We start from the raw sequence: 72,089 nt of genomic DNA, 5'->3' as shown, positions 1-72,089 counted from the left end.
TTTTTACCAGAGTCCCCAAGTTTTTATGGCTGGTTTATGGTACATAAATACAATTCCCCGATTTGTTTTGGGACATCTTCTTTTCTGTTTTCTTTCTTTATGGATTTTCTTGATTCTTTTATTGTGATAGGCGACTTTTATGGTTTTATCTGATCACCTTCGCAGCGTTTATTGCCTGGTTTAATCGTTTTATTGAATGACATCCTTTTCAGAAATAATTGTTGGTGCTAACGAAGCGAGGTTTGACAAGATTCTGTTTAAGATAGTGAACTGGCAACGTTAGTATATCACTTCTGGATTAGTACTTCACAAGTCCTCAAAGATAAGTTGGACTCAGATAACTACGTGTTAGTATATCACTTCTGGATTACTGCTTTGAAAATCCTCGAAAGTGAGACAAACCTAGATAAGCTCACTTCAAGTGTTGAGTATCATGAGGTGCTTGTGAAACTGAAAGTGCAAAATCGCCCTTTTAGTTTCTGAATATTAAATCAATTAAGAATAAAGGATCCTAGTAAAACCATAGTATAGAATGATATTCTCTCAATTTCTATTGAGTTTGAGGCTCATTGGCAATGATTTACTTTGATGATGTGTTTGTTCAGATCGTAATAATTGTTTAGCGTACAATTCTCTATTATTCATTTTTTCAAACTATGTGTAGTGAGATAAATGTTGATCAGCACCCTTATGAGATCAGCACCTGTTCAACATTGGTTTACTAGTGAGTCATGAAATTTATCAAGTTAAATTGATACTCACTCTCAATTCCAGAAATTCATCATCTTATAATGGAAAGATTATAAATCCATTGGATTCTTATTATCTAAGCTAATACATGTTCTATACTCTATTTGAGATAATGTAAATCATCATTATTGATGAGAATCAACAATATCAACTGATCAGATTTACCAGGATAACTTGAACCACATCCATCTACTATTGTAGGCAGTAGAATAGGAGAGGTGAAAGCAATGCCTCCCTATCATTTCCAATGATTTTGTAACGTAAATCTCACTAAAGTATATTTCAATCCCTGTCATTCCAACTGATCTCATAACGTAAATCTCACTAAAGTATATTTCAATCCCTGTCATTCCAACTGATCTCATAACGTAAATCTCACTAAAGTATATTTTTTTTCGCCACACTTGGATGTAATGAGCTGGTTTACGTGCGTCATATGGTGGCCGAAAGTGATTGTTTTCCGACCAGGCCGGTAAAACTTTACGGCCCTAGGGCTGTAAAATGACCTTGAATAACAGCTGATTCTGATTTGATATGAACGGGTTTACAAAATAGTTTATGAAACAGAATCAGTTTATGCTTCTAGAATTGAATAAAGTATTTTGCAATAAGATACTATCATTTCATTTGGATGAATGAAATACAAATAAGATATTATAAACTACTCAAATTCAATTTTCAGAGTATAATAGAATCTAACCTCAAACCTCATAGTACTGCGTTTATCACAAAACCTGGTGGATAGTTTTGGAACTACTTGGGCAATATCCATGGTGCTGAACGTTTTAACAAATAGTTTATGAAACAGAATCAGTTTATGCTTCTAGAATTGAATAAAGTATTCTGCAGTAATATACTATCATTTTATTTGGATGAATGAAATAGAGGTAAGATATCTTCTTCTTCTATATAATAAGAGAGAGTGGGGTTGTGTTTGTTCGCATCAAAACATGTCAACTTGTGGATTGCATACCGGAAAAACGGGAATGATTTAGATCTCCAAATTTTGAACATAGATTCTAAAAATATCAATCTCGTGCACTTGGAAGCCCAAATTTCTATTTTCCTTCTAGATTTTTCAGAATATTAATGTTCAAATTCATCTATGCTACCGTAGGCTAATTGAAGTTCCATAGCCCAAAGTGTGTATTTTTATCAGCAGGTTATAAGACTACCATTTACAAAAGTCTATGTAGCGCAGCGGTAAGAAGCTTGCTTACGGAGCGATGGTACCTCGGTTCAAATCCCCCGATGCTTCCCATTTTTTTGTTCTTAATTTTTTCCCTCGAAACGTATTATTATCAATTATTTTTTGAAGGAATTTGTTTTCATTACTATTGAACTTGGATTTTATCAAATAATTATTTTCAATGTAAAATTTTGCCACCAGTACAAATGAATTGGACATAGTCTTCATGCTGTAGGCCTATAAGTTATTGAATTTCATAAGAAAAACATGAATAGATCACAATAAAATGAGTAATAATTTATATTCTTCAGTTATAATGTAGGCTACTATCAGACACGAATTCCCAGTGAAACGAGTATTTTAGGTATTTTTTTGGAATTGGGAAAACAAAAGGCTGCCTGATTCAAATTGAGGAGGATCCTAATAGAACTAAAATTTATTGATGTATTGGAAAAATCAATATGATTCTGTGAGGTTTCCAAGTATTATGTATTCTTCAGTTTTCTATACTTTAATAACTAGATACTAATAACTATACTAATAGCTAGAGCTATGACCTTCCACTTTTGTTTTCGGAACTGCTTAATAAACAATTGTTCTCATATATATTGTTTATTTCTCTGTGTGGCGAAAAATAGCGTTCGCACCATGGGCAAAAATGTTTTTCCGGCTCTCAATCTTTTCTAGTCCTCGGCCTACGGCCTCGGACTTGAAAACCGATTTCGAGCCGGAAAAGTCTCATTTTCGGCCCTAGGTGCGAAATATACTATTACTCCCTGTCATTCCTACTGATCGTATAACGAAAATCTCACTATACTACAGTATATTTGCTTCAGAGTTCTATTACAACTTCTATAGCATTTACAACAAGGTGAACCCAATTGTCTGGCTGATTGTATTCCCAAACAGACTCAATACGAATGTGGTTACAGGCTGATGAGTTTGATAATTTCAATGCAGAAAAAACCGCTCCCCAATATTGATACAGGAAGTAGCCAATCATTGGAATTATCCAGGTGCCAGACATAGGAAAGCATGGTAATAGTTTTTGAACTACAAATAGTAGAGGATAGACTGTAGTTAGATTCACTTAAAACTTTCAGAATTCTTTGTAAATAACACTAATGCTACCGATTCAATCAATACTTAATACAATGCAATTTGATGCTGACTGTGTGTCTCAGTAGGAGGGTAGATCAACTTATTAAGTTGTCCTCTTCCCTCTGTTGATGGTTGGGTCTCAGGGAGGAATGGACAAGTTTAATAGAGAGAGATTGATTGATTGTTTTATTTTAGAGAGAGAGAGAGAGAGAGAGAGAGAGAGAGAGAGAGTGAGAGATATTTGATATTTATTTAATACATCTTAAACTTCCAGGTCTGACAAGACCTCATGGCAAACACCGGAGTGAGAGTGTGAGCTGCTAATAAACAAAAGAGAGAAGAGAGAGCTTTAGAAAGCGAGAGAGTAAGAGAGAAAGAGAGTGAATGAAAGAGAGAGAGTAAGAGAGAGTGTGAGAGAAAGGAGTAGGAGCTCGTGTGAGAGAGTGTTGATTAGAGACAGAGCGGCAGTGATAGGAAATTAGAGAGTGTGAGATTGAGCGAGAAAAAGCGAAACACAGTGACAGAGTGTGCGTGAGGAAGAGTGTGTGAAAAAGAGAAATGGAGTGAGAGTGTGAATGAGAGATGGGGTGGGAAAGATTCGTTGATGCGGCACAAAGTAATGTAAATTGCTGGGTGATTATCAACAGTAATTTGGGAGTGGAATAGTTGAAAAACTCTAGTTTTTTGTTAGATCCGCTGAAGTGGACTGTAACAGGGTATGTTATCTTAATTTTGTTAATAAATGGGGTGGTTTGAAAACTCAATTACAATCAAATTACCATAAACGGCTAGTAGAGAATGAACCAATGTACCTGGAATACATTGTATTCTTGGTAAATTGAAATGAACTATAAAAAACTGTCATTTATCTATAAAGCTACAGAAATGTACTCTGATTAGACTCGGCTGTACCTGCAATGATACTCTGATTAATATAAGTTGCTACTTGAGCTTCCAGCAGACCAAACATCAGTATTGTCAGATCATGTGGAATTGCAACCTTCCTATACATACTCATATGAATATAAATGATTGAATATAATATGACAACACAGTAGATGGCACCAGAGATGACAGGAATAACATCACGAGGTTTAGTTCACGCAAGTTCATAATATTATGTTTAGTTCTACATCATGCAAGTTCGACACATAGTGTTGTAATAATATTATTATGTAATAATATAGTTTTCTTTACTCTATGAGCCACGTTGGTATGGCCTATGATTAGATCATTTAAAAATATTAACATTGGAATATTGAGAATTGTATTTGAACATAATTTTTCAATTCATAATCTTCTCATATTTCTTTTCGCTGGATGTGATAGATAGGAATGATTGGAATAAATGATGAAATAATTTTTGGCTAATAAGGAAATGTTTGAAAGAAAAGGGTGATGGTTAGTAAGTGAACAAGATTAACAAGGTAAAGTAAAATAAAATCAATTCTCAAGTTACTTCTGTCAAGAGTGACTGGTCAGTCAACAAAAGGTTAAACCTTCTTACTGGTCTCTCCTTGTCATCTTCTTCTTGCTTTCCTATTTTTTTGCTTCTTTTCCTTTTCTCCTCTTAGTTTTCTTCTCCTTGTCCTTCGTCTTCTTCTTGGTTTTTCCGATAGAATAGATGTAGGCTAATCGAAAAAGCCACCACATCCACTTTGTGATCTGACAACACCCAAGGAACTACAGTAGCATCTTCTCCCCTACTTTATCTATTCTTTCGTCTCTGGGGGAAATAGTGTGGGAAAAGGGGGAAAACAGTGAGGGAAAGGGATGAAAAGAAGCGAAACTTGTGGACAAGAAGTGGAGAAGATTGAAAGCCAAAAAAGTGTTTGTTCCGTTTGTAAGTGGGTTTACAAAGGGAGGGAGAAGGAGAATAATACAAGAGGAAGTGGAAAGAGGGGAAGTAGAAAAGTTCAAAAGAGTAGTGGGTCAAGAGTTGAGGAGTGAAATGTTCGATGACGAAAAGAGGGAAGAATTGAGAAGGTAAAAAGTAGGCGATAAAGTTATTGTGTCCACTTACAGATGGACTGAATTCAAAACTATTTTGATAAAGGCTATTTTAAGTTAGAGACTTACTGTATCCATTAGTTATAATATACAGAGTGTGTGAAAAGTCCGAGAACGGCTTAATATCTCATACACAAAGGTAATTTGACGGTGGGTGTTATTGGGGATCCTACTCAAATTGAAAAACTACATTACAATGACTTTAAAAATCTGGTCCGCCATATTGAATGCAACTTCATTTTTTTAAATTGCAAGGTGGTCGTGCAATACATGATTTCGATACGGAATTTCAAGGAAAAATGAATGGCGAAAACCATACATCGATATCTCAAACCGTTCAGAAGATATTCACATTATCAATCATGCAAATCAGAAATGAAAATACTACTTTACTATGATTTTAAAAATCTGGTCCGCCATCTTGGATCCGCCATTTTGAATGCAACTTTATTTTTTTAAATAGGAAGGTGATCATGCCATACATGATTACGATACGGAATTTCAAGGAAAAATGAATGGCGAAAACCATACATCGATATCTCAAACCGTTCAGAAGATATTCACATTATCAATCATGCAAATCAGAAATGAAATACTTGAGTGGTATTGATTAATGATGTGAATATCTTCTAAACGGTTTGAGATATCGATGTGCGGTTTTCGCCATTCATTTTTTCTTGTAATTCCATATCGAAATCATGTATTGCATGACCACCTTCCTATTTAAAACGAAATAAGAAAATTAGAAAGATGGAGTTGTCTTTCGAATGTCGTGAAAATTTCAACTAGACTGCAATGTCAGCCGAATAAGTATTATACAACGATGAACTATAAACATTTGAAGATATACATAGATGGGGAGTAATTTAATATGGACATTCTATTGTAGACTCGAAAATCCTCTTATACATTCCTATATCTTTTATAAAATTCATCCTTTATATCCCACAAAGGATCAGGAGAAAATATCTAGATCGTTGAATGGACCATACTACTAGAACTGTTCGATCAGAATAGGAAGTCCTCTTAACTGTCTTTCACTCACAAATAACAAGATCAATATTTGCCACATGGACGACCGTTTCTACTATCCAAATAAGCCGGAGGATCTTTGCTCCCTTTACTTAAAATCCTCTTCCCTCTCGCTCTAACTTTCTTCATTCCCTCAATCATTCTCTCTCTATCTCTCCTACTCTATTTTCCTCACTCCCTCTCATTCTGACTTTCTCTCTCTCTTCGAATCTCCCTATCACTCACGATGTACAGTAGTAGAAGGAAAGTAGCCTGTAGTCGGAGGAAGGAAAGCCTTCAGCCTTTAACCTTCCAACTGATGTTGTTTACACACAGGGAGTCTTTTCTAGCCTAGATGTCTTCGCTTACTGTCTTGTTTGCCTGAAAAAGATGAAAGAAAGCACTTTGTATAGGAACGAAGAATGACGAGTGAGAATAAGATGTGGAGGAAGGGGCTGAATTTATAAGAAATATGTGAAGTGGGATAGAAATAGACTGACATAAGATTATGTAAGATAGAAGTTGATGATTTGAAATATCGAATTGTATATCTTCATTTATTTAGATTGAAATTTATATGTTAACTTATATACTACGAGCAGAAAACTACAGACAAATATACTCATCACTGATATAATTGTTGTCTAATCAGGGAATTCCACTGAAGTATAAATAATTGCAGGATTTATTATAAAATATTCCCATCAATTAACTCATCATATATGAGATGGAATACTGTTCGGATCAAGGTGATGAACAATGTGTTTATTCTACATAAATCAGCAGAGTTTAGTTGGAAACTCGTTCTTTCTCGCATTCATGAACAAGGATTACAAACAGTATTCTGTCCATAAAAATTCCAATGAAAAATATAATGTTGTGGAGTGAAAAATAGAGTGGTAATGAAGAAGAAGGGAGAAGAGCAGTAGGAGAGAAGTGAGAAAATTTGTAGAAAGAGGAAAACTATTCTAAGAACGATCATCAGGCAGGAAACAGAAGAAATTTAATGATAAAGAATAGAGGGGGAAGAATAGAATTGAAAAGAAAGTATAGAGTGAGAGAGAAAATGAGAAAAGATATGAGAATGAAAATGTTTCTCATCCTTAAATTCTCCAGAGTAGAAACTACTACAAGAAGTCTTTCATCCTCAGAGTCTCAAATTTCCAACTTTCTTGCTAGATGTAAACAATTTTCATCAGCTTTCGAAAAAATATAAAAGATGAATTGAAAGATAGGATGAAAAGGAAAATGATGAACCCCTTATTTACTCCCCTCTCCTCACACAAATATGAATGGACTACTTGTTTCTTTACAATCCATTCGCTTTATTTGTTGTCATTGGTTGTTCGGAAACAGTCAAAGGCTGGCAGAGTGTACGTAGGACAGACTAATGGCGAAACATTGGTGATCTGTAACACATCTTGAGTTGGGAATGTCCAGATTAATTTTCTCTCAGGCAGAACTACATTGGGCAGACTGTACGCAGACTATTAGCGTAACACTGGTGTTTCGGATCTTGAGTTGAAATGACACTGACCAATTCTATTCATTTACAAATCACGAACTGTGAAGGGATATAGTGAACGAATAAATTCATAATGATCCATCAAAATAAATTATTTATATTCATTTGAACTCAATAATTATTTATAATTTTCACTAAAAAAAGTTTTACTCTCAAATCACTAAGAGGGAGTACAAATTACTAGGAAGTACAATGGATAACTTATCAAAAAACACAATATAAAAACGTAAGGTACCCTTTTATTTAAAATTTTTCAAACAACACTAGTTTCAGCCTTTGGTCATTTTCAAGTTCAAACTTTCTTCATTTTGAACTTGAAATGAGACGTCTTGAACCTTTCTCATTTAAAGTGAAGAAAGTTTAAACTTGAAAATGAGCAAAGGTCGAAACTAGTTGTTTGAAAAATTTTAAATATAAGGGACTATATGTTCTTATATTTTGCTCTTCAATAATTTAAAAAAAGTAGCCCATACAAGTTAAGTGATGATAACTTGTATGTGACTGAAGGATATCATGAGAAATAATATTGGGCCTTGATTGACGTGATCCTAACTTATATCATTTGAAATCAAGACCATCTGAAAAGTTTTTTTTTCATGATCGAAACCTTTCTTTACTCGTACTACTTAGTACTTTCTTACTATTATTCATTTCCAGCGCAACTTCATAGTTCAACCATAGTACTTAAAACCCTCTATAGTACTTTTTATGGCACTTGAGACCCTTCTCATTTATTGTTTTGTTCCAATCATAGTCTCTATCTTTTAGATACCTGTGAGTGATGGTGAGATTTCCTTAAAGACGTTACCAGCGTCTTGCAGAGTAGTCCAATGGTGAGGCTCCCACCTTAGAGCATCTGAACACACTCTGGGCTTTCATTCGGAGACCCCAACTTCTTTCTTAACTGGAGAATTCAAAAATCTGTCATGAATTACAGGCCCTATGGTAGAAGGGATATTGGCAGATATCTAAAAAGATGGTGAGATGAGTAATTATATCCTTTGAAACCATAACAGGACGTACTCCTAATCTTGGATGGAAGAAGAAGAAGGAACTACTTGAATTATGTTTATGTAAATAGTCTGCGCAGAGTATAACCTTTATACACAATCCATGTTAGTGTTGACATCTGTAATTGGAATTTGACGATCAAACAAATGACTTCAGGCGCTTTCAGGGTTATAGTATGATCGTAAAAGAAACGTTTGATATTATTTTGAGTTGTTCCTTGAGCTCTTGTTTGCTCACTGTAGATCAAAAGGAAACGTCTTGATGTTATTCTAAGACTGAATAAGATCAAATAATGGGAAAACATTGGTGAAGATGAGATTGCTGATCTGTTAAACATGTAGATGAAACTCATGTTGATATAAAATAGAATGAGGTTGAATAAATCTTTGATCTATTGTTTAATTTCTGATCGAATTTATTTTACAATCATAAAGTCTATACTTGGTTATTTTATCTCATGTAAAGAAATAAATGTCTTGATAAGTTCAATGTAAAGTTCGGTGATAAGTTTTTGGAACCCACCTAAGACTGTTGGTCCACTCATCCCTCATCACTGACGCACAAGCCTAAGGCTGATGTGAGCATCACTTTTAGAGAAAAACTTCTCAGTGACCTGTTGATGAATATTTACAAAATATTTCGATTACGAAATATTATAACCAAAAATATCAATATATAGGCTACAGATATTTGAAAAAATATTTTAGATTTCAGATTGAGATACACTGTAACTACGCCATGGTAAGAACCAATAAACATGATACAGTAAGTTATTCGGAGAACTATAAACGCATAGCTGAGCGGAAAACATTCAAATAACTTAAAAAGCAATCTCTATCAGTGAGGGAAGACTCACACTGAATACCTCGTACTCAGGAAATGGAAAGTATATTGTACCCACTACATACATTAACGATTACCTACCGTAGTGGAATTATTTCATAGCAACATAGCGAAAGTTAAGTGACCACATACATTTATACCTACTAATACAACGTCTCTATACCTATGTTGGTTGCATATAACTGTGAATATATATACTACTTATACCGAGGAATAGTATTTATCTATAACTATATGGCTGGTGATAAGTTGTAAGTAGTGTCCTTGTTGGTAGACGAGCATCTTTAGCGAATCGCCTCACAGAATACAACTGAAATATTTCCATTTTATCCTTCTCTTCTTATTTCTCATTTTATTCGTGTTCTTATTCTTCTTCTCTCATTTTCATTCTTTGTAGCGGCGGCGGCAGCTTTAGAGAGCGGCTACTTATTCCTTTATCACACAGTGCTTAATGGTTCTATAGCCTGGCGTCAACATCACCAATAAATTTCTGAATGCAAAACCTTTTACCGATTTCCCAACTCGAACACAGAGCGATTGTCGTCGTTTCTCTCTCGCTCTTTTCCACGAATGAAGTCGTAGAAATTCTTGCCGGCCTGTTTTCGTCAAATTCCGCAAACACATTAATCAACAGGTGAGAAGGGAATAGAAGATGGGAGAACGAAGCTGAATAAGAATGAAAGATGGAAGAACGGAAGACAGAAGAAAAGAAGGAAGGAGGTAAAGAGGATAATGAGTAGACGAGTGGAGGAAAAATCAGTGAGAGGGTGAGAAGAATGTGAAGAAGAATTAGAGGTAGAATTTGAGAAAGGAGAAGAAGGTGAAGAAAAAGAAAAGAAGGAGTTGTTGAATGCAGAGATGAAAAATCAGTGAAAGGAGATGAAGAATGTGGAGAGGTGGAATTTGAGTAAGAAGAAGAAGAAGAAGAAGAAGGAGGAGGAACTAGTGGAGTAGTTCCTGAGAAGTAGTTTGAAGAAGAAAAAAAAGTAGACCGTAAATCATGAAAACGGAAACTATTGATTAATTTTGAAGATGAGAGACAGCAAAAAGATGCTGGAGGATAAAAGTAAATTTGAAGAGAATTTGGGGATTGAGACCAGATGAATGAAACATAAAAATGTTGGAATCCTAAAAGAAGAAGTGGATGAAAAAAGTAAGAGCAATCAAACACCAAGGATGCAGAACACAAGAACAAGAATAGTAGGGGAAGTAAAAAAGCAGTAACAGAGGGACTGCGAAATAAGACTTTGAAGAATAAAGGGAGAAGCAATAAACAAAAATTAATGTGAAAACCCAAAAAATGTTTCTCCGATTTTCGCAGAGAAGCAGGTTATTCTTTGTTACCGATCAAAGTGACAAAATAATCGAAAATATATCACACTTGAAATAAAAACCAACAAATACCAGCTATTTCCGTTCAGATTCCTTGTCAGCCTTGAGTCGGTGCATTTCTTTTTCATGTTCTTCTTCTTATCCCTCTCCTCCTTCTTCTTCTTCTTTTTCTTCTTCTTCTTCTTCTTCTTCTTCTTCTTTATCTTGTTTATAGTTTACACTCATATCGTGTCACCAGTCTGCCATAAATAAAACTTCGCCAATATCAAAGAGCCCATCGTTGCCATTAATCCCACAGAACTCCTCTTTTTTAATCCTCAACTCTTTATTTTGTCGTGCGAACAATATTCAAATCGTTTTCTGTAAATGTGTGTGAAGATTTATGTTGCATGTTTCCCGATTCCCGAGGTCCACTTCATATTTCGTCACTATGTCAAAGCCTGATTCTAGTTTTATTTGCTATCATTGCCGATATCACCGTGTTTTAAGAGTGAATCAACGTTTTAGTATTTCCGTTATGGTTTTTAGGATGGGTAAGATTTGTAGAATTGAAGCTGTGAATCATTGGAACTTGAGATTTTCCAAATTTATGCATGAATCAATTGATTTCAAGAAATTCCTGTATCTTGGGTGATTCCATTACTATTAAATATTTTGTCTCTATGAGGTGCGATGATTGCAAAAAAATATATTCTGCATAATTTCTGATTTCTTCTCCCTGATGAATATGACCTGGGATCCAGGCTTCAGATACCATCCTTAGCTTGGATAATGGATAGGATGTTGATGTATGAGTGGACCTACAGTTCAAAGTGGCTTCTGAACCAACGGAGCTCTCTATTTATGATTTTACATGAATCCGGATCCTCATCCGAATCTACATGTACGGATTGTAAATGTATCCGGGTATAAATCCGGATAATTTATGTTCATCATGATCAACAACTGAGCTCGATTAAATATTGTAATATCGTATTTTAGAGTTGCTGGTAATGAAGTGAGGTAGCCTATAAACCTATAGAGATCATAGGGAACTGCAGAAGGGAGAAGAAGAGTAAAAAGAAAGGAGAAAGAAGAATATACGAGGGAAAAAAGGTGGGATGTGAAGTAGGGCGATGAGGTAGAATGCAATCGGAGAATGAAGAAGAAAAAGTGAGGAGATCAAAGTGAGAACTACAAAGATAGTAAAAAGTAAACTTTTTAGTAAGAACTTCAAAGACAGTAACAGTAGTAATATAAATAAAAGTATATACATGAATGTATCTATATGAATAAACAGATATAATGAGTGTGTAATTTAGAGGTTGGTGCATGCACCTCGTGATTTGGCTGTCAGTTTTTCTAGAGTATGAAATAGTGAGCTCTCAGGTAACGAACTCTTTAATTCGAGGGCTTTTAATTTAGCCGCATTTAGTTAATGAGATGGCCTGGGCCCGGGTAGTCCGGCCATACACTTAAATTACTACTAAGGATTCTAAACTATACGTATACTGTACTCAGATATGTGTACTGTAGTATCTGTTGTATATACTACAGATACATCATCATTGATATACTACACCACTGTGTAGTGATGTCCGGAACTAGGCTACTAAACAATCTATTACTATACGTTTAATGTGCTAAGCTTTGTGAACTCGAGAATCGTGGTATAGATACACATAAATATGAGAGGTTGGGCTTCAACTACCTATTTATAATTCACTGACAATGTGCCGACTCCTAGGCTACTCAGTATACTACATACAGTTTCACAGTGAACCGATTTTTTTAGATATCGACAATGTAGAAGATGTAAAGTATGTAGAAGAGAGAACGAAAGAGGGAAGTAAGAACTATGAGGGAGATGAGGAGAATTAGATGATGTGATATAAGAGTTGAAATGAAGATTATATATTTGACTGAGTCATTGTCAATATTGTAGAACCGTTCCATAATTGAATAAAAACACAAATATGTTGTCAAATTCTACACTGTTTTATTTAGTACACGACCAAGGTTTCGTGACCACACCGGTCACATTTTCTAGTTTACTGAAAAGTTAACTTTCTAAAATTACAGTAAACTTGAAGATGTGACCGGTGTGGTCACGAAACCTTGGTCGTGTACTAAATAAAACAGTGTAGAATTTGACAACATATTTGTGTTTTTATTCAATTAAAGATTATATCGTAGAAAAAAAGCCGAAAGAGAAATTAAGGGAAAGGAAAAACTTTTCTTCTCTCTGTTGAAGAGGGAATAATGAACAGAAATGCAAGAAGGAGATGAAGAATATGTAGGAAGTGATGAAAGCTGCGAAAGAAGGGGGAAAACAAAACAAGGATAGCAAAGTAGATTATGGAGAAGAGGTGAAGTATCAATAAGAAGTCAAACAAGTACAACATAGTAAAAGCAGTAGGCATGAGATGGAAGGAGAAATTATACAGAGGTTTTATTCCTCTTCTCAGAAGATGAATGGGAGGAGGAGTATTAGTATGAATTAGAACAGGTACAACATAGTAAAAGCAGTGGGAATATCATGGAAGGAGAAATTATACATAGATGAAGTATGTCTTTTCCCTCTTTTCCTTTTCTTTCTATCACTGATCTACACACCTTAGAAAGGTAAGCGAAAAAATAAGTTGTTATAGAAGAAAAAACGTATGAGGAGGAAAACTGAAGAGGATGATGAAGAAATACAGACAATATACGAGAAAGTGATGGAGAAGAAAATGAAGGAGTGTCTGAGAATGGAAAGGAGAATAGTAATGAAAGAACATAACAGTAGAACAGAAGAAGGATAGGAAGAGGACATGAATGAGAATGAAGTACAAGAAATCAAAAGAGGAAGGAAAGAAGAATTAGAAGAGGGAACGAAGAAGAAAACTAATGCAGCATCTATTAATAATAATAATATGACAAGTAATGGGTGAGCTATCAGCTATGGATGTCGGTATCTCATCAGTGAAAGGCCTTCCGCCTCCAAATTGGTAAATAATAATTAATGAGGCACTGAAAATGGAGAATGCTCTCTTTCTCTAGCTCTCTCTCTCTCCCACTGCCTTTTGTTTCAAGAAGGCCGGCATGATAAGCTATATTATAGAGGCAGTAGCTTATCCGGATCAGAATCCACGTTTGGCAGAGATTATGGTTTTTGTATTAAAACAATACCCTGCATTCAGATGTATAATATTCCCAGTGTTATTTTTGGTGAATATGATATTTTAAAAATTCCATCAATGAGATAGTTGGTTATTACTGTGCATCATCCAACCACAAATAAGTCATATACTATCTACAGTTATTCTATACTATCTGGATATACTGGGCAAACACATCATAATATCCAGTTACTCTATGATTTGAACAATGATTCATAGTCCCATCTCAATTATACTCAATTATAGGTATTTTGCTAGTCTTCTAGTCTTTGGAAATAAGAAATGATATTATCTCAATAAAAATTGTTGAAGAAATAGGACAACAACATGGTATCATAAAGTGAAGAAATATTATTGTCTCCATATCATCATTATCAGAATTATCATCCACTCTTCTGCAACACAGGAGAATATTCATAGAAAAATAGAATATTTCTTTCTGTATAAAATAGAATATTTCTTCAATCTATGATGGTCTACAATGTAATACATGATTATGAATACGGCTAGGAAGCTTATTAGTTTAACTTAATTGCATTATTTGCCAAGTTTAATAAATGAGTAATATCTAATATTGTTGTATTTAATTTTTTTTTCATTGAAACAAAAATATATTCTCTCCTACTCTATCCTTATCTTATGTTCAACACGTGAAAATGGGTTCAACACAAATGAGCATGGTAATATTTGACGAAATTTTCAACCAGAAATCTAGAGAGCAATCCTTCAAGAAGAGAAAGTTATCAAACCGCTGGGAGAAGTATTCAATCATTCATATATTGTTGAAATACGTGAGGAAAATATATGCAATAGCACCTACTCCAAGTTTGATGAGTGGCCTTGAATATCAAGTATGCTACTACTTGAGTCTCCAACCAAGACTGTCATCTCATCCAAGTAACTGTATCAAGTAACTCCCAACATCAACTCAATATACGGTTCTATATTCTTGAAAAATCCCCAGAATCTTCTCATATTTTGATGCGAACAAAAAACTACAAAGAATGCATTCAATAGAGAAATAGTATGTTCAGCGAAGACAGAACAAGGAATGTGAACGGACAAGTGGATAAAAGAGGACAAGCCGAAAGTTGTAAAGGACGAAGATAAGAAGGAGGACTAGGATGAGGGAGGGAGAGAGAAAAGAAGAGGAGGAAGAGCGAGAGACTGAGGAAGAAGTTAGAAAACAAGCTGTTATCAGAAGGGATGACAGGAGTGTTTAAGATAAGAGACGCTCAGCTAAAAGATGTCTACTTTTGCGGTATGCCTGCCTTTTTGTTTTAAAGGTTACTTCTCTTGATTCTCTTCTCTTTCCTCTTCTTCCTTCTCCACCAACTTCGTCCTTAGCCACCACATTTTTTGGTTATCTTGTAGGCCGGCTTGTTCTGGTTGAGAGGGTAGCTGATAAGAGGTTGTTGCTTTCAAAAGATTTGGTGAGTTTTTATTTCTTGATCTTTTGCTAATTTGTGTTGTGGGATTCACGTTATGAAGTCAGTGGAGTTGCCAATTTTCAGTCATCACCACTTTAGAATCTGAATTGGAGAAGAACAGAATTGATATCAATCAAGACCATCGAATGATGGTCATGATGATTATCAATAAACAATGATCACTTTTATCAGAGATCTAATCTCAACAGTTAACAATAGAGACATTTTTCAGAAAGGGTGAATGGAATTGATCGAGTTTCCAAGGCATGATCTTAGAAAAAAGCGGCATTGAATTTAATGGTTTGGTGGGTCAGTGCCACAAGGAATCAAGGCCTCTCCTTCTAGCTTCTACTCTCTATTCTTTCACACCTTTCATGTTTCTCCTGTCTTCTGGTTTCTTGACACTTTTCTCCTTCTTATTCTCAATCTTTGAAACACCTCCACATCCACCTCCTGTTCCTTCACCTCCTCTTTTTACTACCCTATCCTTGCTATTGCTTCTTATTATTCTGTAGTTTTGTCATTCTCCTCTTTCTCACTGCCATTTTTTCACTTCTCTTTCATATTGTTTCGAACAACCCCTTCTCTCATCCTTGAGTTTCAAGTTCATGTTGTCATTAATCTTCTCCAAAATTGTACTTTTGACGAACTCAATTTGTACACGTGTTTCCCCAAGATACTCTCATTATTTTCATTATAATTTTCCATTTCCCCTCATCACTCCATTCAATTTTCCTTAATCCCTCTTTCGTCACATCTCTTTCCTTCGATCTATGTTTCTTCGCATGAGTCATCTCCATTCCCTCTTTTCCTTTTTCATTCTTCTCTCCCCAATTCTCTGTTCTTTTTCATTTCTTCATCCACTTTTCCTTCACCTTTCTTCTCTCCCATCTCTTTCCTTCCTCTTTTGTCATCTTTATTCCACCTTTTCCTTTTTCCTTCTTGTCTTCCTCCTCCCACTTGTTCTTTCCTCCCTCCAATTCTCTATTATTTATAATTTCCGTCATTTCTCCATATACTAACCTAACCTAACCTAAGCCAACCGTAACCTAACCTAACCTCGTATCTTTTCACCTCTCTCTCATCTCTCTCCTTCGTTCTCTTCTTATGTAAATTCATTTCTTCGCCTCTCACTCTTTTTTCTGCCTCTTACTCTCTTTTCTGCTTCTTCCTTCTTCTTCTTCTCTCCTCCTCTCCCGATCCGTCATATTCTACACCACACCACACCATTTCTCAGCAGGATATTGACGATTCACACAAATCGCCCGACTGGAAGAATATTTACAACACAATCACAACCAATCTGTCAGCTATCAGATCAAACTGGGTTCGACTCCCATTGTGCATTCAATTCAAATCGGACAGAAGCTTATCTCTCTCTCTATCGATTCACTTCAAAACTGGCAGCATTCATTGAATGTGAAGCATCCATGTCATTCGCAAGAAACTCTGTCACAACTTGAAGTGGATCCATTCATAGTGAGATTCACTTTAATCTGTCAGCATTGATAGAATGGCAACAATTGATGGTATTTATGGGGGATGCTGACAGTGCGAAGTGAATTTAATGGGATCTGTGTGTGCTGTTTTGAACAGCGATGACTTGAGGCACAGACAATAACTAAGCCGCATGTTTTCTGTACTTAAGGCCTCCTCCACGCCCTCAATCACTCACTGTTGAGGTGGCTGACGGAAATGGGTGTGCCGGAGTAGCCGGAGCCACCTCACGTAAGGTCGGGTTTTTCAAGCAAGTGACATCACCCAGGACATCAGTGATGTCTCAGTTGTCCTTGTAATTGAAGGATTACTTGGGATGCGTGTCCACTAAGGACAGATCAGAGGTGTCTGAGTTACCTGACGATTTATTCATTCATTCATTCATCGAAGGAGGTTGAATGCAATTCAAAACTGGAGTTGGTAAGAAGGTTTTACGTGGGATACGTGTACATTGAAGAGGGTGATTTTAGAGTTATGTGGGCATATCTTCATTCGTTCGAAGAACTTCAATACATTTGAAAGCAATTTGATTTCGTAAGGATATTGGTTGTGTAGTTACTGTAACTATGTTGACTATGCTATAACTATGTGTGCTGAAAAAGTAATACTAATTTCAAATATCGGAGATAAGATTGACTAGATTTTCAATAATAGGTGTATTGGAGGCTATGAAGAATCCAATTGTGATAAGCGGATTCCCAAATATCGTTATCAGTATCAGAGTCTGTGTCTGTTTTAGTGCAAATACTCCTCCAAGAAGTTTTAATAGGACTATTCCCACTCAGACCAACCTATCAAGCATTAGAATTTATGAAAATAAAATTATGCAACCGATCTGAACCGATGAATCCATTTATTGAAAATTCCATGATATTGTACACATGGAAAACTTAGAGAGTTCAAATCTACATTCCATCCTTTTTTTCGATGATGGTCAAAATGATATAAAGGTCATTTTATATTATACCATTTCTACAAAGATTGAGAGATCTTTCGAATAAAAAACTCCAATGTAATATGTGTGTTTGTGTGTTATTATGTTTTGTGATATAATTTACATATTACATATTTCATCTCATCAAATCAAATCAAAAACTCTTTACTGGTCCTTCAATACAATCAATAACTATACAAAATAACAAATCTTTCAGCAAAAATATAAGAAACCAATCACCTGCAAGGAAAATCCTGTGCGCAGGTGAGAGTTGCTAATACAATTCAATATGAATCATTAAGAACTTACAAAAGATGAAATAAGAAATTATAAAATATAATAGTAAAAGAAGATAATGAATAAGTGGAACAAGGGTGAAAGAAAGAGAATAGAAATAATGAAGAACAAAAAAAAAGAAAGAAAGGGAGATGGCAAACATAATATTGATACAAAGATAAGAGTCACTCACAAAGTATGTCCTCGACTTTACTGGTCCATTTTACTCATCCATTCAATAGTAGTTCTTTTAAGCAATGTAACAGAGTTTCATATATTGACCATTGTCAATTTTGAATTTTGAAAGCCATCGATGACCCAGGATATTTAACTAGTACGATAAGTAGATGAATGTTGGAGCTGAATCGATTCATATTAATTTAATAGAGATAAGATGCTATTCATGTTCTAGAATGTATATCACTGAAAATCCACTTGTAAGTTCAAGAATTAAATAAGAAATATGTGGAGTTAAACTCCTTCATAAGGTCTTCCTAGAATCAGTAAATTTGAAACTTAAATGTTCCAGTATTTTTCTAAGGCAATTTGATGAATTTTAATTGTATATATAAATATGATAGATGATTCTCAAAAATTTTCTTGTGCTTGCATGATACCATGCGTGATTCGACAGAATTTTACAATTGATAAAATTCAACAGTTTTGAAAAAATAGTGAAAAATTAATTATAAAATATTTTTAAAATGCTCGGGGTCGTGGTTCTGGCAGCGGAGGATAGCTAATCAACTACAAATTCTTAGAAATTCTATATGGATAAATTCTAGGCTCTTAAATGCTAAAGCGCTTGTCGGGTGGCCAATAATTTAACGAAGAAAAATTTTATATCTTTCTGCACTGAAATATTTTTCGAAGCGTAGATTGGGGCCCCTTTAACTTATAACTCACGTGAAATTCCTTGGTGGTCGTGGTTTTCTTCTTTAGATCAAGAATCGTTGATCGGCAGGGGGTCCAGGTTTCGGTTTCAGCACGTGGGGAATTTTAATTTAATATTTCCTTCACCAAATTAATTAAGGGATGATTTAACTTTAAACTTTTAAATTTATCGATTGATGGAAATAAATTTACAAATAACAGATATATTGGCCTAAAATATCGGCTCACAAATAGAACATATAAAATCGAACAAAAATTTTACAAATAGGTCTTGGTAACTATAAAGAGATCTGAACGGTGAGGATTTCAAAAGGGAAGTGCTGTCTTTTCTCTCAGCTTCTTGGCTAGACCTTTCTTCTGAGAATCTCGATGTAATAATTGCATGAAAATTTGCCATTGGTAGAACGATTGTGACGTAGACGTGACGTCAGTGGCAGCAGTAGAATATAATTCCTTTAATTACAATAATAATTCAATTTATGTAATTCTTAAAACTGCTTAATCTTCTAGACATAGTTCCTCTCATACAATGTACATGTGCTAGCGTATATGATAAGGCGGGTTTGTTGTCTGATAGTAGATTAACATGTGTTGCTTTCAAACGATCACCTTTTTGGTGCTATTTTTATGCACTATGATTGGCTTATGCTTGCCAAAGAGATTTAATTACCATGTGGTTCAGTTGAAGTAACCATTAATAAATTAATATTCTTATACAATTTTTATTAGGTTTGAGACTGTTATAATTAATTTCTGCCGTTTTATCAATAATATACTGTTCATGCTATGACCTAGTTAGTTACAATAAGACCTGACATATAATATAATTTCTTAAATAATAAATAATTTCAACGATAATACATACATTTTATTTTTTTTTTTATTCGAAATTCTTGGTCCTTTATTGATAGTTTTATAATTTTTAGAAATGGTATTAAATCTTGCGTGAAGCCAGCATGACATTTGACAATACTTTGAATCAGTCAGCTGCGTTCGAACTGTTTTAAAAACATCTGATCGATAGTAAACAAAGTGTAACCTCAAAATCAATGAGCAATTTATAAATAATTCGTGCTTTATTTGCAGAATAATTATAATTTTATTGAATAATTTTCTAGAAAATATTCAGTACAGAACGGTACTCTTATCTAATATACAGTTACTGATAAGTAAGCTTTATCGCTCGGTCGCTAACTATTCCTTTAGCGAATTCTTTCATTTTAAAAGGTAATCACAATTTTTCTCTCTTCTCATGAGATCTATTTGAAAGATTCATCACACAAAAGCCCCCAGGATATTTTAAATAGGTAATTGGGAGACGAGTCGAAACAATGACTATTTGAAAAATCCGATATTGTGATGAATACACCATTTCATCTCCTTACTTCTACGAAAACTCCACACTTAATACTAAAAACGATATATCGTGCACTTTTGGCTACGAGAAAATAAATAATTGATTGTTCCTTTCATTGGATACAATCGAAATACAATAATTAATGAGGTCTCTTTGGATCCTTCATTAAAACAACTCCACAACTTCCATTCACGGGTGGCTTATGAGCAGACCCCTAACTATAACAAATATACAAAATTTCACATATTATCCTCTTAAGATTCGAACAGTATTGGCAACAAATATAGATTTTCATCATTTTTCATGGTTATTACAGGTTTCGACTCTTTATTCTGGCTTTTACATAAATTGGGTGAGAGTGTGATTTAACTTCGGTGACTTGACAATTGTCTACTGTTTGACTCGAGCAATTCCTTTTTTACGCTTAGTACGTTGTGTACAAACAGGGTTACACTTGAAATGGTTTTTTGATTTTTATCAAATGCTGGTTGCAAATATTATGCTTTCAAGATTATATTTATCAATTTGAATTACAATTCATGTTCTTTGATGCAACAATAATAAATTTCACATTTGAAGGTAAGAATTTCATTTTCTTTTTAGCTTTTTAGCAATACATTTATATGACATAGAACATGCGCATTTCGTGCAATTTAACATAAAATATATATTTTTGGTTGTGTTTTTTACTTATAATTTCACATTAAATAATAGGTTACATTAATTAATAACGATATTGCTTTGATTCCTATACATTGACTCTATGATTTTGCACACATTGGTTGGTGTGACGAAGAAAATTATCGAACAGGCTTTGGTTCTGAATAGATTTTTCTATCGATTCTGTATTTCAAGGTTAGATTTACACATTTTTTCAAATAAACTTTGTTTATTTTCTTTCCTCCTATTCACTACTAATTTCATGTTATTTCTAATTTATAATTATTTTCTGTGGATAATATAATTCTTGTTTCTGTTTTTCAGTTGTGTAGATGATACCAGGCGATTGTTTCGGTGATGACTCTGACACGAGGTGGATGGCTTGATCAGGTTGGTAAATTCTTAAAGTTGTTTTCAGTTCTATTTTCTTGATTTAAAGTTGATTTCAATTCCTCCTTTTGATGTGGATTTATAATATTTTCCTCATTAGCTGAGATGCGGCGATGTTTAGGTTATGTTGATTAGGCTGCAGTAGAAAGATGCTGGTCTGCAAAGTAATGATTCAATGAGTAGGCTGTGATTATGAAGAAGTTCGATAATTGATGTAATTCACAACGTAGCTTCCATTTGATTCAAAATTATTCCTTAAGCCCCCATCTAAATTTGATTTCTGATTTATTTCAAAGATTCCATTCCAATTTGCAACTATCCGTTTTATCAAACTTGGCTTAAAACAAATGTGCCTGCGAAGTAGGTAGATCTCTTCAGCCAATGTTGTCCTTCTTTGTTGACCGGGTGACATGTAGTTTGTTATTCTTAAACCTGACATGCCGGTGGTGTCTGTGGGTTTTTTCAAATGATCTTTTTCTTCTCTGCATGGTGTACAGTCTGTTTGATTTCAACCGGACTTGACTGCGGTGATTGTAGGTCCTTTCTGATGCCGTCTTCCTTTTTTCTTGCATGCTGGTAAAAGATTTGATGTCAGATTTTAGCCTAACATGACGGCGATGTAGATAAATTTTTCTTGAGACCGTTTTTCTTTTCTGCATGGCGGGGAGAAATTTGATATTCAATTTTAGTCTTACATGACGGCGGTGTAAATGAACTCTATTAATGCTTCTTCTTTTCCGTGGAGCTGCTATTTTGCTTGTGTGTTGTTTTGTTTTGTAGGTTTTTACTTTCAATTGTGATTTCGATTTGTTGTGGGTTTCTGTTTTACTTCTATTGTTTTGTGGGTTATCTTCATGAGTATCGGGTTTATCTGTTGTAGGTGCTGTCCTTGGTGGATGGGAGATGTGGGTGGTCGGCGGTCCGGGCTGCTCTTCAACGTGGTCGGCAACGTCCTTGGACTCCTGGTGTCCGGCGCGCGGTGGTATAGGCTGTCCCTCTACCTGATGGGTGTCATCCTCAGCTTGGCTGGTGATGTCGTCCGGCTCCTCTCGGCGTTCTGCAGGGTGCGGTGCGACTTCAGTCTTGATATTCTCGGTAGGTTGGTCTTCCTTATATGTGTCATGTTCACTTGCTTGTTTTATGACCTCCTCTTCAAATATGTTCGCTTTCGCATGCATGGGCCCGATCACTGGTCCAATATTGATTTTAATTGTTTGACATTCCTCCTCAATTTGCCGTGTTACCATCCTGCTTTCTTCCACTGCTCCCTTCGACCGTTGATCCAATTTCTCAAAACTCTGTTCATACCTTCCCTTTAGTTTTTCATTTGCTTGTTTGGCATCTGTAATCATATTGTTTAGTGTTTCATTTATTTGTTTCTTTTCTTTCTTTACCTCTTGAATTTCCTTCTTTAATTCTTCCTTTGATTGTTTGTTTTCTTTAATTATCTCTTCTCTTGCTTGTTTGTTTTCTTTAATTATCTCTTCTCTTGCTTGTTTGTTTTCTTTAATTACGTGCTTTATTGCTTCCAGGATGATGTTCCAATCCGGCATGACAACGGGCGTATGGTCTTCCTTTGATCGTTTGCGTTCATCATATGCATCGTTGAATGCTTTCAGTCTGATGTTTATCTCTTGCACGGAAAGGGTGGGTGTGTGGTCTTCGGTTGGCGGCATTGGTTCTATGACATGAGATGCTGGCGTCCGGACCTCTGGAACGGTGGTACGTGGGCGTTTCTCCCGCACAAACTCCTCCGTCTCCGACATCGCTGATGTGGCCTCCAGGATGCGGTGTGGTTCTTCCATAATTTATCGGATGATATAAAGATGAAAGTGTGTTGAAACGACCGCCAATATGTGGGGTTATGTGCAAGATTACAAATGAATGACCACAAGTTGAAATAGTGTAAAAAATTCGTTGAAGTGAAGGAATACACATGTAGAGTGAATCTTGTACTGAATCAATGGTGTAGAGGCTATAAATTTTGCAATGCGTGTGTGGACGCTGAGTGTACACCAGACTGATTGACTCACTACAAGATTCAATACAATTGTCGGAATCGCGGGAGGCCTAAACGCTCGCTCACCCTTGATTCTTCTAATGACAGATTGTATAGTGATGAAATTTTTATAAGCAGTGTAGCGATCGCTAAACACTGAATACGGATACCTTAAAATTATTACCTGTGAAGAATGAGCATACAAAATCATACAGGTCGAGCAAAAATCCCGATGTAGATAATTTACGGGACTGCGTCTCTAATAAGTTCTGAAGGATTAAAATACGGTATTTGGACCAAATATCGTTCAGAATATACTTCGAGAACAGAGTCTTGTCGGGTTTTAAGCTCTATTGTAGGAATTTATATGATCTCTGGCTGCATCTGCTGTACAATTGATGTGTTCGCTCCTAAGTCGAGGTTGGTAACAGATAAAAGCTGATATATGAGCAGGTAAGGACAAAGAATAAATATCTCGATCTGACCCCACTCGCTACATCCACTTAGACCTGTTCCAATATCCAGCTTAATTCAATTATTTCAATGATCGTATTCGATCGGTTCTTGATGATATAGAACGTATCAGACACAATAATTGACAGGCTTAAGAAATAATCGAACTCAGAAAACGAATTAACAAAACTGAAATATATTATAATAAAATATATGATCATACAGTGCAGATTCAGAATTTGATTCACAGGTTGATAATAATTTAGTATTGACAAAAAGAGTTAAAAATTTTCTTGTGCTTGCATGATACCATGCGTGATTCGACAGAATTTTACAATTGATAAAATTTAACAGTTTTGAAAAAATAGTGAAAAATGAATTATAAAATATTTTTAAAATGCTCGGGGTCGTGGTTCTGGCAGCGGAGGATAGCTAATCAACTACAAATTCTTAGAAATTCTATATGGATAAATTCTAGGCTCTTAAATGCTAAAGCGCTTGTCGGCATGGCCAATAATTTAACGAAGAAAAATTTTATATCTTTCTGCACTGAAATATTTTTCGAAGCGTAGATTGGGGCCCCTTTAACTTATAACTCACGTGAAATTCCTTGGTGGTCGTGGTTTTCTTCTTTAGATCAAAAATCGTTGATCGGCAGCAGGTCCAGGCTTCGGTTTCAGCACGTGGGGAATTTTAATTTAAATATCTCCTTCACCAAATGAATTAAGGGATGATTTAACTTTAAACTTTTAAATTTATCGATTGATGGAAATAAATTTACAAATAACAGATATATTGGCCTAAAATATCGGCTCACAAATAGAACATATAAAATCGAACGAAAATTTTACAAATAGGTCTTGGTAACTATAAAGAGATCTGAACGGTGAGGATTTCAAAAGGGAAGTGCTGTCTTTTCTCTCAGCTTCTTGGCTAGACCTTTCTTCTGAGAATCTCGATGTAATAATTTGCATGAAAATTTGCCATTGGTAGAACGATTGTGACGTAGACGTGACGTCAGTGGCAGGCAGTAGAATATAATTCCTTTAATTACAATAATAATTCAATTTATGTAATTCTTAAAACTGCTTAATCTCTAGACATAGTTCCTCTCATACAATGTACATGTGCTAGCGTATATGATAAGGCGGGTTTGTTGTCTGATAGTAGATTAACATGTGTTGCTTTCAACGATCACCTTTTTGGTGCTATTTTTATGCACTATGATTGGCTTATGCTTGCCAAAGAGATTTAATTACCATGTGGTTCAGTTGAAGTAACCATTAATAAATTAATATTCTTATACAATTTTTATTAGGTTTGAGACTGTTATAATTAATTTCTGCCGTTTTATCAATAATATACTGTTCATGCTATGACCTAGTTAGTTACAATAAGACCTGACATATAATATAATTTCTTAAATAATAAATAATTTCAACGATAATACATACATTTTATTTTTTTTTTATTCGAAATTCTTGGTCCTTTATTGATAGTTTTATAATTTTTAGAAATGGTATTAAATCTTGCGTGAAGCCAGCATGACATTTGACAATACTTTGAATCAGTCAGCTGCGTTCGATTTAAAACATCTGATCGATAGTAAACAAAGTGTAACCTCAAATCAATGAGCAATTTATAAATAATTCGTGCTTTATTTGCAGAATAATTATAATTTTATTGAATAATTTTCTAGAAAATATTCAGTACAGAACGGTACTCTTATCTAATATACAGTTACTGATAAGTAAGCTTTATCGCTCGGTCGCTAACTATTCCTTTAGCGAATTCTTTCATTTTAAAAGGTAATCACAATTTTTCTCTCTTCTCATGAGATCTATTTGAAAGATTCATCACAATATATAAATATGATAGATGATTCTCAACAAGTTTCTATCTCCAGTTCTTATCACAAATCACCGACTATCGGTCGGTATTGTTGAACTTCCCGCATCACTATACATCCCGTTATCAAACCTTATCATTTCATTTCATCACCGCCTCATTCTATCTTCTCTGGTGAATGGAACGCATAGAAATGGAGGAGAAAGAGATAGAAGATGGAATAAAGATAGAGTGAGATGGAATGTATGTCAACGAGCAAACAAGATAGAGAGCGAATAGAATGTGTGTGTGTCAAAAAGAACACAAGATGAAAAATTATCGGCGTGCTCTGTTGACAGAACAATAATGTGTGACGTCATCAACGTATGGGGTGATGAAGGATGATGTGTGGAAGAGAGAGAGAGAGCGTGTGAGAGAATACGGTATGTTGTATGTACTGTATGTACTGTACTTAATATGTAACTATTGAAAATGGAATGAAGGAAGATACTACAATTAAATAAAACTTAGAAAATAAGGTTCAATGTGTATTAGGATAGAAATTTCAGTATTAAGAAATACTGAGAACAAAATACTTTTGAAAAAACAAATATCAAAACTTTTGAGAGTTATTTTTCTTTAATTATCTGATTCCCATTCTATTATAATACTTCTTTTAACTTTTTTGCACATACCAACTTGAAAGAGAAAGATATGTGAGTGTGTGTGTGAATGTAGCATTAAAAACTTTTTTTCAATGACCTCCTACTTGCATACAAATTGAGAATAATTTGGCTAGTAGTATTTTTATTTTGGCAGGACCTAACTGTATAGAAGTTTATATCTTTATTCCACTGAGTTGTGTTTTTTTTTGTCAAAATAAAAAATGATTTGATTTGGATTACATTATAATTAAATCTGAAGAATATATTATAACAATAATTAATATAATTTGCTAAAGAGGTAGAGAGTTATTGAAAAAAAGTATCGATGAGAGAGGCAGAGCAATAAATATTGACATTTGTTTCTGGTGATCAGTTTTCGAGTGATCAATGATTAAAGCAATAATTATATTTTTTCTACCATTGACATAGTGGTAACATAATGAAGTAGATTAGCCTACTATATTGCAAGTTGATGGTTTTCGACAGCTTTTAACACTTTGACAGTCAAACTATGGTAATGATAGTTACCAATTTATGATTTATGATTTTGACACAATTTATCAAACGGGAATAACCTAGTAATCGGAATATGAGATCATAGAATAAGAATAAAGATGAGAAAATAGTGAGAAGGGAATGAGAAGAGGAGCTAAATCGGAAAGAATAGATATTGGTGATAGGAAATAATAAAATGAGAATAGGAAAGAGCAGTCTGAAAATGAGTAGTATAAGGAGAAGAGTGCATGATAACAAGAATGATATGAAAATTTTTGAAAAGACGAATATATGGTGTAGTGAGAGGAGCTCAGCAGTGAAGAAAAAGGACATCTTATGATGCTGTACTCATAGTCCTAACAAGACGAATCAACTTTGACTGTTGAAAAGGCTCTATGTTATCGACAGGTGTATATCACCTTCTCTAATTGATTGATCGATAGATTGATTGACTGATTGATACATTGATTAGATTTGATTAATTGTTAGTCTCTTCAGCAGGTATTGTACTTCAAATGAGGTCAGACGCCGGTGTGTGGGACACTATGTATGACACTATGCAACCAGCAGGAGGAAGAAGAAGGATAAGAAAAAAGAGAATGAAGAAGTAGAAGATTAAGGAGAATGAGAAGAAGAAGAGGAGGAAGAAGAAGAAGAAGAAGAAGAAGAGGAAGAAGAAGAAGAAGAAGGAGAAGAAAAAGAAGAGGAAGAAGAAGAAGAAGAAGAAGAAGAAGAAGAAGAAGAGGAAGAAGAAGAAGAAGAAGCTGTTGAGTTCAATACAATGCATCATACAACGGAACTTTAACATGTGAATGATTACACAGCGGAATGTTGATTTTTCAGGTCAAATGTCTCTCAAATTTGTGACAAAGGATTTTGTAATGTGAAATTAATGATGAACTGAGATGGGGATGGATGAATGAGGAGATAGGGGTCAAAGAGTAAGTATTTGAGAGTTGACTGGTGATTGTTTAAGGAGATTTGAATACCTGAAAAATGGAGAGTTCAATGAATTAATGGAAGTTCAGGAGAGTCTTCAGTTTTGAAAAAAAATTTTTGATGGTTTTATCTAAGGATAGTCCTATAAACTATAAATACAGCCTTCATACAGCCTTAAAACACATAGAAACAACATGCATAACATTGAATTATCAATTTGTAACATTGTCCATTGTTCAAGAATGAAGTCCTCTGTCTTCTATGTAATAATAATATTATGCCTATTATTAGGTATTATTATAATACATATTATGTATTTTTTTTGTGCCAGGAACCTTTTCGACTTTACTTGCCTGTTCTTTCCAAACTGGTACCACTTCAATTCCATGGCATCGATGCGGAGCTAGAGAAGGATAGAGCCACTGCCTCGCCTGATAACAAACGAATATTATTCAGGTGTTGACTTAATAACGTGAATCTCACAATAGATCACAGGTTAACAGTCAGCTCCAAATTTGGTAAAATCAAGAAGTAGAATTGAAACCAGACAAATTTCAAAATTAGAAGGGAAAGGAATACGGAAAACAGAAAATGAGTTGAAGGGAATTATGAAGGAAGGAGTGATAAAGAATACTAAGGAAAAAAATGGAAAGATAGAGAGAATAGGAGAGGATTGAACGTGGAAGAATGTCGTCTTAGAAGCAGTGCTGTCAGAAAATTGTCAAGCAGTATGACAGTTTTGATGGATAAATTCTCTCCCATACGAATGGAATTTGTGAGCACATTGTAAGCAAGCCATATATCTATATTATGTATCCTTATGTCTATGTCTACATCCCTCCATATATCTATAATCATGTGTTATGTTTGTGTTCACATATATATGTGTTAGAGGCAGACAATTTCCCAGCCTTGTAATAAATTGATGTGCTTTCTTCAAGAAAAGTAGTAGCTGAGGAAAAGTGGAAAACTGGGTGTCGCTCAGCCGATATCAACTTTTCTTTTCGCTCGGAAAATTCACATGACGAGATAAACAGGTCGCACTGAATCTCTGAGAATTGTAGTGTTTTCTAGCGTTGAGATGTAGAAACGCTATTTTTTTGAACTGTGTTTTTTGAAAGTACAGAGTTATTACAATATGAAAAAGAGCCACCTCATTCATTGCCATGTGTTGTCAACTTATAAAACCTGTGGTGATATTGAAAGTGAAAATCTTGTTATAATGTTATTTCTTAGATATTTGAAAATCGAAAATTCGATGATAAGAATACGTTGTTAAGATGTAACGTTTCTAGACCGCTAACTTTAGACCGTACTTGGGTGTCATACTTTTTCTGCTGATCTCCCATGCTTTCAGTAGAATTCTTGATAGTTGGCTTCTCAGCTATTCTTAGAGAGAGAGAAGAAGAATGAGAATAATCGGATAAAAAATGCACTGCACTGATAGTTGCAGTGATAGTATTTTTAATTTTTCTGCTCAAAATTTTCAAGTTTATTTCAATATTATTGAAACTTTCGGATTGTTTAGTGTTTTTTCCGGCTCTTATCAACCCTTCGAAATTCAAAATTCATCAGTCATATCTCGAATACATATTCTCTGAGTGTTAATCTTTGGTGAAAACAGAAATTTTAAACTTAACCTCACTTTGGACTATTCATGTGCCAAAATCAAGGAATTGAAGAAGTTTTGGGCAATTGCCTGTTTCTCTTTCCAAATATCGTGTTTGTGACTGTTCTAATAAATAAATAAAGTATGAGAGGAGGAGGAGAAAAAAGAAGAGAATAAGAATACAATCATCATCTTCCATAATAGTTTTAACAACTCTTGATCATGGTCTTGCTAATATTTCGAAAAAATACATACGCTACATAAGGGAAAGAACCTTGTGACCTGCCCTATTGAGCACTTCAAGGCAACTTTGAGTCTAGAAGAGTTGATGTCTACCCATCTTTAAATGAAGTGTAAATACTATAAACTAGCAATATATATTCCCTCTTATCTAGTATTAGTAAAATTATAGAAAAATGTGTAAAGTCGAGACTAATATCCTACTTAAATAAATATAAAATCTTAAATAGTTCGCAATTGGGTTTTTCAAAGTGCCTTAATACTTCTGATGAAATATTTAGAGTGAGTAGAGAAGTTATAAATCATTTAGATAGAGGAAAAAGGTGCTTGGGAATCTTTCTGGACTCCCAAAAGGCTTTCGACACAGTGGACCATGAACTCTTGCTAAATAAAATGGTTTTAGAGGCATAGTTTTGAGATTTTTTAGGTCGTACTTAAACTTAAGGTCAGAAGCCGTAAAAATTGATGATACAATTAGCAAAGATAGGAGAGTTGAAGCTGGGATTCCACAAGGAACAGTGCTTTGCCTAATTTATATTAATGATTTATTAAATATTGATCTAGACTGTGGCTCTCTCTACTCATTTGCGGATGACACTGTAGCTCTGTTTCATGGGAATTCATGGATGGAAACATTTGAGAAAGCAAATAGTGGTATAGCAAAGATAAAAAATCTGGTGTGGCGCACTCACACAACTTTCCTTGCCGTTATGAAAATTGATCACCTGACGCTAGTGTTCCCGCGCATCACAAGTCTACTATTCAAAGATTTGAGCCAGCTGGTGACAGGGCAATAACGCTGGAGACACACATGAGGTCTGCTATCTCTTCATAGTGAATGATTCAATAGAATCAACAATAATTTGCAATTGAATGATCACATTTTCTCGAATTTAAAGCTTATTTTCAATTTTAGGTGAAAATGTTACTGAACATTAATTGTAGAGATTTTCATGCTCAATCTACTCCACTTGATTTTTTTTGTTCCAATTGTATCTGGAGCCTGATAATTGGGAATCTAAAATCGAACTTTGCATTGATGGGGCGGAGCTCCTGGAATTTTTACAGATATGGGACTTGTGGCAGTTGATAGAGCTTATCGATGACTATTTAGGTATGAATTTGATCGAAATCGTTGGAGCCGATTCCGAGAAAATCACGAAAAACCCTGTTTTTGACAACATTTTCGCCATTTTAGCCGCCATCTTGAATTGAATTTGATCGAAATTGTTCGTGTCGGATCCTTATAGTGAAAGGACCTTAAGTTCCAAATTTCAAGACATTCCGTTAATTGGGAGATGAGATATCGTGTACACAGACGCACATACACTCATACACACACACACACATACAGACCAATACCCAAAAACCAGTTTTTTGGACTCAGGGGACCTTGAAACGTATAGAAATTGGGGTACCTTGATTTTTTTCGGAAAGCAATACTTCCCTTACCTATGGTAATAGGGCAAGGAAAGTAAAAATTGGTGTGACCACAATAAATTATGTATAAATAAAGATAAAACTGTGGTTCTACCCTTTCACCTCACAATGGCTGGTAAGCCCTCTGAGGAGTACCAACTTAAAATTATTATTCATAAACCTGACTGTAACCAGTCTTATTGCCAGTGTGTTCCTCTCTTTGTTCATGATTCTGTAAAATACCTAGGCATCATGATAGATTCTCGACTAAGGTGGGAGCCACACATTTCTTATGTTTGTAATAGATTAAGGAAAACATTTTATAAGTTTGTTCAATTGAGAAATATTCTTCCATTGTACCAGTTGAAGATGGTATTCCTTGCCCTAATCTCTTCTGTAATTGAATACGGCATTGTTGGATGGGGAGGTTGTGGATCTTCCATCTTACAACCCCTTATTTTGCAGAATAAGAATATTGTAAAAATATGTCTGAATAGACCAGTTAGATATCCCACTAACCTAATCTATAAAGAATTCAAAGTTCTAAGCCCTGAGGATTCATATAAATTGAACTTATTAGAATATGTATTTAAACGACCATTAGATTTTCCAGTGACTCCTGAACATGGATATACGACTCGTGGTCAAGCCAGAGAGAAACTGTATGAGCCGAGATGTGTAACTGCATCTACGGCTGGTCATGCAGCCTTTCAGGGTCCTCGTTTATTTAATGTTTTACCTTTCGATATTTCTAGAGAGTCCTCCTTATTGATTTTCTGTAGAAGGTTAAGACTGTATTTATCGGCTTCATAAATTGTTTCGTTTCGTTTTGTTTCATTGGAATATGTTTAACTTTATTCTGTAAACTAGGCTATATAAACTAAGCATTGTAATCAATTTGTTTCTTTTTGTGGAAGATGTGTATTTTTGTTTAGATTGCTTAATGGCATAAGATAATACTATTTATGTAAGTAGCTCTATATAGTACTTGAAGCAGCTGAATCGTTTTTCTTATATATTTTCTGTAATTCATAAGACGAACCACACCTCGACGCAGGCCTAGCCTAATGAGGAGTGCACTTGATATTTTTTATGTTATTATGCTTTGTAAAATTGTATAATGATGAAATTTTTTATAAGCAGTGTAGCGATCGCTAAACACTGAATACGGATACCTTAAATTATTACCTGTGAAGAATGAGCATACAAAATCATACAGGTCGAGCAAAAATCCCGATGTAGATAATTTACGGGACTGTGTCTCTAATAAGTTCTGAAGGATTAAAATACGGTATTTGGACCAAATATCGTTCAGAATATATTTCGAGAACAGAGTCTTGTCGGGTTTTAAGCTCTAATGTAGGAATTTATATGATCTATGGCTGCCACTGCTGTACAATTGATGTGTTCGCTCCTAAGTCGAGGTAGGTAACAGATAAAAGCTGATATATGAGCAGGTAAGGACAAAGAATAAATATCTCGATCTGACCCCACTCGCTACATCCACTTAGACCTGTTCCAATATCCAGCTTGATTCAATTATTCCAATGATCGTATTCGATCGGTTCTTGATGATATAGAACGTATCAGACACAATAATTGACAGGCTTAAGAAATAATCGAACTCAGAAAGCGAATTAACAAAACTGAAATATATTACAATAAAATATGTAATCATACAGTGCAGATTCAGAATTTGATTTACAGGTTGATAATAATTTAGCATTAACAAAAGGAGTTAAAAATGTTCTTGTGCTTGCATGATACCATGCGTGATTCAACAGAATTTTATAATTGATAAAATTTAACAGTTTTGAAAAAATAGTGAAAAATGAATTATAAAAAATATTTTAAAATTGCTCGGGGTCGTGGTTCTGGCAGCGGAGGATAGCTAATCAACTATAAGTTCTTATAAATTCAATAGGAATAAATTCTAGACTCTTAGTAACTAAAAGCGCTTGTCGGCGTGGCCAATAATTCAACGAAGAAAAAATTTATGTTTCTGCACTGAAATATTTTTCGAAGCGTAGATTGGGGCCCCTTTTAAAAACTTATAACTCACGTGAATTTCCTTGGCGGTCGTGGTTTTCTTCTTTAGATCAAAAATCGTTTGATCGGCGGCAATCCAGGCTTCGGTTTCAGCACGTGGGGAATTTTAATTTAATATTTCCTTCACCGAATTAATTAAGGGATAATTTACTTTAAACTTTTAATTTATCGATTGATGAAAACAGAAATTTACAAATAACAAATAAATTGGCCTAAAATATCGGCTCACAAATAGAACATTTAAAATCGAACAAGAAATTTTCACAAATAGGTCTTGGTAACTATAAAAGGAGATCTGCACGGTGAGGATTTCAAAAGGGAAGTGCTGTCTTTTCTCTAAGCTTCTAGGCTAGACCTTGCTTCTCAGAATCTCGATGTAATAATTTGCATAAAAATTTGCCATTGGTAGAACGCTTGTGACGTAGACATGACGTCAGTGGCAAGCAGTAGAATATAATTCTTTTAATTACAATAATAATTCAATTCATGTAATTCTTAAAACTGCTTAATCTTATAGACATAGTTCCTCTCATACAATGTACATGTGCTAGCGTAAATGATAAGGCAGGGTTGTTGTCTGATAATAGATTAACATGTGTTGCTTTCAAACGATCACCTTCTTGGTGCTATTTCTATGCACTATGATTGGCTTAGGCTGGCCAAAGAGATTTAATTACCATGTGGTTCAGTTGAATTAAATCGTTAATAAATTAATACTCTTGTACAATTTTTATTAGGTTTGAGATTGTTATAATTAGTTTCTGCCATTTTATCAATAATATAATTTCATGCTATGACCTATTTAGTTACAATAAGACCTGACATATAATTTCTTAAATAATAAATAATTTCAACGATAACACATACATTTTATTTTTTTATTTGAAATTCTTGATCCTTTATGGATAGTTTTGATTTTTAGAGATGGTATTATATCTTACGTGAAGCCAGCGTGACATTTGACAATACTTTGAATCAGTCAGCTGCGTTCGAACTGTTTTAAAAACATCTGATCGATAGTAAACAAAGTGTAACCTCAAAATCAATGAGCAATTCGTAAATAATTTGTGCTTTATTTGCAAAATAATTATAATTTTATTGAATAATTTTCCTAGAAAAATATTCAGTACAGAACGGTACTCTTATCAAATATACAGTTATTGATAAGTAAGCTTTATCGCTCGGTCGCTAACTATTCCTTTAGCAAATTCTTTCATTTTAAAAGGTAATCACAATTTTTCTCTCTTTTCATGAGATCTATTTGAAAGATTCATCACACAAAAGCCCCCAGGATATTTTAAATAGGTAATTGGGAGACGAGTCGAAACAATGACTATTTGAAAAATCCGATATTGTGATGAATACACTATTTCATCTCCTTACTTCTACGAAAACTCAACACTTAACACTAAAAACAATATATCGTGCACTTTTGGCTACGAGAAAATAAATAATTGATTGTTCCTTTCATTGGATACAATCGAAATACAATAATTAATGAGGTCTCTTTGGATCCTTCATTAAAACAACTCCACAACTTCCATTCACGGGTGGCTTATGAGCAGACCCATAACTATAACAAATATACAAAATTTCACATATTACTTCTTAAGATTTGAATAGTATTTGCAACAAATATAGACTTTCATCATTTTTTCATAGTTATTACAGGTTTCGACTCTTTATTCTGGCTTTTACATAAATTGGGTGAGAATGTGATTTTACTTCGGTGACTTGACAATCGTCTACCGTTTGACTCGAGCAATTTCTTATTTGCGCTTAGTACGTTGCGTACAAACAGGGTTACACTTGAAATGGCTTTCTTGATTTTTATCAATGTTGGTTACAAATATTAAGTCTTACATTTATCAATTTGAATTTCAATTCATGATCTTTTGATGCAACAGTAATAAATTTCACATTTGAAGGTAAGAATTTCATTTTCTTTGGAGTTTTTTAGAGATACATTCATATAACACAGAACATGCGCATTTCGTGCAAATTAACATAAATATATATTTTTGGTTGCGTTTTTTACTTATAATTCCACATTAAATAATAGGTTACAATAATTAAATAACGATATTGCTTTGATTCTATACATTGACTCTAGGATTTCGCACACATTGGTTGGTGGGACGAAGAAAATTATCGAACAGGCGTTGGTTCTGAATAGATTTTTCTAGTGATTCTGTATTTCAAGGTTAGATTTACACATTTTTTCAAATAAACTTTGTTTATTTTCTTTCCTCCTATTCACTACTAATTTCATGTTATTTCTAATTTATAATTATTTTCCGTGGATGCTATAATTCTTGTTTCTATTTTTCAGTTGTGCAGATGATATCAGGCGATTGTTTCGGTGATGACTCTGACACGAGGTGGATGGCTTGATTAGGTTGGTAAATTTTTAAAGTTGTTTCGTAGTTTTAATTTCTTCTGTTATTAAAGTTGATTTCGATTTTCTTCTTGAAGTAGATTGATAATTTTTTCTTATTAGTTGAGATGCGGCGAAGTTTAGGTTATGTTGATGATTAGGCAGCAGTAGAAAGATGCTAGTCTGCAAAGTAATGATTCACTGGGTAGGCCGTGATTATGAAAATGTTGATAATTTGTGTAATTCACAATGTAGCTTCCATTTAATTCGAAAATTATTCTTTAAGCCCCCATCTAGATTTGATTTCGGTATTTGTTTCAAAGTTTCCATTCTAATTTGCAACTATTCGTTTTACTAAACTCGGCTTAAAACGAATGTGCCGGTGGTGTAGATCGATTCTTACAAACTTGTTTCCTCTTTGTTGGCCGGTAACATGCAGTTTGATATCCTTAAATCTGACATGCCGGTGGTGTCTGTGCGTTTTTCCGAATAATATTTTTCTTTTCTGCATGGCGGTGTACAGTCTGTTTGATTTCAACCGGACATGACTGCGGTGGTTGTAGGTTCCTCTTGACACTATTTTTCTTTTTTCTTGCATGTCGGTAGGAATCGTGATGTAAGATTTTAGCCTAACATGACGGCGATGTAGATAAATTTTTCTTGAGACCATTTTTCTTTTCCATGGAGCTGCTATTTTACTTGTGTGTTGTTTTGATTTAGAGGTTTTTATTTTCAGTTGTGATTTCAATTTGTTGTGGGTTTCTGTTTCATTTCTATTGTTTAGGTGACTATCTTCATGAATGCTGGGTTTATATGTTGCAGGCGCTGTCCTCGGTGGATGGACGGTGATGTGGGCGGTCGGCGGTCCGGGCTGCTCTTCTACGCGGCGGGCAACGTCCTTGGACTCCTGGTGTCCGGCGCGCGGTGGTACGGGCTGTCCCTCTACCTGATGGATGTCGTCCTCGGCCTGGCGGGTGATGTCGGCTGGTTCCTCTCGGCGTTCGGCGGGGTGCGGCGCGACTCCAGTCTTGACATTCTCGGTGGGTTGGTTTTCCATACATGTGTTATGTTCGCTTGCTTGTTTGACTTTAACCACCTTTATTGTATCCTTCTCCACATGTATATGTTTCTTAATGCTGACTTCGACGCTGATTTTTCCCATATGCATATCTTCAGATATCCTATCCAATCGGTTATTTGTTTCTAAAATTGATTTATCCAGACACTCAGCTAATTTTTTTGATGGTATTATCGGTATCATGGAATGCTCTGTCCATTCGCTGGCTCAACTTCTCCAAACCCTGTTCGTTTACCTTCTTTACTTCTTGAACTTCCTTTTTTAATTCTTCCTTTGTTTGCTTGTTGTCCTTCTTTATTTCTTGGATTTCCTTCTTTAACTCTTCCTTTGTTGCTGAAGAACTTTGTTTTATTGCTTCATTTGTTTGTTTGTTTCCTTTCTCTATCTTTACTGGTTATTGCTTCCAGGAAGGCGTCCATATCCAGTGCGGGAGCGGGCATACATCTAACGGTCACCTGCTGGTTTTTTATCCGAGCAACGGTGCGAGAAATGGGGGTTCCTGTTTCTGGGGCGTCGTCGTCCGTATGCTCTCCCGATGTTTCGTCCTCTGGCTCTTGGGCTGCCGATGGATCCTCCACTAGGATGCAGCTCTCCTCCACCTGCGTCGAAGATAAATCATCCAGTACATTTGGATGGAAATCGGCAGATGCGGTGGCAGATGCGGATGGCGGCGAACAATCGGGTGAGATGTCCTCGGTGTCCGACAGACTTGGATTGACCTGGTCGTTTCCTGCCATAGTTTGTGAGAAAATAATGCGACGAACGTGTGCGGTGAATAAAAAACGTGAAAGTGTTGATGTGATATACAAAATAATTAATAAGAAATCCAATAGAAATTGTTATAGCTTCGTAGTGAGTGAAATACAGAAAAAGTGGTTTAGCAATGTGTTCAGTGATAAAATGAGTCAAGTTAGCAATATCGTTAACATAAAAATGACAAGAACATACAGGATACACAGTGAACACTTATGCGGTAATACAGGTACGCCTCTTATAATTTATTATTACTATTATTATAAATATTTTACTCTTATAATTTCTTGCCGCAATTATATATAGGGCTAGTATTCTTCGCAAAATTTTATATAAAAGCAGTGATACTCTGCTTGAATTATTCCGCAATATATCCGTGATTTAATTTTACTTCCCTCTTTATGCTTTAAAAAATTTTTAAAAATATAAATAACTTCAATCCTCTTTTCTGTAAATTTTTATAAATTGTTTCAATATAGACCTAATATTCTTCAAATAATATGACCTTTCTTATGATATCTCTTATACCTATGACTTATAGTATGACCAATTTTCGAATAACACGATAATAAAATTCTGAGTTCGATTTTTTCTCTAAAAATTCATCAATCGATAAATTTCTTTTCTGTTCAAAAATTGGGTATGGTACTTCTTGTTATTTTATATAACAGTGAACAGTTAATATTAAAATTGAAGAAATTCACAACCATGAATTTTTCAAAAAATTTTCCCGTTGTCAGCGCTATAGTATACTGAGCAACTAAATAATCCTCGTAGTCGATTATCCACCTCTTCAATGCCTATCACTGTTGGGCGCCAAATCATGTAGTGCTATATACAAATGCCCCACGTTGGGCGCCAAATCATGTGGTGCGTTTTTTAACGGCTTCACACATGTAGAGTGAATCTTGTACTGAGTCAATGGTGTAGCGGCTATAAATTTTGTAATTGCGTGCGTGGACGCTGAGTGAACACCAGACTGATTGACTCACTACAAGACTCAATACAATTGTCGGAATCGCGGGAGGCCTAAACGCTCGCTCACCCTTGATTCCTCTAATGACAAATTGTATAATGATGAAATTTTTTATAAGCAGTGTAGCGATCGCTAAACACTGAATACGGATACCTTAAAATTATTACCTGTGAAGAATGAGCATACAAAATCATACAGGTCGAGCAAAAATCCCGATGTAGATAATTTACGGGACTGTGTCTCTAATAAGTTCTGAAGGATTAAAATACGGTATTTGGACCAAATATCGTTCAGAATATATTTCGAGAACAGAGTCTTGTCGGGTTTTAAGCTCTAATGTAGGAATTTATATGATCTATGGCTGCCACTGCTGTACAATTGATGTGTTCGCTCCTAAGTCGAGGTAGGTAACAGATAAAAGCTGATATATGAGCAGGTAAGGACAAAGAATAAATATCTCGATCTGACCCCACTCGCTACATCCACTTAGACCTGTTCCAATATCCAGCTTGATTCAATTATTCCAATGATCGTATTCGATCGGTTCTTGATGATATAGAACGTATCAGACACAATAATTGACAGGCTTAAGAAATAATCGAACTCAGAAAGCGAATTAACAAAACTGAAATATATTACAATAAAATATGTAATCATACAGTGCAGATTCAGAATTTGATTTACAGGTTGATAATAATTTAGCACTAACAAAGGAGTTAAAAATGTTCTTGTGCTTGCATGATACCGTGCGTGATTCAACAGAATTTTACAATTGATAAAATTTAACAGTTTTGAAAAAATAGTGAAAAATGAATTATAAAAAATATTTTAAAATTGCTCGGGGTCGTGGTTCTGGCAGCGGAGGATAGCTAATCAACTATAAGTTCTTATAAATTCAATAGGAATAAATTCTAGACTCTTAGTAACTAAAAGCGCTTGTCGGCGTGGCCAATAATTCAACGAAGAAAAAATTTATGTTTCTGCACTGAAATATTTTCGAAGCGTAGATTGGGGCCCCTTTTAAAACTTATAACTCACGTGAATTTCCTTGGCGGTCGTGGTTTTCTTCTTTAGATCAAAAATCGTTTGATCGGCGGCAATCCAGGCTTCGGTTTCAGCACGTGGGGAATTTTAATTTAATATTTCCTTCACCGAATTAATTAAGGGATAATTTACTTTAAACTTTTAATTTATCGATTGATGAAAACAGAAATTTACGAATAACAAATAAATTGGCCTAAAATATCGGCTCACAAATAGAACATTTAAAATCGAACAAGAAATTTTCACAAATAGGTCTTGGTAACTATAAAAGGAGATCTGCACGGTGAGGATTTCAAAAGGGAAGTGCTGTCTTTTCTCTAAGCTTCTAGGCTAGACCTTGCTTCTCAGAATCTCGATGTAATAATTTGCATAAAAATTTGCCATTGGTAGAACGCTTGTGACGTAGACATGACGTCAGTGGCAAGCAGTAGAATATAATTCTTTTAATTACAATAATAATTCAATTCATGTAATTCTTAAAACTGCTTAATCTTATAGACATAGTTCCTCTCATACAATGTACATGTGCTAGCGTAAATGATAAGGCAGGGTTGTTGTCTGATAAGAGATTTTCATGCTCAATCTACTCCACTTGATTTTTTTTTGTTCCAATTGTATCTGGAGCCTGATAATTGGGAATCTAAAATCGAACTTTGCATTGATGGGGCGGAGCTCCTGGAATTTTTACAGATATGGGACTTGTGGCAGTTGATAGAGCTTATCGATGACTATTTAGGTATGAATTTGATCAAAATCGTTGGAGCCGATTACGAGAAAATCACGAAAACCCCTGTTTTTGACAACATTTTCGCCATTTTAGCCGCCATCTTGAATTGAATTTGATCGAAATTGTTCGTGTCGGATCCTTATAGTGAAAGGACCTTAAGTTCCAAATTTCAAGACATTCCGTTAATTGGGAGATGAGATATCGTGTACACAGACGCACATACACTCATACACACACACACACACATACAGACCAATACCCAAAAACCAGTTTTTTGGACTCAGGGGACCTTGAAACGTATAGAAATTTAGAAATTGGGGTACCTTGATTTTTTTCGGAAAGCAATACTTCCCTTACCTATGGTAATAGGGCAAGGAAAGTAAAAATTGGTGTGACCACAATAAATTATGTATAAATAAAGATAAAACTGTGGTTCTACCCTTTCACCTCACAATGGCTGGTAAGCCCTCTGAGGAGTACCAACTTAAAATTATTATTCATAAACCTGACTGTAACCAGTCTTATTGCCAGTGTGTTCCTCTCTTTGTTCATGATTCTGTAAAATACCTAGGCATCATGATAGATTCTCGACTAAGGTGGGAGCCACATATTTCTTATGTTTGTAATAGATTAAGGAAAACATTTTATAAGTTTGTTCAATTGAGAAATATTCTTCCATTGTACCAGTTGAAGATGGTATTCCTTGCCCTAATCTCTTCTGTAATTGAATACGGCATTGTTGGATGGGGAGGTTGTGGATCTTCCATCTTACAACCCCTTATTTGGCAGTATAAGAAAATTGTAAAAATGTGGCTGAATAGACCAGTTAGATATCCCACTAACCTAATCTATAAAGAATTCAAAGTTCTAAGCCCTGAGGATTCATATAAATTGAACTTATTAAAATATGTATTTAAACGACCATTAGATTTTCCAGTAACTCCTGAACATGGATATACAACTCGTGGTCAAGCCAGAGAGAAACTGTATGAGCCGAGATGTGTAACTGCATCTGCGGCTGGTCATGCAGCCTTTCAGGGTCCTCGTTTATTTAATGTTTTACCTTACGATATTTCTAGAGAGTCCTCCTTATTGATTTTCTGTAGAAGGTTAAGACTGTATTTATCGGCTTCATAAATTGTTTCGTTTCGTTTTGTTTCATTGGAATATGTTTAACTTTATTCTGTAAACTAGGCTATATAAACTAAGCATTGTAATCAATTTGTTTCTTTTTGTGGAAGATGTGTATTTTTGTTTAGATTGCTTAATGGCATAAGATAATACTATTTATGTAAGTAGCTCTATATAGTACTTGAAGCAGCTGAATCGTTTTTCTTATATATTTTCTGTAATTCATAAGACGAACCACACCTCGACGCAGGCCTAGCCTAATGAGGAGTGCACTTGATATTTTTTATGTTATTATGCTTTGTAAAATTGTACAATGAAGTGAATAAAAGTTATTATTATTATTATTATATATGTAGAAATATTGAGACAGGATCGGTCAAAATTGAACTTGATTACAAGAATATCGCACGAGAATGAATCAATCCATAGCTTTTATAGCTTCGTATAGTAACTATATGAAAAGGTGATATTCTTGTTCATTTTACATTATCGTCGCAAAGCACTGTTTCGATGTATACGGATATATTTTCAAATTGTTAGTGAAAGTACGTAGCCCATGTATGCAAACGTCACCACATGTCGCATGCGACACACGACATGCCCCACGACCCATTATATTGCAAAGACAAGACAAACAGTCATCTGTCAATAGTACAGCACTATTGTGACATCACCCTCACCCCCACCCATCGTCACACCGTCACTAGCCTGTCAATCAAGCAAACTGTCATCTGATGAAATGCGCCCTTGGCTCCTAGATGGCACTCTCTCACACATACTCACGCTCACACTGTCTCTCTCCCAACTCTCTCTTTCTATATTCCACCGTCTCCCTCACTCTCCATTACTCTGCCATCTTTTTGTAAGTCACTTTTCCTCTCCTGGTTACCCCTCTACGTCATTTTGTCATGTATCTCTCTCTGACTCTCTTTTTTCTCTCTCTCTCTCTCTCTCTCTCACTCTCTTTTACTCTCTCTCTCTCACACACACTCTCTCAGACACCACCTTGTCAACATTATTCGTGTATGGATGATTGACAATCAATATTGATGGCTGCTTCGCAATGTTGATTGTAGCTTTGGTATTGGCAACAGGGAAAGCAGCAAGCACATCACAACTGTTCCAGGCTATATTGTAATACTGTAGTAACATGAAATCTTTGTAACATTGAGAGGTTTCCGGGGATATTGGAGATGTCCCAGGAGAGTTGAATTAAGGTTATTTGTTATATTTTTCACTTTCAATTTTTTTTCAGATTTTTTTTGCGCATATTTGTGGATGTAGGAGATCACACTGTAGTCATTTTTGAATTTTTAGTGTTTCTCAATTGAGTATGCAGTTGAACATCTTAATAACTGTTACTTTGTTGTTTCTTATATTATTTATAAAAATTTATTTTATAATCTATGTAAATTTCTTCATTTAAAGATGTTCTCACGATGTAGAGACTTGTAATCCGCACTGTTGGTACATCGACGAGCAGTTATTATTCCGATTGTAAGTACAATGGTAAATTATTTGAGCTTGTTTATATCTCACTCAATACATGACAATGACTCTATGACGAAACAACTTGTCAAATATCAGTATCTAAATTCAAGCACTATATTCTGCTTGAGATTGCAATAGTATAGCAATAGTTGCAATAGATTACTGTCACTATTGTGATAAGAATAACTAGTGAGTTCTTAGCAAAACTTTCAATCAAGAATCAAGAGAGAATACACAATGAATCTGAAATCGAGCCTCCATTTTCAGTCGAACAACTAATTAAATTATATTGAGTGAAAGATATTTCAGGAGATTGATAAACAATATTCTGGTGCACAAAAAGGACAGTATTTATTCCAACGATAATATAAATTTGTTACGACAAATTATTCTGAATTTTAGTTGAATAATACTAAAACCTATCACTCACTCACGAAAGTGTTCAAAATTATTTATGAACATGTAACTCGTGAATTGATTGATGTGATTCAAGTTGAAGAAAAACAATCATTAGGAAACAGCCATTTTCATCTGTATATTGAAATAGTAAGAGGTAATTTGCATCACTAGACCAAACAACTGGAAACGATTGGATGATTCTACAGGTATGGACAACGCTGATTCTCCTCATGAACAATTATTCAGATTTTGCCTTTTTTCCTTCAGTCAATAGCAGGTGGACCAAGATGACTTGCTAGAGAGTAAGTCCGTCCACAAGATGTTCCTCTCCTGATTACGATTAGGCCATGGTTAGTTTCCATTCAAGTGATGCTGATATTCTGATGTGTATCTCACTGTAGAGTCAATAACGTCCCACGCACAACCATAACTTTTGGCTACATCCAATACAACCCCCCCCCCGCCCGCCCCCTCACAATCACACTCTGTCTAGCGACGCTAATCATAATCAAATATGCTTTCCCTTCCCCCACCCGCACCATCCAACCAATTCCCCCTAACAATCGACAAACCCAGCATAATAATCCATGGGAAGAAACATAGTTTACAAATTACATATACACAGCGACACTGACTTCAACATTCAAGGTATTTTTCATGAGTGGACCGCCTCGAGGAGGAAAGGAGAGAGGAAGTTTGTATGTGAGAGAGAGGGAGTGAGAATGGAAATACGAGAGAGAGTGTAAGATAGAAAGATTGGGAGGGAAACGGACTGATAAGTTGTGTGGGGAGAATAATTATCAGGAGAAAGAGTGGTTAAGAGGAAGTGTAATAAGAAAAAAATGGATAGATTATAAGTCGATGAATACAGTAGATGAGGATTGAGGCTGTGCAAAGGCTAAAAATAAACTTTTTACTCGTGATATTTTTCAAAGTTTTCTGATTCGTATATCATCAAGTTATCAAGATGAAAAATGTTTCTCAGGAAAACATTTTTTTCTGATCATTACTTTTTGAGATATGAGCGCCTAAAGTTTAAATTTTTGGGACAGAACATTTCAAATTCGGTAAGAGATGAATCCGTGAGATTTGGAGGATAGATTCTTCATGGTAATGTTGATCCAGTGAAAAAAATTTTCTGAAAATTTCAATTTTTAAGATAGTTATTCAATTTACTAAAAATAGCCAAAAATAACTTTTAGTTTAGTTATTTTTGGTAAATTGAACAACTTTTCCAAAAATTGATATTTTCATAGAAAATTTTTGTTTCACTAGGCCAACAATAAAATGGAGAATCCATCCTCTAAATCTTATGGATTTATATTGTTCAGAATTTGAAATGTTCTGTCCCAAAAATTCAAACTTCAGTCGCTCATATCTCAAAAAGTAATGATCGGAAAAAAAATGTTTTCCTGAGAAAACTTTTTCATTTTGATAGCTTGATGATATACGAATCGAAAAACTTATTTTTAGTTTATTTTTAGCCTTTGCACAGCCTTAATCGATTGATTGATTGATTGATATGTGATCCGGGTCTTGCTAAAGTAAGAAAATATAATAAAAACTTATTTAATACAGTATCTGATACGATAACATTTTTTTCAAATGAGAAAATATAAATGTTCAAATGAAACTTCAAATTTTTCCACTCTTTGTTAACGATGATGCAAGATGCAAGTCGCTTTCTATTCGGTTGTTTCGGATGTCATTGACAGTGTGGATTATTGATAGAGTTGTCCACCTGCCCACTCATTTATTAATTTATACTTCTTGTTTGTCTTCTTCTTATTCTTTTACTTCTTCATATTCTTCTATTTCTTCTTTTTGAGCCGAAAATGAATTTGACACATAGCGTGGGAGACCAGCCGAATACGCATGAGCCACCTGACTCAATCCAACGATTTCATGTCTCAATCACTTCTATTTTTTACTTTTTCTAATTTTGAAATATTCTTCGAATAATTTCTTTTGTCAGTTGTTATTTGCTACGTCTTGTTACCAAAAATGCTCTCTTGATCTCTCAATCATTCTGTTTAATTATTCTTCTTTTGGGGTTCAGTACCTATATGTATATGAATACATGTTGTACCAGAGTAATAGCGATGTCCAATGAAATATCTGCGGCATACCTTTACTCAAGTAATTGTTATACTTCTATTTGTTCTCCATCACGGAATGCTCACTATTGAATCAGTTTTTTGTTATTAAAAAAACGACTATCAGCCATATTTCTTCAATAAGTTCACTAACTGTGACAACGAGATCTTCCGGCAAGTTTGCAGTCTTCCATTAAAAAATTCATTTATCGAAGAAACTTGACTGCCAATCGATATTTTTGATAACAAATGAGTGACATAATTATTACATTTTGATTATTTAGACGTACTTGTAGAGACGTACTTTTGTTTAGGTGAATCATATTATTCTCTCTTTGTATCTGTCAAAGTTCATCAAAGTTATCAAATATATTACATTCAGCTACTGTATTTTATTTCACTACATGTTTGAGTAATCAGGGTTGAACACCTTTACCCTTATCAAAGTCTTCCTCTCAGAGGTCTCACCTGTCTTTATGGACAGGTACACATACCTATATGTGTTTATTAATCTAAGCCTACTGTATACGTGTCAGTAGTCGGTAGTGAACGCTGACTCCAGCCACACTTATGTCTTCTGACGCTGTGATGCTGACTTGTTTGGTTGAGAGCTTACATAAATTTGTTCATTAAAATGCCCACATAATCATTATTTCTCACAATAATTTCTCCGAGGATCAAATCCCATTTCAGAAAATTTCTTAACTCTAAATAGTTGAAACCTGAAAGACAAGACATAAAAATGCACAAAATCCACATTAACAGGATTAATAATGGTTCAAATGTCTCCTCTCCATTGGTCTCCATATACAAAAATATATATTTTTGTCCGACTTTGGGTGATATTGAAATTAATGGATATTATAATGTTTGCTGATGTCGAGTCATTTTGTAAAAAACAGGATTTTTTGGCAAAGGAGGGCTCCTTTGCCAAAAATCCTGTTTTTTACAAAATGACTCGACATCAGCAAACATTATAATATCCATTAATTTCAATATCACCCAAAGTCGGACAAAAATATATATTTTTGTATATGGAGACCAATGGAGAGGAGACATTTGAACCATTATTAATCCTGTTAATGTGGATTTTGTGCATTTTTATGTCTTGTCTTTCAGGTTTCAACTATTTAGAGTTAAGAAATTTTCTGAAATGGGATTTGATCCTCGGAGAAATTATTGTGAGAAATAATGATTATGTGGGCATTTTAATGAACGAATTTATGTAAGCTCTCAACCAAACAAGTCAGCATCACAGCGTCAGAAGACATAAGTGTGGCTGGAGTCAGCGTTCACTACCGACTACTGACACGTATACAGTAGGCTTAGATTAATAAACACATATAGGTATGTGTACCTGTCCATAAAGACAGGTGAGACCTCTGAGAGGAAGACTTTGATAAGGGTAAAGGTGTTCAACCCTGATTACTCAAACATGTAGTGAAATAAAATACAGTAGCTGAATGTAATATATTTGATAACTTTGATGAACTTTGACAGATACAAAGAGAGAATAATATGATTCACCTAAACAAAAGTACGTCTCTACAAGTACGTCTAAATAATCAAAATGTAATAATTATGTCACTCATTTGTTATCAAAATATCGATTGGCAGTCAAGTTTCTTCGATAAATGAATTTTTTAATGGAAGACTGCAAACTTGCCGGAAGATCTCGTTGTCACAGTTAGTGAACTTATTGAAGAAATATGGCTGATAGTCGTTTTTTTAATAACAAAAAACTGATTCAATAGTGAGCATTCCGTGATGGAGAACAAATAGAAGTATAACAATTACTTGAGTAAAGGTATGCCGCAGATATTTCATTGGACATCGCTATTACTCTGGTACAACATGTATTCATATACATATAGGTACTGAACCCCAAAAGAAGAATAATTAAACAGAATGATTGAGAGATCAAGAGAGCATTTTTGGTAACAAGACGTAGCAAATAACAACTGACAAAAGAAATTATTCGAAGAATATTTCAAAATTAGAAAAAGTAAAAAATAGAAGTGATTGAGACATGAAATCGTTGGATTGAGTCAGGTGGCTCATGCGTATTCGGCTGGTCTCCCACGCTATGTGTCAAATTCATTTTCGGCTCAAAAAGAAGAAATAGAAGAATATGAAGAAGTAAAAGAATAAGAAGAAGACAAACAAGAAGTATAAATTCATAAATATATTATATTTAATACTGATACTTAGACTTCCAGTCAATACAAAATTCTGCAAATAAAAACCTGTTTGTCTATAGGTTTGATATACTATACTTTGTTCAATTAACAAAATTAATAATTGATAAATTACTATTCAAACATGAGATCTCAGGGATTTATATGAATTCGGGCCGTGCGTGGAAGTAAGCTTCCTACATATATCAAATAAATTTATAAAATGTTCTTATGAACTATGTGATATTATTCAACACGTGGTGACTTTTTATTTAATTTGAGTCAATTTGAATAGCGCTTTTAATTAATTCCCCCACTATACGCAGAAAATCTAAAACGAGCTCGTTTGACTTATCACTCACTTAAATGAAGTTCTTGACGGTCTCGTGGATTGAATTAATTATTTCCAATAATTAATTAGGTAGGCTCCTTTCGTCTCTGCTGGGCTAGCGCGTGATCCAGATTCTTATAAGTTTCTTTCCGAATTAAAGATATATTTATGGGGAATAGTTACAAATTCTTTGACAGCACTGAGTTCACAGATAATTTAACATTTAATACAAATATTTCACATTTAAAAGGGTTTGGCTTAATAGTTTTAAAATTTAAAAAAGAGGAAGAAAGAACCCTAAAATCTATGTGCATCCTCTCAGGTCAAGATCTTAAGCCAGAAGAAGGAGGTTTTCAGAAAAATTTGTCTCTTCCAAGAATAATTCTGTAAGCTACTCTCTGATTGGTCATCAATTTACTAAACTCAATACAATTGGTCGGCTTGGAAACAGGGCTTCCTCGACTTTATAATAGAAAAAATTAAATAAAAAAGTTTTTATTCAAATATATGGAGTGTTTATCTTAAATTGATTTCATAAATGAATCATAACATACGATTTTAATATATTTAGTTTTTTATATGAGTTTTGTATACTCTTGATTTATCATGCTTTTTAGATTATAATAAATATTTATACAGAAATAATGGTTGTTCGTATTTCTACACATCGACTTCCTTTAGTATACATAATATATCCTTTGTGAGTAAATTTTATATAATTCAACCTGTTATACTGGTTGATCGAATAATCAGCTGATTCGTTCAGCATTGATTCTAATAATTATCGATTTATTCAAGATCGACTAATTCTTTTCAAAATGTAAACAAATAGTTCTAACCTCAATGTTCATGCACTTTTATTTTTTATAATCCGCCAATAATAAGTAAGCCGCTTTATAATTTTTTGATCTTACCAATGGGTTCTCATAGTTATAGTATCACAATTATACATGTTTTCTTCATGTTCATTGGTTCATTTTAAAATATTTGGTGGTATTAAATTACCACGTGACAGTGTTTATTAATCTAAGCCTACTGTATACGTGTCAGTAGTCGGTAGTGAACGCTGACTCCAGCCACACTTATGTCTTCTGACGCTGTGATGCTGACTTGTTTGGTTGAGAGCTTACATAAATTCGTTCATTAAAATGCCCACATAATCATTATTTCTCACAATAATTTATCAAATCCCATTTCAGAAAATTTCTTAACTCTAATTAGTTGAATCCTGAAAGACAAGACATAAAAATGCACAAAAACCACATTAACAGGATTAATAATGGTTCAAATGTCTCCTCTCCATTGGTATCCATATACAAAAATATATATTTTTGTCCGACTTTGGGTGATATTGAAATTAATGAATATTATAATGTTTGCTGATGTCGAGTCATTTTGTCAAAAAAACAGGATTTTTTGGCAAAGGAGCTTTTTCATTCCAAATTCTAATTTGAATAATTAAAATGTGACTGACTAGCACTATAATCGTGGTTAAAGTTCTCTAGTTTCAGAAATTTTCGAAATCTTCTCTAGTAGTTTGGATTTTAAACTCATATGAGATAATTATGATTTCAATAAATTGTACGGATTAAGAATAGTGCTAGCTTCAAATCACTTTTGAATCGATATAAGCTTTTGGATGGAAAATAAGCCACTGTTAACAATATTATGCCCGATATATTTTTTAGAATGGTAGTGATGAACCCGGTATATAATGAATACAAATCAGTTCAGAATCAAACATATTTTATGCCTTATATTGTGTAGGCCTATTGTTATTCAAACGAAATATATTATTACAATTAAAATGACGATAGTTATTCTTAAGTTGTCTTACCACTTCAAAAATAGAATTTGCTTCTACATTGAGACTTTTAGAGCAGTCAGCCAAACTCAAATGATTTGATAATAGGAACAATAACAACAAACCTTACACACGACTTATAGCCCAGTCAACGAAGTGTCGACTAGGCTATAGTTAGGGTAAAAGTTTGGAAGATAATTTTTGACTCCGCAGTTCTGTTTAGGGTGGTGAGGAGGTAAACATATTAAAAGTTCCCACCCCTACCCCCGCTGCTAAGGGGGCGGGGGTGGTTCAAAGGTGTCATTTTTTGGTTTCTCGCATATAACTCGAAAATTATGCGTTTTACAAACATGACTATTCTATAAAAAATTAAAGCTTGCATAATCTCCTACAATAATGTCTCGACACTTTTTTCTATATATTTTTCACTTTTCGAGATATCCGCTCTGAAAGATGTGACATTTTTGAAAAAAAAACATTTTCCTTCACTTTTTTGCTATTTTTGCTCTTATAACTTTTTGAATATCGATGAGAAAAATCCATGCTGATCATGAGCTTATAGAGCATCAAATTCTCTTTAATTTGATGTATAATTTTACAAGTTTACGCACATCCCCACGACTGTTGCAACAGCTTCAGTGTTTCAGAGTGTGAGATCTTCAGTTATGCAAAAATAGACCAATTGACAAAGGAATTTGGAGAGAATGTTTTTGAACACAATTTTTGACCCCACAGCTCACTACCCTAAACAGAACTGCGAGGTCAAAAATTGTCTCCCAAACTTTTCCCTCTATACCCTTTTTTGAGCATTCATTGCCTGGAATTGAGAATTGGGCAGATTCGTAGTTTGAAAGACATAATGAATGAATCTCTTGAAGCGTATCCGTTTGCGTGAGAAGGATTTGTTTTGTAAATTGATGAGAATTCAAGTGTAATAGATAAATTATTCGATGAACCTTGATAGATAACTATTTAATTGGTTGTGACAGTAGAGCTGTCCATATAGTAGTCCCTCATCATTGATATCATTTCAGAGATAATTTTGAGAAGGCTATCTGTACATCTGTATATCTGTTCATCCTACATCAGTTTCAATGATTACCATATCGTAGCCTATAACATTCCATTATATTTATTGTTGTGGCCAGTAAAGTTAATAATTATTTTCCATTTTCCTAGAACATTATTTTCAATAAAATGGAAAGTATAGTTCAGGTGCTTCCACTTCTCCATTATAATTAATGGAAAGCTAGGCCTAATTGATTTTCTGGGATCATTTTTGACAAAAATAACGCTTTCAAGATGTGAGGGAAAACAGGCTATAGTTAGGGTAAAAGTTTGGAAGATAATTTTTGACTCCGCAGTTCTGTTTAGGGTGGTGAGGAGGTAAACATATTAAAAGTTCCACCCCTACCCCCGCTGCTAAGGGGGCGGGGGTGGTTCAAAGGTGTCATTTTTTGGTTTCTCGCATATAACTCGAAAATTATGCGTTTTACAAACATGACTATTCTATAAAAAATTAAAGCTTGCATAATCTCCTACAATAATGTCTCGACACTTTTTTCTATATATTTTTCACTTTCGAGATATCCGCTCTGAAAGATGTGACATTTTTGAAAAAAAAAACATTTTCCTTCACTTTTTTGCTATTTTTGCTCTTATAACTTTTTGAATATCGATGAGAAAAATCCATGCTGATCATGAGCTTATAGAGCATCAAATTCTCTTAATTTGATGTATAATTTACAAGTTTACGCACATCCCCACGACTGTTGCAACAGCTTCAGTGTTTCAGAGTGTGAGATCTTCAGTTATGCAAAAATAGACCAATTGACAAAGGAATTTGGAGAGAATGTTTTGAACACAATTTTTGACCCCACAGCTCACTACCCTAAACAGAACTGCGAGGTCAAAAATTGTCTCCCAAACTTTTCCCTCTATACCCTTTTTTGAGCATTCATTGCCTGGAATTGAGAATTGGGCAGATTCGTAGTTTGAAAGACATAATGAATGAATCTCTTGAAGCGTATCCGTTTGCGTGAGAAGGATTTGTTTTGTAAATTGATGAGAATTCAAGTGTAATAGATAAATTATTCGATGAACCTTGATAGATAACTATTTAATGGTTGTGACAGTAGAGCTGTCCATATAGTAGTCCTCATCATTGATATCATTTCAGAGATAATTTTGAGAAGGCTATCTGTACATCTGTATATCTGTTCATCCTACATCAGTTTCAATGATTACCATATCGTAGCCTATAACATTCCATTATATTTATTGTTGTGGCCAGTAAAGTTAATAATTATTTTCCATTTTCCTAGAACATTATTTTCAATAAAATGGAAAGTATAGTTCAGGTGCTTCCACTTCTCCATTATAATTAATGGAAAGCTAGGCCTAATTGATTTTCTGGGATCATTTTTGACAAAAATAACGCTTTCAAGATGTGAGGGAAAACATGCTATAGATATACACTATCTGAAGAGGACGTTTTCAAATTTGGGGAGTCAGGTCTCACAAGATATCACTATCATGCGATCAACTAAAAATAGTTTTTTAAAGTACCGAATCGATAATGAGTAAGTTGATTGTTTTTAAACTAACTGACAAATAACTTTGTTAAATTATCGGTCTAATCTAGCCTATAGCCTACAACTACACTATCAATGGAATACGATTTTTTCTTTGGATGTGCTTACAAATATTTCAGACTAGGTACCTAGTTTTAATGAAAATTATGATGTTTCTATTTCAACTCTGTTCAATATGAACATTATACAACATATCATATGCATAAATATTATGTATAAGAGCCGCTGGAGTCAAATCGGTATGAAATGCCATTGACTCCATTCATCTTATGCCAAATAGAAATTTTTCTTCATGATAAATGAATATTCAACTAAAATTTAATTTACAGTTTTGTTCAATGAAAAACATAATTATATGCAGAAACATATAAATCCACTACAGTGTTCGATTAATTCAATATGATTATATTTATGAAAATCAGCGATTCAAGACGTTTTTTCAGTGATTCTGAATCTAGTGATTTTTTTTCAAAACAATAAAATGATTCTTAATAAATTATATTTCAAAAACTGAAAGCATACGCATTCGTACAATCATCTTAGAGACTAGTGTAGTGATCAAATCAATTTCAAGTAGTAGCTAATCAATTTATTTAATCCAGTTGAGAATACATTTGGTTTGAGGATGTCGATTTTCTTTAAACAACAAGTCTAACTAATTAGGTCTAATTGAGCATCAAGTCTCCTTATTATATTTAGAGAATTAACAATGGATACATGCAATTCGACTAGACAGTTGATACAGAGTGTTGTCTCATTGAATACATTGAGTGATTGATGCAAGTGGAGCTTACAACTCTGCACAATATGTCATCGTGGATCTTCAATCATTTTTGTCATCTGGTAGCTCATGTTCCAACTTATTTTATTCAGACTATAATAGCCCACATATGTTGTCACCCGAAGATCTAAATGTTCAAAAAGGATATGTTGAATTTATTGAAAAATTGGTTATGTTGTATGGTTCTATTGCGTAAGGCATCTATATCTGGAACCAAATCAATGAACACTACACCACAAAAACAGTTGATTCTGATATCATTGTTGATGCGGAATTCAATTTTGTAAGATCCATAGGGTAGAACTGGAACTCCAGCTAGCTGGAAATGCTTCTGGGGTTGTAGTAAGAAGTCTTTTGCTTCATAAATTCCCTGAAACAATATTTTCAATTGAACAAGTTTCCTCATCTTATGTTCAAAATAATATGATAGTATTTTTCTCCTTCATTGTAAGATGTTTTAACACTTAAAATGATCTAGGCCAAATTATTATTGTCCCTCATGAAAAATAGTGCATTCTATTGTATTTGATTTTTAATACCAAGTATGTTGCATTTGTGTTAGGAAATTTAGAGTGGGATTGAAGGGTTGGAGTAAGAGCAGTTAGGCAGGAAAATATCACAATCTATGCAAGTAATGTTCCAAAACCAATGTGAGCCTTGAATGCTCTGGTCATTATCAAAGCGGTTCTCATTATACAGATTATTTCGTTTGTTTATTGAAAATATAGAATATTATAAGTTGAAAAAACTGAGGGAAATCGTTTTGTGCTACTAGTATCAGTTATAGTTTTTCAAAATCTTTATCACTCTGACTCAATGATGTTCAGTCCTTGAACACTATGGTAAGGTATATGACGTTTCTCATTTCTCATCCAAACTTCAGAACTTCATAAATCTTCCATTAATTAGCAAAAATGAACAAATGTATTTATAATAACATCCTTATGTTATTAATGAATCCTGATGCATGTTACCTGAAGTTCATCACGTTATCAATATAGATGTCAACTCCATAAAATAATGAATCCGTTGAAATTGCCACTGTGCAAATGGATCTCAATAATGTGTCTACCCGTTGCAAAAGTTCAATTGTAGATGTAGGCCTATTCACTTGACCAGTGTCAAATGTAACTTCTGATGGGTAACATTTTACACTTGCAATATTATTCTCTCTCCTTTCATTTAATATATCTTACTCATTGTCATTACATGCATACCAACTAAGAAAAAATAGAAATCCCTTCATTCCGATTAAATTTCTTGATGCTTTAGCTTGTGATTAGCAAAAAATGATCACGCCAGGCGCTAAGGTTTAATGAATGCATCAAATTGGGCTCATTGCACCCCTTTGGATGGTAGCGGAAGGGGGGTTTTATTGGTTGGTTGTGTTGGTTTACAAAACCAACAGAACATAATCCATAATTCATTCAATCGAATAGTTGGAAACCTAAATCAATTTTTCAATTATTGAGGAAAGTCTTCAATATATTACCGGAATAAGTGAATAACATTTGTAAAAGTAGCCAGCGTGGTTGCAAATAGCGTTAATGAATGGTTCTACAAGATTTATCCATGAACAGACTGGTCGCGTAATATCAATCAGGCTTTGGTAGCGTCCGTTCGCACCTTTTGCATAGGTCATCACTCTCATCTGAAAATGAGAAATAATCTGTGGATAATCATTTCTAAAATCATCTATGTTCACAATACCACCAAAATCTCACATACAAGTAGCCAAGAAATCGATTCGTTCAGTGTTCACTTTCTTTTTACAGTTTTTTGAAACTAGCACAATTTTCTTGTAATTTATGTTTTTTGAAACCCTGATATTTAGAGGTAACTAATATTTCAATGAACTATATTCCCTGAATGTTACTATTGTTGAAAGGATAGCTCAGGTATTCATGTTCTCTACAATCGGAGACAATAAGTACCGGCAGGCCGTTCTATCTTGAATAGGTTTCTAGGTACCTAACTATGTTAACAAAACCCATATTTTACGGTACAGGCTACACGTTTGTAACATAACCTTTTTGGTCGTAATTTTGCTCTAATAGGATCATGTAGGGAGTAGGTCTACCATCAGAGTTACCCGTGACCTGAATTGTGATATTTTCTGATGGACTTAATCATATACGAACCTTCAAGGCCCAAACAAATAAGACGCATTTATAACTTTTAAAAATGATAGGATCGTCTAGTATTCCTCTGGTAGTCAAGGCAGTTGAAATAATATAATGGAGGAAAGAACGGGCTTATATTGTCAAGTAAGGGAAAGGAAATTCATGAATGATGCCTCATCACGTCTAAACTACTACTGGACTGATTAACTTGAAATTTTGCATATAGATTCTTAATTCACTGAGGATGGTTACAGGCCTAATTTCAATTCTTCAAGATTCCATTACGTCAAGTTTTCATTTTTAAGATTATAAATTAGCCCCTTGCAGAGCATGGGTTACCTACCAGTGTACAATAAAAGCCAATACGTGGGTAGGATCCCACTGGGACTTTTATATCTCAAATAGATTTTGAAAATACCCTTGATAACGAATTTCCTAACTTTCGAAAAATATATTTCAACTTCAGCCACCGATCTCCAACTCATTTGTCATTGGTTCATGATTTTGCACATCAGAATCACCCGTCTGATACACTCAATTTTCCTAGTGGAGAAGGGATCAAAACCCTCAATGATCAAAATGTTGAACATTTATAACTCTTAAAATAATGGCCTGATCATCTCGTACCATAGTTTATATGGAAAAAATCATTAAAGAAACATTCAATATAAATAGAATGATAGGAATAGAATTGAGTGTACTTGAAAACAGCAGGCACTGAAAAAAAATGATAATCATGGGCAGCAGCCGATAAGAATACATGAATTCTCGCGCCGTAGATGTACATAGCTTACAAGTAATTAGTATTACGATTCCAAACCAGTAGCCTACTTTTGTGTTTTATGTTTGTGAACAGAGTCTAACATTACACTGATGTAAATAATATGACCTCACCATCAACATCTTACATAAAAATATGTTACCTTACTATTATCTTACATATTGTATAATATGCTACATTATTGATTCAGCTATTATCAATTTTTTTATGTTATATAAGCAAACAAACAGTTACAGTTCAAACACTGCAGTTGATCAAGGTTTCTTGGCCAACGCTCTCAGCGACAGACGTGAGTCGACATTTGCTGACAGACGGACTTCCAAGTGCTCTGCAACATTCGAACACCTGGGGAGGGTTTTTCTCCTGTCTCCCCGTCTGTCTACATACGCCTCCGTCTGTTTCTCTGTGTGGTTGCGAGTACTGGTTATTATGATCGTTAATTGGGTTTTCAAATATATTTTGAAGTAAAATAAAAATGGTATTGTTGAGCCGGTAACACTTACTGTTGTTGTATTCTTGATATAAGCATCAATAATTGTTAATGTTCCATTCCAAAGCCAGTCAGAAGTGCCAGCAATACGGCGTCTATGGTGTTTGGCATACATACATCTTTTACTGCTGATGGGACAATAGTCTATTCCAATCTGTCTCTGGTCGACTTTGAAGGGACCCTGCGCATTCGAAACCAATAAAATATTAGCATTTACGTAGAAGGTCTCATTATAGAAAAACCAAATCTAGTATGTGACAATTGAATTATGTATTTACCATTTTGAGAATCAAGATTTAAGGGAGCTTCTCTCTGTAGCTTACTCTACTGTTGAAAATCCACCATGAAGAACTTTGTCAAGAAAGAACCTCTCAGTCAAGAAAGCGATCTCTTTAGTTCAAATTGAATAAGTTGAGATTCGGCCCTCCACCCGACAAAACATCAACGTTGCCAAATTACGTGGAAGTGCGACTGTTTCAAATGTATAATTCAACCAGACAGATCTTTATCTTATATAAATTGAAATCGAGCCTTGAATTTTGACATTCAATAACTCTGTTATGATTGTGTGCACCGAGTTTGATGATAATTTTTTAGCTGAGTTTGTTATGCTCAGGAGCAGGTTTATTGGCCTATCAAATTTTCGATCCGACTTCAGGACTCTTTCCTACGGTTCTTCAAATTTTACTTGTAATCCTTATGGGAGAAGATCTGTGAGCTGTCAACACACAGAAATAGAAGTCAGCTGTTATAACCATTGCGTCATCCAACAGCCGTCGGTAGATCTGTTTTTCTATTCTCTTTCTACTGATTCACAAAATTTTAATATTCTAATAATAATGCCGCGGTACGAACGACGTCCAAACTAGGGTCGTAGAACTCGAAATGCTGTAAATTTAGAATATTCGCGGGAAAATCAGCAGCAAGGAGATAGACTATTAAATTTCTCAACAAGCTTCATTCATCTCTAAAAATACAAACTGCTGCACAACTAACTAAGCACATATGAAGTTCATATTGAGATATAAATATAAATACCGATTGTTGAATAATTTTTAGTGCATATTAAAGTGCAAAATATAGTGCATCACATTAAGCTAAGGCTAAGCACACCTGAGGAGGCGCGGCTTGGTGATACAAAGTGTTGATCTTATGGAGATTGCCTTATCACACCGTTCCACGCCATGCCCGATTCAGTGTGTGTGAGTTCTCCCATTCAAACCAATAAGCAAGAAGCACCTGGATGCAAAATGCCGCATCGTGCCTTCTCAGGTGTGCATCCAGCTCAAGTTTGTCATGAGATGCATTAACTATTTGGCGTTACGAAGTTCGCCGGGCCAGCTAGTGTAGAATATCATCCCACGTATTACAGAAGTGAAGTTAAAGGAACAAATTCAATTCTTTTCAGTAAATTTGAAAAATTGCGATAGTATGCTTTTTGTTTTGAATATGTAACTGGCGGTGGTTATTCTCCTCTTCAATTTTGTAATGGCCCGGTTTTTCTGCATTTCTAATTTACTATTACCTCTTATCAAATCTCTTTTGAATCCTTGGTTGGTTGGGAGCTTACATAAATTCGTTCATTAAAATGACCAGATAATCATTATATCTCACAATAATTTCTCCGAGGATCAAATCCCATTTCAGAAAATTTCTCAACTCTAATCAGTTGAAACCTGAAAGGCAAGACATAAAAATGCACAAAAAAATACAATGACACACTCAATATTCACAGCATTACAATAATAATATTTTAAATAGTTATGTAAATGAATCAACAATGTTGGAAGAACGTAGTTTGGCTTCTAAAATCATATAAGATTATTATAATTTCAATTGTAAGGATTAAGAATACAGTAGTGCTTGCTTCAAATCACTTTTGGATTGACATAGATGCTTTTGAATGGAAAATAAGCAACTGTTGACAATATTATCATTATATTATATAAGTCCAATATATATTTAGAAAAGCTAGTGTGAAACTGCTTGTTTAATAATAGCTACAAATCAGTTCAAGTGAAAATCAATAGTATATATTATTATGCAATATATTGTAGTCCTATTGTTATTTAAACTATATCTATATTATTTATAAGTTGTCTTACCATATCAAAAATAGAACGTGCTTCTACATTGAGACTTAGAGCAGTCAGCCAAACTAAAATGATTTGATAATTCTTCTTCATTATTTATAGGAACAATAACAACAAACCTTACACACGACTTATGAATTGAGAATCTGGCAGATTCGTTGGTTGAATGACATAATGAATGAATCTCTTGAAGCGTATCCGTTTGCGTGAGAAGGATTTGTTTTGTGAATTGATGAGAATTCAAGTATAATAGATAAATTATTGTCCATATAGTCCCTCATCATTGATATCATCCCAGAGATCATTTTGAGAAGGCTATCTGTACATCTGTATATCTGTACATCCTACATCAGTTTTAATGATTACCATTATTGTTTTGTAACCTATAACATCCCATTATATTTATTGTTGTGGCCAGTAAAGCTAATAATTATTTTTCATTTTCCTGGAACATTATTTTCAATCAAAAGGAAAGTATAGTTCCTGTTCCTTCACTTCTCCATTATAATTAATGGAAAACTAGGCCTAATTGATTTTCTAGGATCATTTTTGACAAATTACCCTTATAAGATGTGAGGGAAACATGCCAAAGATATACACTATTTGAAGAGGAAGTTTTCAAATTTGGGGAGTCCGGTGTCCATGCTATGAGCTGAAGCAATTGCAACAATAAATTTTTCAAATTTAAATTTTATTTGCCATATATACAAGATTTATACAATTACAAATTCACAGAATAATTGGGTACATCATACAGAAATTCAGAATATACTCTATTCTAGAAATAATAAAAATCAATTGGATATAACATAACTGAAATCCCAGTTGTACTCATTTTACCGGCAATAATAATTGCTAGCAGAGACAAGTGTCTGATCGCTAGCAATGAGTTCAGTTCAAATCATTGACAGATTATTTTTTGACTGAAACATAAAAAAGAACTTTGTTGAATTTCACAAAATCTCAATTCTACTTTAGGTATTCACCAAATCAATCTATTATGTGTAATTTTATGATTAAAAGTCTATTTTGAAAAATATTCTAGTTTTTACCCATTCATCAATATATTTAGTAAGTTTTTTGTTTAATTTATGGGTGAATAAGTTTAAGGGAAACACTTCACTCATTAAAGTGTTGTAAAATCATGAATAATGAGTAGGTTGATAATTGATTGTAAATTGAACATTCATACTTCTTATTTCATATATTGTATTTCGTAAACATTAAAAACTCTGGTGCTTAGAGTTTCGTAATTTTTTAATTTTGTAGGATTTTTATTGCAAAGGAGTTTTACTTTCCTTCTTGAGGGTGATAACAAATCTCTAGTGCATGACTTCATGTTTGATAACAAACATAAAAATGACTTGATTTGGTTGATTTGAATATCAATTCAATTTCGATTGAAAAAAATTAATAACACAAGGAGTCGAGCGTTTGACATTATCTGGATGGGATATTATAATTTTCCAGCTTTCAATTTCAGTTCCATACTATGTACGTGAAACAATGTTCCAGCCTCATGATCTTCCGGCAGGTCTGCAGTCGTCCATTAAAAAATTCATTCATCCAAGAAACTAGACTGTCAATCGTTCTTTTTGATAACAAATGAGTGATATATATTATTATATTTTGATTCAGACGTTCTTGAAGAGTTTTTGTTAAGGTGCACCATATTTAATTCTTTTCTTGTATCTGTCCAAGTTCATCAAAGTTATCAAATTCGTTTCATTCAGCTACTTTATTCCACTACATGTTTATGTAATCAGATTTCAACATCTTAACCCTTATCAGTCTTCCTTTCAGAGGTCTCACCTGTCTTGATGGACAGGTACACATACCCATATGCATATATAAATGTAAGCCTACTGTATACGTGTCAGAAGCCAGTGGTAAGCGCTGACGCCAACCACACTTATGTCTTCTGACGCTGTGACGCTGACTCAAATGATGCATCATCAGCAGGTATGCTGTTTCGAGTGACGTCACATCTCAATACAAACCGACATCCGTCATCTCAATCATCTCCACTTCCCACCACCAAACTGGACTCCCTCACTATTGTTAGATTCACTATCATTTGTCAGCATTCATCATACATTACAACACAGATTCTCATTCATCTAATGCTGACAGCTTTTAGTGGATCTCACTGCAATCACCCCTCTCAAAACCAATTCAAAGAGCTGTGAATTTAGAATACATTTTTGCAGCGTTTGTGTCTCTCTTTCTACAATATAGGTCTTGTGCTGCGAATAAATCATAACTCTAAATAGAAGCCATTTCTCTCTCACCCAACTACTCCTTATTCTCCCTCTCATCTCTCTCATTCTCTCACTTTCCTCTCAGCTATCCTTTCCCCTTTCCTTTTCCTTCCCTGTCGGTCGCTCTCTCTCATTCCTATCTCTCTTCCTCTCCGAATGTTGTTGTCAAAATTAATTAGCGTCAGTTTTCGTTGATTGGTTTAGATTGATTCGATGATTGTCCCCGACGTTGATGGGCTTCCTATTGTGAAATTCACTTCACACTTTCAGCATCCATCGTAAATGACATCAATGCTTTCCATTCAAACAATGCTGACAGTTTGTCAGCAGACGAAGTGAGTTACTTTCATATCACAGCTATTATTGCAATCAGCCTCATGAATTGAAGCATTCACCCCTCAAACATTCAATAAATGATTGATAATTGTTCAAGATTGAATCGACTGAAAAGGCTATCGATGTGTAAACTGAGCTTTTGTTAGAATCAGCATTCTATCACACTACCATTGTCAATCAGAATTAACGGTTTAAAATTTTCTTGAAGTTTTAAATCTAGGGAAAACAAGAATTAATTAGAGTGTTCCAGCTTTTCAAGGAATTGGGAATTTTTTTAATTATTATTCTTATTTTTTTGCAATGAAGCACAGATTGGGAGAGAAAGACTGAGGATACCTTGTACTATTTCTCTCCCAAATTCAGGTAAATTTATCATACCAATACGAGTTTTCAGTAATGAACTCTTATAACCTCCAATACTCTGCAATAGTTTCACATATTTGGGAAAACTCACAACCGATAATCATTCATTTCATCATATTTTATACCTCCCACAACTAGAATCCAGCAGTTGGTAATGGATACTCTTCATGTGATTTATTTATTATTTATTTATTTATAAGTTTTACAAAATAGCACTGATTGGTAGATAAAAACTATGGATACTCCTTGTACTATTTCTTCCCCAAATTTAGATAACATTAGAGGGTCCGAAACAAGTCCGAAAATTGATTTAATTCAATTTAAAGTAATCTTTCAAGCTCTATGAATAAAGTTAATGACATAAACTAGGAAAGGCAATGTATGTTCTCAATAAAATTTCAAAAAAATATAATTTAAGAATATCAAAAACAAAACCAAAACAATGGCCTTCTGCTGCGAATCTCCTGTCAGAACTAAGATTATGTTGGATAACGTTGTACTTGAACAAGTGTCTCACTTCAAATACTTGGGTGTTGAGATCACACGTGCACTCGATAACTATGTCGATTTGAAATGGAATAGATTTATACAATAAAACGCAGTGGAACAATAAAACGCAGATTAAAAACAGGACAAGGAAGAATACACAACTGAAATTTTATAAAGTGGTGGCGGTGCCAACATTATTATATGGGGCGGAAACTTGGGTGGGGAAAAAGAGAACATTACGCAGAGTTCAAGAAGCAGAGATGCGTTCCCTTCGAAGTGTGAAAGGTTGCACAAGGTTAAACAGATTCAGCAATGATGATATCAGAAATTAGTTGGTCATAATAGTATCATTAGCTGCACAGCTTGAAAAAACAGATCAAACTGGAAGAATCATGTTGAACGGATGCCAGATAATAGAATCCCAAAAGCGGCAGTGGAATATAGACCTCATGGTAGAAGAGATATTGGTAGACATCCAAAAAGAAGGTGAGTTTACAAATATTATATCCGGATCAGGTGTGTGAGCCTAATTCTGGAAAGAAATGAACAAGAACTAGGAGAATTCTTCTTTTAGTTACGATGGAGTTTATATTAAGCACAATACAAGGATTGAGTGGAATGCGATTTAGTTTATATTAAACATAATCATTAGATTTTTATAATGATTGAATTTCAATCATCTAGTGATATTCAAATGTTCTGTTCCCACATTCATTCGCTGTTAATATTGTTATGTCTTTGATATTCAATGCTATTTATAATTCCATTGATTCAATAGAATTTGATGTAAGTTAACATTCATGTTGATTATTCCATACATTGTATTTCGTAAAAAATACGAACTCTAGTGCTTAGAGTTTGGTTTTTGAATTTTGTAGGATTTTTATTCCAAGGAAGTTTTTCTTTTCTTTTTAAGGCTGATAACAAATCCTTAATGCATGACTTCATGCTTGATAACAGAAATAAAAATGACTTGATTTGATTGATTTGAATATCAATTCAATTTTGATTGAAAAAAATCAATAGCACAATAACTCGAGCATTTGGCATTATCTGGATGGGATAGGAATCTTCCAGCTTTCAATTTCAGTTTCATACTATGTGCGTGACACAATGTTCCAGCCTCATGCATTCATATGACCATTTGAACAGCATATTTATCCAAACTGGAATATAACTGTATGCAATTTTCCTCATACGTCCATGCTTGAACATGCAGTAAAATATGTGCAGTGCTCATGCTATTTAGAAGGCCAAATAGTCGTTATTCTGCAATAGCAATAGCTGAACCAGTAATGAGGAAACCGATCGAAATGTCGGCAACAAAGCTCAAAGAGATTAGTTTAATGGATCTTGTCGATATCGATTGTTTCAATAATATTCGATATTCTTGATTGATATCGATTCCGAGACTGGTCGATTATTGTGATACAGGAATGATAGAGTATCGCTATTTCCTATTAGTTTTGCATGTATGAGAAGGTAAGTGATCTGCGTTTTCTAGTCCAATAAAAATGCTCTACCATCCAGTGAATACTATCTACTTTGGAAGGTCAGCACCATCCGAAAAAAATATCATTCCAAGCTCCCTATTCGATCAATGCTGACTGATATAAAGTATATATATCTCACTATTTCAGCTATTGAGTACGAGGATATATTGGATATAAGGATATATTGGGAAGTCACAAGATATAATATCAAAAAACGGTTCCAGAATTGTGATATTCACTCTGAACTATTAGCATTGTTGAATGGAAATGATTGAAAATTCACGTAACAAATACTGTAATAGAAGTTGATTGGAACTGAAAGGTCGCAGAGAAATAAATTGTAGGTTTGGATTCCTAAAAACAAAACAAATTAATAAATTTATATTGAAATAGTGTATCATGGAATGTGGATCTATCTATCTATCTATATATATATATATATATAATATATATATATATATATATATATATATATGAATGCGAAATGGCACTCACTCACTGACTGACTGACTGACTGACTCACTCACTCACTCACTCACTCACTCACTCACTCACTCACTCACTCACTCACTCGCAGAACTAAAAATCTACCGGACCAAAAACGTTAAAATTTGGTAGGTATGTTCAGTTGGCCCTTTAGAGGCGCACTAAGAAATCTTTTGGCAATATTTTAACTTTAAGGGTGGTTTTTAAGGGTTTAAAGTTCGTCTTTTAGCATGTTTATTCTTCTTATTCCCTTAATTATAATTGAAAAATGTCCATACCATATGTTAATAGGGATCTATAATCTAGAGAGAGTACCTCTTCGAAACAGTTGTTAACTGGTAATAATTAAATTAATTAAGGTTGTTAAATTAATAATTTTGTCAGGTTGGCATTAAGTTGAGTTGACTTTGTTAGATTGGCACCAAGTTGAAGATTGAAATGCATTTATCGCGGAAAAATTGATTGGGCACTGCTACTTCAATCAGAGCTATTCCTGGGAATATTATATTACTAGCAGACAGGCTCGCTTCGCTCGCCATATCCGTTTAGCTAGACGTTTAGTCTGGACCCCCGACTGGATCGTCCTAACATATGATCGTCCTACAAATGAAAAATGCAGGCAAGCGAAGCGAGCCTGCTGATCTCATTCTTCGACGATCCAGTCGGGGGTCCAGGGGGTGGAGCCCCCTGGCTAGACGGACATGGCGAGCGAAGCGAGCCTGACGGCTAGTATAAATATAATACATAAATGAATAGAAAATAAAAATTTAATCTCATTTCCGGTTCCTAGGACACTTATTGAATCTGATGATTATATTTATATGAAATAATAAGTATTCCAGAAACCATGTCTTATTGTAAAAATTTAAAGGTTCGAATTGAAAAGTTAGAGAAAAGGTTTTATTGAGGGAAAAAATCAATTTGAATTGAAAATCTCAATTCCAGCTCCCAAAAATAGCACACAAACTGCAAGGTGAAACCTTCAAATTGTTCTCTTGGAGTCGTACATTGTCTGAGAGAAGCAAGTTGTTCCACCGAAACACAAGACACAACCAAAAACAGAAGAGAAGCAACGGCGGAGAAGATGAAGACGTGAGAAGAGAAGACGGGAAGCGGACAAAGATCTTGATAAGGACGGAGACAAAAGACACTGAGAGACAAAACAGTGAATTACGACCGTAGGATCAGAAGGACCAAGGACCGAGAAGCAGCTCCTTGTGCATATTAAAATATTGCTCCTTGCTTTTTCTGCATCGCGCTCCTCTTTCTCCTTCCTTCTGGTTCCTCCTCCCTACCATCCACCATCCTCTCTCTTTCTACCAGTATTCCTCATCTCCCTTCTTTCACCAGCATATCCCACATCCTCCGCACCTATTTCATTCCTTTTTGTTTTTCCCTTCGAAAATACTTCTTCTCTTACCAACAAATCATAAGCATAGCGATCCTACGCCCATTTTTGGAACCGAAGTTTGTATGGAATACAAATAACTTTTTTTCTGTTTTCTTCAAGTTTTATCTTACGCCTAGTATCAGTTTGTTGGGCTGGTCCCGAGGCTGCAGGGAGTAGATTGATAATAGATACCTTCTTGTGTTGGAAAACAATATTCTTGGGCAGAACTTTCATAAATTTGCTTCAAAATGAGCATAAATTGAGAGTCATAACATATATGCACCCAGCTTGAGACAATGAAGCGACCGATGACGACTTGCAAGTTGCAGGAGCAGTGGGCACTCACATGTTCACTCAATGACTGGAAAAATATACGCCTATGCTATGCGTAGAGTGACTGTATTTACCAAAGTTTAGTCAGTGAACGTCAAGTTTTTATTGTTCATGTCACAATTCACACTACACAAGTGATTATACATTGAAATGAATTGATAAGAAACTGGTTCTTATAGAATTTCTATGAGACTTTTAACGTGAAGGTGAAATAAAGGTACTTGAACCGATAATGTAAATGGGGCGGTAATATTAAAAGACCGCGGCGCGCCCCTAGCCACGGCGCCCGGGGCGACTGCCCCGGTCGCCCTGCCCTTTGGGCGGCCCTGTCTGGTATGATGAGGTTGATAAAATGTATAATGAATGGATTAATTGAATCATAGATGGAATTTGAATTTGAATCTTGGTATTATACCATCGAGAAAAAAAACGAGGAAGATGATGGATAATCTTCATAATTCTATCATGATTATACAGTAGAAGGTTTCCCCATAAGGTCATGGGGAAATAAGTGTATAGGTAATATGGACTGATTGCCCTATCTGTATATTGAAAGGCGGGGGTGTATTTTCAATCAACAACTTGAGAGAATCATAAGATGAATTTCCAAGATAAAATTCAGGAACACAGTGATGAGGAAAGCAGAAAATTGCAAATTTTACAAATTCATTGATTCATCAATATTACTTTTGGTGAAACTTTTCAGAATGATGAGTTTGATATATAATGTATTATTTTGAAACTCGATGAGACAAATTTGATCTGTGGAAATTTCAAATACTTGAAGACTGCAATACAATGCAACTGAACCGTATTTTCAACTTTGCTCGTCAACTTTGTTGGGCGAAATTTCATCACTTTGCTGAGCAGAAATAGAATAACTTTGATTCTTATGAGGGTGTTTATATTTCGAGTGACTGAAATGTGTGAACACTCCCATTGAAACCGATGGTAGTGAAAGTTAAATTCAGAGACTCCGTACAAAAGTTTCAACGATTGTTTTACAAAAATATCTAACATTCAAATTAATTGTTGTCTCATTCAATCATGTTACCAGTGTCCATCTAGGTGTGATGGTTGGGGGGGGGGGTAAAATGAGTCACAATGGCAAAGGGGATTTTGAGGTAGCCATCTTTCACCAGTTCCACTCACTCGGAAAGCGGAAAAATCTTTTTCCGAAGTAGGTTAAGGGAAAATACAGTGAGGTCCTGTAACTGGATGAGGTTCGATAAACTCGCTAGGGACTCACATCCTCAAACCCCTTCCATACCACCTAATGCAATAACGGAATTCCTTTAGCTTCTTCTTCTCTTTCTTCTCTTTTCTTCTGTTCATTTCTTTTTCTTTCCAGTCTCCCATGTTCTCATTCACATCAGTTATTTCTTCTTCTTTTTTCTTCTCCTTCTACTTCTTATTTTTCTTCTTCCATATATTATTCTTTCTTTTCCACCTTTCTTCTTCATTTTTCCTGTTTCTCTCCCCATTTCCCATGTTCCCATCACCAATTTCATTTCATATTTCTACATGTTTTCTTCCCTATCCATCTTTTTCTTCTCCTTCTCCTCCTCCTTAATCTTCTTGCCTATCTCATCTCTTTCCTCTCGCCACCGTTCTCCTTTTTCTTCTCCGTCTGCACATCTCTTCCTGCTCATTCTCATCCTATTCACTCACTTTCTATTATTTTTTCACTTACTTTCTCCTTCTCCCTTTACCACTCCTTCATTTATGTCTTCTCTTCCTTTTCCTCCCCCATTGCTCTTTTTTCCTGCTTTTCTTCTCTCCATATCTCCATCTCTCACTAGATCATTTTCCCTCATTTTTCTAACTATAGTTTTTCTTCCTCTCACTATCCTCCTTTTCATCTCATTAGCTTTTTTGACAGCCTATCCCATCTTACTTATTCTGATATCTTCCACCCACTTTTCCTCTTTTCTTTCTCTTCTTCTTTTCCTTCTTCTCCTCCCTCTTTTCTTCCTCTTCTTCTTTTTCTTCTTCTCCTTCCTCTTTTATTCCTCTTCTCCTCTTTTTTCTTCTACCTCATTTCGTCCTCAACCACCCTTAACATACCACACATGACGGCTTCCCTGAACCTCCCTCTTTTCCAATCCATCGCCATGCGTCTGCCTTTTTCCCACATAACTCCTGGCCAAATTCCTCTTTGCTGCCTCATTCGTAATGCAGTCAACTGGAGTAAATTGAAACGTCACAAGTAAATTAAATGATAGACTGAGTCTGGTGTGGCCTACATACTACGGCAATGAATGATGTCTGCTTCGGAGTAAAGTGTATATTATTATACTACACAAGCAGTATAGCAAGGAATGTTCGCCTATGGTAGCGGTATTCGATAAATGAAATTTTCCTCTTTTATAGTCATGGTGAATATTGGATGATTCCACTGAAGATTGTATTATAACGTTTTATAAGTTTTCACCAAGTAATTTTATCACTGTTTGTTAACTATTGATAACTAGTCATTTTCAGTTATGGAATTTTAATTAACCATATTAATTGAGTAAAATACTGATTATGGTAATCATAAGTAAAATATTCAATTTTCTCTTGTGTATTCAACATTATGAATAGTATTTGTAGCTTGCAATAACCTGAAGTTCTATTCTTATTCTTCACAAGCATATAATATAGGTATTGTAAACTACAATATTTTGTCATTCTGCAGTACGACTTGTCAATAGTATCTTAAGTCACAAGGACGAAAAGGGCCGTTTTGCAGGCGAGAATGATGTTTCCAGTCGAGGCGTTAGCCGAGCACTGCAAAAGACATTCACGTCCAAGTAACTTACACTATTTTTTGTCATAATAATCTGGAAAAGAATAATTGGAAAACAGAAAACATTACCTGCTTGTTCTGACATTACTACATGCATTCTATGAACATAACCTACTTTACAAGTTTCGAATCAGGAATTTCTTGACTAGTTGACAAAACTAACTACCTGGAGTGCTAATAGGCGGCTTTAGGAACAGTTTTGCTGTTCCAAATTCGGAACTAGGAAACATACTCGATTGTAAAGAAAACATATGATTTTATTACATTATAGTATGCTGTAATGATAATCATATTATGTTTATTTGTTCTACAATCAGCTGTTTACCGGCTTGATTTCATGGATGTAAAAATTGAATGACTATAACAAAAAAAAATGTTGAGTGTCATAATGGTCAGAAAAATTATCACTACTATTTTATTTTCTTATTTTAATTATATTATAATATCTATTTGTTTCAGAATCCCATGAATAATAAACGTAGATTTGTGCTCTTGAATTCATTATTAGGAAATGGAGAGAAATTAATCCTGAAACCATAAAAATTGGCTATCATGAAGACAACATCAAACTTAACTGCTTGGGTTTTGCAGATGATTTGGTTTTCCTTGCAAATGGAGTAGCAGAAGCACGGCTACAAATAACATCTTTGGAAGAAATAGCATGAAAAGTCGGACTGAAGATTTCTCACGAATGAACGAAATTCATGATAACTGATCCTCTGTGTTTAAATGAAATTAATATTAACGGAAGTTTTATTGATATTGTGAACAGTTTTAGATATCTAGGGGAGACGATCACATACAATCTTAGTGAGAAGACCTCACGGAAGGCCAGAATTCCAAAGCTCTCCAAGGGACAGCATGTAACTAGGGACACTTATAAGAGAAAAAGTCTTTCCATTCATACAAAACTGAAACAATACAAGGCAGCTCTGAGATCACAAGCAATGCATTGCAGTGAAACACTTTTCAATATTGATGGTAATGGAATTAAAGAAAATATAAGAAGAGTTGAAAGACGGATTCTTAGAGCCTGCATAAACAAAAAACATGTAGTTGACAACCAGTTCAGACTCCTTCCAAGAGAACAGATTTATAGAGAAATTGAATAAAGAAAGAGAAATATTTATTCATAGAGAAATAGAACCAATAACTGACGTAATGCGCAAAAAGAGAATTTCTTTCTTTGGACATATTCTTAGAACACCAGCGAATCGATTGTTAAGAAGACTTATTGAAAAATTCTTGAGTGCGAAATCAGACAGAGCCACAATTCCTTGGCTTGTGGAAATAAAAAAGACTTATCGGAAGTAAATTCAACTATTGACGATGTCAAAAATCGCACAAAAATCTGTAGGGAAACCATCACTGACAGAAAGAGGATCTTATCTATAAAAACAATTAGGAGAAGGCAACAGGTTTGTTCAGATGAATTGAGAAAGGAAAGATCTGACAGAATGAAAAGGTACTGGGAAGAAAGGAAGAGAATTGAAGCGAATAAACGAAGAAAGAGGACTAACCAGAGACTACAGTGGTCCTATGTGGTCATAAAATTGAAAAAAAACGTAGATTTGATTTGATTGATATAATATTCTATTTTTCTGAACTTATTACCATAAATAACGCTATGAATATTTGCTTCATGCAATTGCTCCTCCACAATCATAATAAGGTAGAATGATTGTGAAGCTGGAGTCCTAAAAGGATTTGTTTTTTTTTCATGTGAGTCAAAACATAATCATTGGAATGTGAGAACAACAGTTGTAGTCTTGTAGAGCTATTTTATGGAGTTACGCAATGTTACCTAACAGACAAGCAAATACAACTTATAAAATTGCTTCAATATAACTAACTTACTTACTTGTGATACAATACTATACCATGCTAAACCACTCATAAACTTGAAATACTTTACTATATTCTATATACAACACCCTGAAGCTCACATATCATACAATTCCAATCGCACCCAAAGCTTGCAACTGCGAAAAAATCGCACACGGAATGCGATTGTCACATTGTCACATGCGACTGTAGACGCACAAAGTCGCATGTCGGAAACCCAACGACTTTCGCCCTCAATACGAGCAGACATGCATGAATTATGATAGTTTAATTTGAACTTATGACTTATCTGTTATCATAGGCACGATAAGAGTCATTGCATTGCAAATGATAGCACTGTCTGGCCTTTTGCATTTAACACCATGCGATCGCGTGTTAGGGTGGTTATTGTTGGGCTTGGAATGCATGCATTTGTTGACAAACATGAGGCTGGCCACTGAGTTCAAGCTTCAGTTTAGAGGTGGTAAGCTAACACGCAAATAGAATAGTTAAAGTTACAATTCCTCTCGACAGTGGAACGAGGATGGAAAATAATATAAATGACATTTATGTTTGATGAAATTATATATAAATTTATAATATTAAATCATATTATAATTACTATTATATAACAATTATTATATTGATATACAATGATTATATAATCATATAAATTCATAATTGATGAAGTCTAGATTATAAATGGCAAAAAAGATAAGAAAATGATAGAAACATGGAGTAAGCTTATAGATGAGATGCCAATGATAACTTTATAATAATCTATCAAATTCATAGAACTCTCTTGTGATGGAAAAGCTGGAAAAAGTAATTTGAATGATCAAAATTATCAAGTTTATCGATCAAAATTATCAAACAGGAATCAATTTTGATCATTCTGATCAATTTTATCAAACATGAATCAAGTTTGGATTCATGGAACTCTCATGTGATGGAAAAGCTGGTTTATGTAATTGGAGAAATAGACATAGTATCCTGTACTGTACGGTTCCATCCTTTTCAGTGATAAATGTATAGAAGAAAACAAATTCCTTAAATGTGAGAGAATACATAATACGGATTGAAGACTGTAAATATGAAGAATGATCATGAAATAATAATACAGAACTGAAAGCTCTCTAAATAAATGCATTTTGAAATTGTAGTAAAACAAGTTCAGGATATTAGATACTCTTGTTAATATAACCGTAGACTGGCTGAAGTAGTGTTCAGTGACCACTGTCCAGTCTACTGGATTCTCCCTCCAGCACTGGAGAATAGATTGTCCAGCTCTGATAAGGTGTGGAAGCACAGTCACGTGACTAGCATCCTGATGACACCGGAATGAGCGGCAATTTCAAAAATGAAAAGATTTTTTGAAGGATAGAATCCGTTTTTTGGGGTTATGCTGAGACTACCAACTGATTTTGTTCTGTAAGATAAGATTGATAGGAATAATTATTATGCAAAATGAGGACTTCTCTCAGTCACCACATAGCAGACGGTTCATATTTAGCACATCTTGGAATAATTGATACACCAGACTGAGATTGGTTCATGGGATACTCATTGAAAAAAAAAGTTTCAAAAGAAGAAATTTTCCGTACAAGACAATGAAACGAAAAATAATGTGATCGATGTAATGTCTTGAGTGTGAGGGGGAGAGAAGATGAAGAGAAACGAGAAAAAGAATATAAATGATGGACTTCATGAACATAGTTTTGAAAAAATCAGAGGAAATCGCAGAATTTTTCACGAAATCCACATCAGAAATATGTTTACTGCTACCTCTGTTCCTATCTTGATGGGAGAAGCTCGTTCATTGAACAAATCTATTAGAATATCTTGTGGAATAATAATTACGGGTAGTAGCCTATACTGTCCGGCCAAATTAACATGTCAAATCTGATAACAAAATTAGCAATTATTGTTCAAAGCGTATACGTTTATTATACGCGTCTGGAGGTAATAAATCTTAGAAAATGTGCACTTTTGTTTGAAGAAGGTGGAGTTGAGTCGTTGTCGTCTTTTTCTT

At 34.5% G+C, this 72,089-nt stretch overlaps 1 protein-coding gene across 1 annotated transcript; it reads right to left on the bottom strand.

Annotated features, from left to right (window-relative positions):
* Positions 1 to 36,856: 36,856 nt before the first annotated feature.
* LOC120352209 lies at positions 36,857 to 58,436 on the bottom strand. Its single transcript, XM_039431945.1, has 5 exons — positions 58,304 to 58,436; positions 56,212 to 56,379; positions 54,297 to 54,455; positions 53,019 to 53,174; positions 36,857 to 37,099 (listed from the first exon to the last, which is right to left on the bottom strand). Exons 1-5 carry the CDS (start codon positions 58,382 to 58,384, stop codon positions 36,857 to 36,859), a joined length of 807 nt encoding a protein of 268 aa, XP_039287879.1. The 5' UTR covers positions 58,385 to 58,436.
* Between the last annotated feature and the right edge of the window lie 13,653 nt (positions 58,437 to 72,089).

The sequence above is a fragment of the Nilaparvata lugens genome, chromosome 7 (genome assembly GCF_014356525.2).
Source record: "Nilaparvata lugens isolate BPH chromosome 7, ASM1435652v1, whole genome shotgun sequence".
NCBI classification, from domain to species: Eukaryota; Metazoa; Arthropoda; class Insecta; order Hemiptera; family Delphacidae; genus Nilaparvata; species Nilaparvata lugens.
This window is presented reverse-complemented; position numbering and strand designations above follow the sequence as displayed.

What these genes read in the sequence shown, in the direction of transcription:
- LOC120352209 (XM_039431945.1), bottom strand. Translation starts at nt 58,384, where the DNA reads ATGAAGAAGAATTATCAAATCATTTTAGTTTGGCTGACTGCTCTAAGT. An exon ending in CACGTTCTATTTTTGATATG is followed by an intron (nt 56,380 to 58,303) that starts GTAAGACAACTT and finishes TCGAATGCGCAG; the next exon opens with GGTCCCTTCAAAGTCGACCA. An exon ending in ATATCAAGAATACAACAACA is followed by an intron (nt 54,456 to 56,211) that starts GTAAGTGTTACC and finishes TCTCATTTTCAG; the next exon opens with ATGAGAGTGATGACCTATGC.